Below are 70380 nucleotides of genomic sequence, written 5' to 3' on the forward strand. Positions count from 1 at the left end.
GCACTGGTAATGTTTGCTTGTAAGGGTCGCCAAAGGCGTCTGGCTCACTGGCTCAGACTTTGGTACAAACCACATAGCGATAACGCTCACGCCTGTTATCACTTTACTCGTGCCGCATCCCACAATGCGTCTGAATGGTTTTATCAAGCTAGCTGTATCATGTCGTTAAGGCTGACGCGACGTTTTTTGGTGGCGTTATGGACAAAAAATCGAACGTATCTACGTGCCTTCTGGCGTGGCACATTGTATATTCGTCAATTACTCCGGACCATTCTGCTCGTTTCGAGAATCAAATTAGCATCACAATGGTACAAAAAAGGTCAGAAATCAGGATGTTTCACGCGACTCAGTCGCAAACGATGCGTTTCTCAGGCATGTCATCTGGCATCGAAGGCCTTGTCACGCCAAACCCCGCAGCCCAAAAAACACCTCAGCTTCGTATGCCACTTTGCATGCCTTTTCACTTTCGCTTTACGAATGACAACGATCCGTATTCATTGTCTTCAAGTGAGAACGAGATTCTGTCGAGTAACGGGGTCGGAGAAAACTGGAGGATCGCCGGCACCGACAGCTCGTGGCGAGCAGTCGTGTCGCCGGAGACCGATGTCTGCTGCCAGCCCGGCGGGGACCCGCGCTCTGATCCTGGCACGAATCGGAGACGGCTGGGCCGAAGGTGCACCGTCATGGCGCCGACTGTGGTCCATGTCGGAGTCAGAGTCGGGAAGACTCGACAAGCCGACAGGGGTGTCTCGGCCCCACGCGGCCCAAACCGTTCTTGCCTCGAAACTTGCAGGGAGAAACAAGTGAGGTGCCCTGCATTGTGGTGCTACATGATTACTCATCGCTGCGAAGCCCAAGGTGGGGCCAAGCTTAGCACACCATGAAATGGGGCCGATGAGACCATGGGGAGTCCACGAACCTCCCTCGTTGGTAACATCAACATGAATATTGAGATCGCGTGTGAGGATCGTAGCGGCATTCGACGTCGTCCAGAGCCGGTGCCGGCACTGTGGAGGCCGCCGTTCCCGCTCCCCAGCCGTGCCGGCCGGCGTCCAAGCATTTCACCAAACGGACCATGAAAACTGACCTCCTTACTGAATCAAAACAGAGGCAGCTGGGCGGCGCGCCACTCCGCTCAATGACGGGCGGCACGGAACGCTGAGCGGATGGGTGCGTGATGAGGGACACCGCTCGGACGTGTGTGGGAAGGGGACACCGCTCAGACGTGTATGGGAGGGGGACACCGCTCAGACGTGTGTGGGAGGGGGACACCGCTCAGACGTGTGTGGGAGGGGGTCACCGCTCAGACGTGTATGGGAGGGGGTCACCGCTCAGACGCGCATGGGAGGGGGTCACCGCTCACACGTGTATGGGAGGGGGTCACCGCTCAGACGTGTATGAGAGGGAGTCACCGCTCAGACGTGTGTGTGGGGGGGGGTCACCGCTCAGACGTGTATGGGAGGGGTCACCGCTCAGACGTGTGTGGGAGGGGGACACCGCTCAGACGTGTATGGGAGGGAGTCACCGCTCATACGTGTGTGGGAGGGGGACACCGCTCAGACGTGTATGGGAGGGGGTCACCGCTCAGACGTGTATGGGAGGAGGTCGCCGTTCAGATTTGTATGGGAGGGGGTCACCGTTCACGTGTATGCGTGAGGTCACTGTTCACATGGGCGTGTTAAGGGGTTACGATCCAGCTGGGTGTGTGAGATGGGACACTGTTGAGACAGACTTAAAGGGAAGGATACTGCTCAAACGGACGTGCGAGAAGAGACACTTTGGACGGGAGTGTGTGGAGGAAACTGTTCCGAAGCTGCTGAGAATAAGTTCCGGGTGTGCCGTTCATTGGGTGGTCATCACATCGAAGAAATCATTTGCCAGTTGGGCGTAGATGATGATTTTAATTGTGCGTTACGAAAGGTTTGCGAAGATTGCAACCGGTTTCAAACGATGTCGCTCAGTGTTTGTGGACAGCCAATAACTTGCTAACACGCACAGATTTTTCAAGTTAACGCAAACGTTCGGAGATTCAATTTCCTAACTTCTAGCGAAAGGCATGACATTATGTTAAAACCGCCTTTCGTCCTATCAGAGCCGTCCACATCGTATGGTGTTATGCTCGCGGTTGATGGCCAGTTGTCATTCGACAGTGGTACATTGGCCCGTCCAGGCATTACACTTGTCCAAGACTTGCTCCCGTTTCTGACGGCTTACAACACGTCATGCTAGTTTTCTAGCGGACCATGTGGCGATATACTCGATCATCAAAGTGATGAATTTGCTCAATGTCGAGACGCTGCTTATGGATTCAAAGTAGAGTATCGTGAAAGACTGCACCGGAAGAAGTTCATGATATTCTGCACGTTGCATAACCCTATAGCTGCGCATTATGCTTCAGTGTTCGTTTAACCTTCGCTCTGATTCCCTTCAGCCACACACGGCATGGGCAGGCATGTTATCATTCTTTGCTCTGACTCCTGTAGGCACATACGGCATGGGCTATGTTGCTGCCATGATAGATGTGATTATGTATGCCATTGGGGTAGGATTCAAAAGCCTTCTGCCGCTATATTTCCAAAGCCCGTCCAAACGGCCGATTGAGCTGATGAAATAACTACGAAACACCAAGCACACATCTTTACAGCTCACAGTCGACTGACTTTTCACAAAGGATCATTTGGACGCGGTGCGCTAGTGTCGGTTATGCGTCATGGCCTGCAGCTCGAGTCATGACACGGAACATGAGCAATAGGGAACGCTTCTTTTCATTGCCCAACAACATTTGTGCCTGTTCCGTGTTGCATAGTAAACAGAATCGTGTGACAGCAGTTCAACGTAATTGATACACTGCTGGGATTGCAAAATATGGAGCACACGGGTGGCTTGCACTTCGTTTACATTCTGTCGTTATCCTGTTGCGTTGTGTAATTGCTATTATTTCGCTAATACCATCGCTATCATTGTCACCTTTATGATCGTCTATGGGCCATGTCATGATTGTGCTGGCCCCCTTTTATTGGCTCACATGTAAGTTGCATTTCCAACTCTGCTTTGCACTTAATTTTCATTTGGAGTGCCACGGTGGGTCTCATCCATCTTTTGCTGGAACCGAGGGATGAGTGCTTCGAGTAATGCATTCTTGCATCTCGGTTAGGTAAATCGCGCTTGGAATTCGAGTGTAAGCTTTTCAATGAGTCTGCAACGCTATTCCATGAACCCAGTCATGGTTATCATGTTTAAACAGCCATGTGGAAAACAAACTGTATGATGAGTTTTGGAGGCTAGCGACGACTTCAATTGGCAGCTCAAAACATTAAGCATTGTCAGCTCTCACAGTGTCTGGCTCGGGCACGACGTAACTCCGGGCTGCGGGCCTGGCTCGAACCCACGACCTTTCGCGTATTGCCGCGGTTTCCAGCCCACGATTTTTCGCGCACGACCGCTGGCCCGAACCCACGACCTTTCGCGCATGGCCGCGGGTTCAAACCCACAGCCCTCGCACACGGCCACGGGCCCACGACCACGACTGTTCGTGCACGGCCGCTGGCCCGAGCCTACGACCTTTCGCGCATTGCCGCGGGTTCGAGCCCACGACCTTTCGCGCATGGCCGCGGGTCCGAGCCCACAACTCCTCGCGCACGGCTATGGGCCCGAGCCCACGGCCTTTCGCGCACGGCCGCGGGCGGGCGCCCTAATAATCGAGCAAATATGTTACCGACGGATGAAAACATGTGTGCCTTCCTACCCAGCGCCAGTTTGGCTCACGTTCCATGCTGTCTTCACGATAGGAGACACATTCAAGCAGGGCTTCAGCTGTCATGCGATTATAAATTACAAAGCTAGGACAAGAGCTCTTGTGTGCATTGTATCTTGATATCAATTTTAGTGTGGTTTTTGATTTTTGTCTCCAGTGTGTGTTTCTGTTGAATGGCTGACCCCATCCCACGAGTCGTGCGTACGGTAATTATGCATGTTCATTCAAATCAGCGAGACCACACTTTCTGTGCAAACTACGCAACCTATCCATTGCGTTGGAATATCGAAATGGCCTAGAAGGTCCATATCGCCTTACTTCTATCAATTCATACGACGACGCCCATATACTCGGGCGGCTTGGTGGCCAGACATCTGACTCCCCTGATCTGTGAGCCTGGCTGCGCCTCTGGCAGTGTCTGACTCCCCTGATATGTCGGGGTGGCTGCGCCTCTGTCAGATTTTGACTCTCCTGATCTGTAGGCCTGGCTGCGTCTCTGTCAGATTCTGACTCCCCTGATCTGTGGGCCTGGCTGCGCCTCTGTCCGTCCGTGACCCGCCACTCTGTGACCGGCAGGCTCCAGCCAGAAGATCCGGCCGTCCCCGTGCCGCTCCTCCAGCACCGGCCGCCGCGGCGTCTGCATGTTCGTCTGGGAGTGCGTCAAGAAGGGCGGCGCGCCGGTCGGCATCTGCACCGATCGCTTCATGTTCGGCGGCTGCTGCGAGCTGCCAGAGGGCGAGTCGATGACGGCCGCCGCCTCCACCACGGCCGCCGCTGGCGCGACAGACGCCGGCGGCTGGACGTCGCTGCTGGAGGCAGCCGGCGCCACCCAGCCGGCGGCGCCGGCCGGCGGCGCCTGGTCCTCCGCCGGGCCGGCCTGGAGCGCGTCCACGCGGCGGCCACTCCCCTCAACGTCGCCGGTCAGGCCGTCCACATACCCCGACAGGCCTGCGTCTTTCCCGGACAGGCCCTACCAGTACCCGGATAGACCGTCTGGTTACCCGGATAGGCCATCCACGTTTCCTGATAGACCGTCAACAGCTTATGATAGGCCGTCTACATATCCAAATCGTCCGTCTACATACCCGGACAGGCCGTCCACGTATCCAGACAGGCCGTCTACATACCCGGACAATCCAGACAGGCCGTCTACATACCCGGACAGGCCGTCTGCATATCCAGACAGGCCGTCTGCATATCCGGACAGACCGTCCACATATCCAGACAGACCGTCCACATATCCGGACAGGCCATCCACATACCCGGACAGGCCGTCCACATATCCGGACAGACCATCATCATATCCAAATCGACCATCCACGTATCCCAATACGCTTTCAACATATCCTGACCGACCGTCGTCATACCCAGAGAGGCCGACTTATCCCGACCGGCCGTCCAGCTCACCGGACAGACCGTCATCGCTCGCCGACCGTCCGGCCCAGTACCCGATCAAGCCGTCCAGCTTCTACGACCGGCCGTCCACCATCGTCGACGAGTGGCCATCGCCGGGGCCGGAGGTCACGCCCGGGCCCTCCGTCGACCACGTGACGGCGCCGCTCCAGTGGGGCTCGTCGCGTCCGTCGCGGCCCGGCGCCGCCGAGCGGCCCACCGTCATCCCCGACGAGCTGTCCGAGCAGGAGAACGAGATCCCTTCGGGGCCGCTGGGCGCGCTCAAGCCCAGGCCCCCCGCCTGGTCGCGCCCGCCGCGGCCGACGCGACAGCCGCCGCCGCCGCCGCCGGCCGGCCAGCAGGCGGCCTCCTCTAGTCAGCTGGCGGCGGCCGGCGGCGCGGGCCCGCCCGCCGTGCAGTGGGTCGAGGTGCAGGCGACGCTGCCGGACGTGTCGACGCCGTGGCCCCGGCCGACGCGGCCGACGCGGCCCGGCTGGCCCGGCCCGCTGGGCACTACGCCCATGGCCACGACCACTACCACTACCACGACCACTACCACCACCACCACGAGAGCGACGACGACGACTACAACCACAACGACGACGACGACGACGACAAGGACGACGACGACGCGGCCGCCGCCGCCGAGGACGACGCGTCCCGATCTGGGAGCGACGGGAGCTAGTCGGGCAGCAGGTGAGGGGTAGGCAGAGGACATGGATCAGACCTGGCTTGGAATGACGGGAGCGACATGAGGAACGGGAGAGGCTGGGGAGGCTTTAGGGCAACTTGTTCGTAGGGTCACAGGAGGCAGATGAAGTACAACAGGGGGACCAGGAGCTAGTCAAGAGGCAGGGGAGACAAGAGATCAGTCTTTCCCCCGGATGATGTTAAGTAGGGTAGGGGATTGGAGGGGATTGAGGGATTGAGAGGTTGTGGGGGATTGAGGGATTGAGAGGGTTTATTGAGCTGAGGTGGTGGGCAAGATGAAGTAGGAGATATATCCGAGTTGGAGATGCTACGCCATCTTCACATGGCATGTGTCATGTTAACATGAACGCCAGCAGACGGTTAGGGCCAGGGCGCGTTAGGTCTGGTTAGGTCGCGTTAGGTCGTTAGGTCTGAAAAAAGTCCGTCTGACTCAGATCGCGTCACTCTTCGTGACGTCACGCTGTGCCAATACCTCTTCAGCTGTATCCTTCACCTTAACAGGTTCGTAGTCTCGTCCCTCGGTTGTGACCGTGGCACCACTGGTGCAATGCTCGTGGCGAGGAGATGCTGGGCTGCATGTAACGGATTCAGTCGCGTTCTTCGGTAACATGACACCCTCCCGTAAACACGGCCCACCCTCTCTGACCGCCTGGCCCGTCCCACAGAGTGCGGAGTCCCTCCGCTGTTCCCGCGCGCCGTCGACGTGGCCGAGACGAGGATCGTGGGCGGCAAGAACGCGCCGTTCGGTGGCTTTCCGTGGCAGGTGTCGGTGCGACGCACCTCCTTCTTCGGCCTGAGCACCACGCACCGGTGCGGCGGCGCCCTGCTCAACGAACAGTGGGTCGCCACCGCCGGACACTGCGTCGACGAGTGAGTCCGAGTAACGGGAGGGGGGGGGGGGGGTCGCTGATCGGCGCTCGCGCACTGCCTTCTTGCCGGTAGGATCAGTGATGATGGCCGGTAATCAGTGCTTGGGAAGTTTGTCTGTGTTTTTCAGCATATATTGGTGGTCGGAAATAAGCATTTCTTCCAGGACTTTCCGACCATTCCTATGTGTACTGCAGCTGCAATGCAACGATATGCAATGCACCCCAGACTGCAGTGAACCTTTGTCGAGCAGTTGGCCAGCTGGGCTAGGTCTTAGGTGGTATAGGACACTTCGGTTAAGCCCTATCTTAAGTCCTGACCATCAAAGCGCGTGTATGTGACCATCGCGTATCGCTTCGTAAGTTAAGTCCTGACGGTTAATTTGGTTTTCTCAGTCGGTGACTTGGTTTTTACAATTCCGGATCCGGCCTGACTCATCATGTTGTCTGTCGCAGTCTGCTACTGAGCCAGATCCGGGTCCGGGTCGGCGAGTACGACTTCGGATCCGTACTCGAGCCGTACCCGTACCAGGAGCGCGCGGCCGTCAACAAGATCGTGCACCCCAAGTACAACTTCTACTCGTTCGAGTACGACCTGGCACTGGTCAAGCTGGAGAAGCCGGTGGAGCTGACGCCGAACGTACACCCTATCTGCCTGCCGGGCAACGACGACCTGATGGTGGGCGAGAACGCCACCGTCACCGGCTGGGGACGACTGAGCGAAGGCGGCACGCTGCCCAGCATACTGCAGCAGGCGAGTGAGACGCTTGGCTGGGGACGACCCCGCGTCGCCCACTGCGCTGGGATGGCTGGGGACGGCCCCACGCCGCCCGCTGCGCTGGGAGGCTGGGGACGACCCCGCGTCGCCCGCTGCGCTGGGAGGACTGCGAGCGCAGAACGTGCTATTGTCCGTTACTCTAAGTATTATAATTATAGCGTGTCTCGATTCAGCACCTGAGTGCAATCGACTGAGCACATAGAGCCATCATCGAGGTAGTGAACCGAACGCGACCATTGTCACCGTTGCTGGTTATCTAATGACCGAGCGGAACCATTTCATTAGTCACTGACGTAACGATGCGTCACCTTGTGCCGCTACAAGCCCCGTCACCGCACGACAACCGCGCGCGTCCTCCGCCAAGCACCGGGAGCAGCAGCGGCTCCAGCGGCGCCGGCGCCCCTCCCCCCCCCCCCCCCCCCCCCGACCGGGGATCGCGGCGGGCGCGCTCCAGTTCCCCGCTGATCGGAGCCGGAAAATGAGGCTCGTGAGGCGGGCGAGCTGCGGGGCCGGCGGCCCGGGCCAGCCAGACGCGAGGCGTGACGGAAGTGGCGCCGCGGCGTCGGCGGCGTGCACGGCCGCGGGCCCGCCGGCAGCGGGGCTTTACGCCGCGGCACCTGTCGGGCGGCGGAGCGGACGTCCGGATCGTACGCAAAACGTCGTGTGTTGTTGGTGTAAGCGCTTATGAGTGCGGAGGTGACGCTCGGTGGTCGAGGTTACACGGGCGTATTTGTCAACTTCCCGGGTGGGGTTGACTTGTGACGAGCGTAACCTCCGTGCCTATGGGCATGCATATATTAAGTTCATCAAGTTGATGCGATGATATCATCTAGAATGCTCGCGTCGTCGTAAGACAAAGATTGTGCTGATAAACTGGTTCATCCGCAGGCCACCGTTCCCATCATGGAGAACAGCAAATGCAAACAGCTGTTCAAGAAAGCTGGGCGCAAGGAGTACATTCCAGAGATATTCCTCTGCGCCGGATACGAAAACGGAGGAACGGATTCTTGTCAGGTGGGGATTTACCAACCACGCGACGGTAATTTATACCAACGGCGCATTTTCAGGCACAGGAATCATGATACATGTTCACCGAACCGGAATAATTACGTAAGCTTTTGTTTGCATCTGATTTCATTTAGGCTGCGTTACCACATGAAAAGGATCGACGTGGAAATATATGCAAGAGCAGCTAACACATAGGCGTTAGCATCAGTGCCTTCCACTCTGCGGTGAGTACTGCCACGGAAGCGTAAAATCTGGCCGCACGACGTCACGGCTTGGAAGACACGGGCCCCTGGCGGGTAGAGCTGCGCGCTGCTGGATTACATGGAAAGTGTGACGTCGCTCGAGGAATTCCAGTGAAGTAGCACAGCGAGCCAACACCGCTGAATGTCGTCAGCGTCAAAGTAACGGATAATTGCAAGTAATGAAGCAAGCATATACAATTGCACGAGACCGTTAGTGAAAGTACGAGACTCGTTATGGCTGTGATGGTTGATATAGCAGGTTGGGCTGCACGACCAGTGTCTCATCTACTGCGCCAATCGCACGGCGCGCTCAACACGCGACGGGGACACCGTGGCAGCTGTGCCGACTGAGCGGACGCCGGGCGTTGGCAGCGCCCGGCGGCGGCGCCCCGGCCAGGGCGTACGTCCCGAAGCCCGGCCCGGCCCGGCCCGGTCCGTGCGCCACGCTCCAGGCCGGCGTCGCTTCCCACGTGTGTCTGACCGCCGTCCAGCTCGGTCCGTGCCGTGCCGGGAAAGTGTGGCAGGTCACAGACGGGCGGCACAAAAAGCGCGAGTGGCGGCCGGGCCACGCCTCGGCCGCCCGGCCGGCGGCGGCGACTTCAGAAGCCGGTTTGCAGGGCAGTGTCGCATGACAATAACAGGTGGTGGCTGTGGTCTAGTTTCTGAGGAGAAACGGCGACAAAATCGGCAACGGGTTAGAGCAACGCCGTCCACACCCTTCAGGTGCGATTTCTCTGTTTGTCAGTTGCATGTTCTTTCCGGCCCGCTTGCCCACTTAGCCTTTTCTCCCACCTCTCTCTATTGCTCTGTTCTGTCCGTCTCGGTCTCCCACCCTCTGCTTGCATTTTGGTCTCAATCATCAGCTGCTGTAATCAGCTGTGACATGAGCGAGTACTAAGAGCCTACGAATATCAGCTAAGCATATGCCAGACATCAGCTGTGTATACGTGATCAAGCACTCCTGTTATTAACTATTGCTATCCTGGCCAGTGTTTCTCACACCGTACTTCACCCAGCACCTTGTTGTCCGGGCCCTGATGTGAGGTGACGATGAAAAACAGTTGTCGTCTTCGTCGGTTGTCTGCGAACGCTTACCGCGACAAACATCAAACTCGGACAGACGTCAAGATCATCTTGGAACGAAGATTTCTCATTGGGATCACGAACGGGAGAGAAACGGTTGAGAGATCCAAGCATGACTCGATATAGAGGAAACACTCGTCAAGTCAAGGCAAGCTCTGGCGATGCCCGGCTAGCCGACCTTGTCGGATACGCGTTTCTTGGTTAACCGGGCAGAGGGGCCGGGCTGGCTTTCTTCCATCGAGTCCGTCAGGACTGCTGCCCAGCCTTCCGTGGGCTCGAAGCCACTGGCGCAGCAAATCTCCACCGGGCCGCTTTCGCACGAGCGACGTGCCTGTCAGCCCCACAGTCCATTCAGCGCCACCACCGACACCGGTTGACGTGCCGGACGGGGGTCGCACCCGCGTGCCGGCCCGGTCCGGCCCGGCCCGGTCAGACCACGTGTCACCGTTGTCCGACGTCGGCGGGCTGGCCGGCCGTCACAGGCTCCGGCACCAGCGCCCGGAGAGAGGGCGGCCGTATCACAGTCACCGCGTCTGCATGGCAGGTCAAGCGCGCTGTGCCACACCGGCGCGCCGGGCAAGAACAATGTGCGGCGCGGTGGCGCGTGCGCTCATTACAATCAGGGCGCGCGCGGCGGCACTTTCCCTTTCCTCTTGTCGCCTGTCACCCGGCGAGGACTGCTGTTTGACAGCGGTGGGTAGGGCCGTGGGACGAGCAGTCACGGCTCAGCGGACACGGCCGGCTGGAATGCTCACCCCACGACCGATCCCAACCGGCGGATCTCGGATTTTTAGAGGCGCTGCTACTGCTCCTTAAACCTGTTACATCAACAATCCCCGTGGATATTGGAGTATGGTGTACTCGGCGAAAGCGCCTGGTCACCGAATCCGAAACTGGATCTGTTAATGTAGCCGGATGTTCAGCGCCCCGAAGAAACGAAACATATAAGCTTGCATTATAGAGCAGTGCACATGCCATCATCATAGCAACCCCTGCCATCGTAGCATAGAGTTGTGTTTGCTCTCACTGCCAGAGAGCACGTAACAGCTGAGCATATAAACGATGCAATCCACTTAGCACAGCTTGAGCCGTAAGACGCCCAAAGGCTTGAAGGACTAAACTGAGAAGCTCCGGAGTACGGAAATGACCGAGGTTCTTCATGACTGACCCCGTCCCCATCTCCACAATGAGAAATACGCGCCGTCGCTCATGACCGTCATAAAAGTGTGCGTTAAAGACTGTTTTGCAAACATGTTCGGACGTTGTAAGCGACACTGCGGCCGACTTGGGAATGCGTGTCAGAGTGGCGACCTACACCGACAGGTGGCTCGCTGTATTGTCTTTCACCGCCTGCAGTCTGTTAGGACTGGTGGCTCGCTGTATTGTCTTTCACCGCCTGCAGTCTGCCAGGACTGGTGGCTCGCTGCGGTGTCTGTTTCACCGCCTGCAGTCTGTTAGGACTGGTGGCTCGCTGTATTGTCTGTTTCACCGCCTGCAGTCTGTTAGGACTGGTGGCTCGCTGCAGTGTCTGTTTCACCGCCTGCAGTCTGCCAGAACTGGTGTCTCGCTGTATTGTCTGTTTCACCGCCTGCAGTCTGCCAGGACTGGTGGCTCGCTGTGTGTCTGTTTCACCGCCTGCAGTCTGTTAGGACTGGTGGCTCGCTGTGTTGTCTGTTTCACCGCCTGCAGTCTGCCAGGACTGGTGTCTCGCTGTATTGTCTGTTTCACCGCCTGCAGTCTGCCAGAACTGGTGTCTCGCTGTATTGTCTGTTTCACCGCCTGCAGTCTGCCAGGACTGGTGGCTCGCTGTGTTGTCTGTTTCACCGCCTGCAGTCTGTTAGGACTGGTGGCTCGCTGTGTTGTCTGTCTGTTTCACCGCCTGTTGTGATCACCTGCCTGATCACCAGTGATCACCTGCCGTCTGACAGGCGATCACTGCCGGCGTGTGCAGATACGGCGTTTTCATACGAAGTGTCCGGATCACCGGGCTGTCTGTCATATCCGTGTCTTCGTGGGGCACCTGTCTCACGTGCCTTACCCCAATCGGCAGGGCGACTCTGGCGGCCCGCTGCAGGTGCGTGGCAAGGACGGTCGCTGGTTCCTGGCCGGCATTATCAGCTGGGGTATCGGCTGCGCCGAGCCCAACCTGCCCGGCGTCTGCACCCGCATCTCCAAGTTCACCGACTGGGTGCTGGGCAAGGTGGCGTCGGCGTGACCGCCTCGCGCCTCAGCCGCCTGACTCGTGACCTCAGGACCGGGTCGTGACCTCTGGACCGGCTCGTGGCCGTGGTGAACTGGCGGATGGACGCGGTGATCAAGGCCGGGCGTCAGGTCCTGAGGCTGTGTTGAGCCCCGGCAGTGAGCCGCACTGACTGGCCGTGACCGTCCAGGGGTCGCTGTGGACACACCCGCACCGGCCGGCCCTCGACACCCACTGACCTCAGGCCGTGGCCCACCGCTCGGCCCAGTGGCGCAGGCTGCGGCGCGGGCCGATCCTCGGCGGTACAGACCTCCAGTGCCAATCCAGTGTTCAGTGGACAGACGCGGCGCTCTCCACGCTCGAGATCGGAGGCCCACCGCTCGGCCCTCGTCGCGCCCTGAGGCTGCCCCAGCGGCTGACCGGCGCAACCGGCGCTTGTCCGCCCGCGCTCGTCGCGCCCGGGACGCAAGGTCGGCGCCGACGACGCCACGTCGGCGTCGACGCGCGAGCGGGGAGAGCGAGTCGACTAGCGAGTGAGATTCGTGCGGGGCGTGCGCGAGGAGGGGGTTTCGAACGCTGCACTTTCACGGGAGCATTACGACCGGGCCACGAGCGCCCGCCGTCTGTTGACTGTTGTGTTTTAGGGACGCGAGGTCCGGCATACGTTACCTGTGCACTGCTGTTATCGTCCGGCGCTGTCGTGCGGGTGGGGCGCTGGTCGTCCGCGTGCCGGCGGCCGGTTATCCGTCCAATACACTCAGCGGGATTAGCCGCTGTCTCTCTCGCCGCTGCCGGCAATCGTCGTTACTCGCTACCCCGTCTTGGAAGCCTCGCGTCTAGAGAACTCGTAGGTAGACTTGTGATAAAGCTTTCTCCATTTTTCTACTGAGCAAGCATTTGCTAACATATTTGCTCATCCATGGAAAGTACGGCTAAGTACATACAACGTTCTTTTCTGATGGAGACCTTGAGAAACAAACACCACGACGGAGGCCGGTGGGGTCTCTGCGTGTGTCTATGCTCACTAGCCGGCCGTCTCCTGTGCAGGCCCAAATAAGCTGACAGACGGTTCAACAACTTTTGCGCAGATGACAACAAAATAAATGTTTGTAAACCACGTCGCACACATTCTTATTATGAGCATATTACATCAATTTGCCTTGGAGGTGCTGCTGGCTTGATGATATGAATGTTAGCTAGCAGCGCCACAAATATCTGCGAGGTTCTCTGATGTAGATACATCACTTTTTAAAAGAATCTAGTCGCATCAACAGGTGGTCACTCGGTTGGCGCCGGAAGTCGGCGGTGCCTTTGCTTAGCATGGCTTGTGGAGTGCACAACTTATCCCGATAACTAACCTGTACGGACTATCGGCTACTTTCGCTTCATCTGTCTGCCCAACAGCACACATTGGCGTGCGACCACACAAAAGTTCGCATCACATTTCTTCGTATGTAGCGCCTCGTTCGCAACTCTCATCATGCAGCTCCTCGTACGCAAAACGTCGTGCGCAAATATTCGCATTCAAGCGTTCGTACCTGGATAGCATAGCAATCGTAGATGTACATACCCGCAAAACTACGTACTAACAGTGCCTCAGACTTGGATAAGTTTGATGCGAAAAATGCGGGCGACGAAAAAAGCAGCACAAATGACTGGATAGAGGACGACATGTGGTACCAAAAATGGTGCATGCAAAACATGCGCTGAGAACAAATACGAAACAAAATAATTCCACGCCAAGAAATGCACACGCGAAGAGATGCAACGCGAGTCGTTGCGCATGCGAGGTTTGCCAGCTACGCATGCGAAGCTTGTCAACCGTTTGCGCTGTGAAAATTGCATCCGTACAACTACAGACTTTTGAGCTCGCGAAAATTTACGCACTAATAACAGATACGCAGTGTTATACAATACGACATTCCGTTTGCAAAGACATGCGCTACGGGAAATCCAACACAAAAGTATGTTCGGAACGTTGAAGTAATCTCTGACACCTCAGGAAAATTCCCCCTTAAACTGGCTATCATACCAGCCTTTTGTGAATTATGCACCATTGTGGGATAGAACCCGTTAAGGACTGGCATAAATATTTATTTTGAAGGATGGCAAAGAACCAGCATAGAGAATGCATGCATGCAGAGAACGCATAGAATGCAGGACGAGTGCATGAAACAAATCACTGGCGTCCTTTGTTTTACTATAGTCCAGCGGACTTTTTCTAAGCCAATAGAACTCAGAAGCGTTGTCAGAATCTTATCTAGGCTGTACAAAGTTATCGAGGACCCCGCAACTGCAGATCGAAATGGGTCAACAATTTGTAGTGATTTGGCCAAGCCATGTTTGTCTGGAAATGTTCAACATTTGGTCAGAACTGATTAGTGGTATAAGTTATGTAACTTAGTTTTGAGCATGTGCGCTCGCAAATCTTAGCAAAAAAAACCTCGACGTTAGCGTTGCAGTCTTCTCAGGCTATGCAGTGGCGGTCCCGCAGCAAACATTAAGCTATGCTATTTCGCTATGCTAAGCTATTTCGTTCATCCAATGGATGGACGAAAATGATGACATATTGGACAAAAGTACCTTTGAAAGCTATAGGACAACAAACCTTACATTTAGAAGGTGGCCAAGCGTATATTTCACGTGTGCGATTTTTAAATTGATGACGAACGTATTGGCCTTTACATCACCACGAAGTGTTGCTGAAATCTGGTGGCAGAACTGGAGAGTTAGTGTAGAATCTTTATTTTTGTGTTGCTGTAGCTGTTAATCTGACCAGAGGACAACCTCAAGGTTGCAAAAAAATAGCCCAGCCCGGTATCTGAAGATACCATTTAGTGTTCTAAGACATTCCGAAATATTATTCTACGACAATCGCTCTCGCGCACACGTACTCGCCGCCTGATATTTCTTGCAGTGGCCAACGCCGTTCGGTTTTATGGAAACTGCAAACTGTCCTTGCTTCCGAGTTGCGGGCGCGCAGGCTCAAACTTTTAAATAATTTGCTTCGCCAGTAGATTCTGCAAGAAAGTAAATGTTCTCAGGCAAACAAACGTCATATAAACCTTAATTGGATGCACTCGCTCGTTCTCAATTTATTTCGATTCATTCTTTTCAACACTAATGATACCCATTGTTTCCGCCCATGAGCTCCTTGAGTAGAACACAAGGAGGCACGCTCGTGTTCCCGATCAGGGGCTGAAGGTCCATTCTGTCCCACCGCGGGGTGTCTTCCGGCCACCATTCTGGCGACACTGGACGGATTCCCTGGCCGATCCGGAGTCCCTTAGGGGCATACATCATGTCACATTGGTCCCCTCTATGACACGGGTGGCCTTTTGACCCGTGCAGACCGCAGCTGACCCCGGATCGACACAGGTGCTCTAATTGACGGAACAACATTCCTGATCGCCGCAGGTGGTCCGAAAATTGGCACATGGACCTCAGCTCGGCTTAACGGGCCCATGCTGGAGTTGGGATGGTGCTACCCGTTGGTTGGTGATACCTCATTCTGGGCCTATGGTGGGGCCCATACTCATCCTCATTCTGGGCCTAAGCGGGACCATCCTCTCCCAGGTCTTTGCAGGTGTTGGAGAGAGAACATTTTCAGGTCTGAAAGCAAAAATGACCCTTCCCGGACTTGACCTGTGCCTTCTCTGGTATGGAAAAATGGCCTTTCTCAGACCTAACATGGGCCATTTCTGACTTAAACAGACGTAGGCGCATCCCGAGCCTAAAAGATGAGAGGTGTCTTTTCGGCACACAAGATGCTCCATTGTTCTGCCTAAAATGTACGGTCTCCTGATCAATAAGGGCCATTTTGTGTCTTCTATGGCCGTTTCCAGACATGAGATGACCGTTTCTAAACTTACCATGGGCTCCTTCTTAACCGAACACGGGCCCTTTCTGAACCTACGGTGGACCTTTCCTGATTGGAGATGGGTCATTTGCAGGCCTAAACTTACATGGGCGTTTCTGATCTGAAAATGGGCTCTTCAGATCTGAGTTGGGCCAATCATAAGCTGAAGGCCTAGCACAGGGCGGGAGGAAGGGCTAGGGGGGGGGGGGGCACCGGCAGCACACATGTTTCCCCTTTAGGCCAGACGGGCCCTTAGGGTTCTTTGAGACCAAAGATCAAGGGTCTAACTGGGGGCGCTAAGAGTTGGCCAGAGACTGTATCAGGAGATCCCGGTTCGTAAATGTCCATCAGAGGGCCTCTTGAGCCCATTGAGGGCCCCTGGGGACAAGGAGCGGATCGAACGGTCTGCCCCGTGGCGGCATAGGACCCATTTCCGAAGCTGAGACCATCCCGGGGCCCACGATTGCCAGTCAGGGGACCCTTTGCCTTGGTCGGGGTCACTGAAGCAAAGAGGGACCGTTGTATTGGTCAGGAGGGCCACAGTACGCCTAACAGGGGACCATATATTGGCAATGGTCCCGAGTCGACCATGGCTCCGTTTTCTGAACAGAGACAGGAACGTGACCCCGAATGTCAGGGAGCCTCTTTGTGACCGGGCCCGCTGATAGTAAAAGGAGACGGGATAGACGACAATGCAAGGGCTCATAGTGAGGCAGTGAAAGGGCCCTGTGCCAGGCACGGTCTCAATGTTTTTGTTAACATAACTGAGTCATGCTACGTTTTGATTAAGTGTCTTTCAGATTACTTGACGTCCGTTGCATCATTACCCATGAGACCCCAGACCAAAATGCAAAATTCGAAACGTCACGGGTGGGGAAGACGTCATCGCATTACCAGTAGGTGTTCATCTTGCTGACCACTTCGCAAGTGAATCTGCGGCACACAATGCAAAAATGCGCTGTAGGTGAGAACGGAACACCAAAACTCTACGTTTTCCGCCCTACAGATATGTAATAAGCCAGAGCTCAGAGACCAGGCGGGGCAAAAAGTTGATGCTCAACCCAGATGGCCGGAATTGTATTAGGGCTTTTCCAGTGGCCCGGTATGTTGCTAAAAAGACCTTTCTGCCCTGGGGAGGAGGTAATCTGGTGAATGTGCTAATCTCTGTTCTGCACTGGCGAGAGGTAGCTCCTTGTAGCACATATCGGAGCAGTGCGGTGACTCACGCTTGTTTGTTACCTAGCAGGACTGCCGTGGGGCAAGTCTGCAGAAACGTGCTGAAAATGTCGACACCAGGAAGCAATCGATAGCGTGCCGAGGAGCAGCTCATGTGACATCTGATCCGTTCAGCCCGCGCAGCTCATTTGTCAAGCTCCTGCTCAAATGTCGTAAAACGACACGGACCACGACGCCGGGTTAACGACAGCTGCGGTGACCTCCAGACATCAGTAGTTCCACGTTCTGCCGCTGGGTGCCTCTGTATTCCTGTCTTGCAAGGACGGAGGGCGCTGTGAGTGGCCGGTGCGGCGCAGTACAAGGGGTGAAGATGGCGAGGGCGTGGGTACTAGTGGTGCTGGTCTTGGGGATTCAGAACGCCTTGGCAGGTAGGTTCAATTGCGTTTGAGCGTTTTTTGGTGGAACTTACGATGATAGATGTTCGTTTGCGGGCTTTGGTTGTTCAGTGTCTGGTGTCCGTGCAGTTTTTGTTGGGTTCAACGACTTTTAACCCATATGAATTCTGAGATATAACCCGCTAGAGGGAGTTAAGGGAACTTAATGCAAGTTTTTACATATGTCATGTAGGAAATAAGAACTGTGACTCATACGTGACCATGGAACAGTCAGGTTTCATTCGCAGATAATTTTGAAACACTTTCGTAATGACCGACCGACTTAATCGCTAGTCTGAAATGGAATGAGCTACAGGCTCACGACACGTAACATAGTAAAATATTCCATTTTGGATGGTGGACAAATCTGAATTCGCAGCTCCTTGCAGCGGCGACGCGACGCATTTTGATGAGAGGGGGCAAACTTTTTCAAACCAAGCATTTTTCAAACTAGGGCCGTCTCCTCACAAGCCGGTTTCTTGGGCTCGCGGTTTCAGGACAGAAAGAACACCGGAGACACGTGCCCTACTATGCAATTTTATTATTTGAGTCATTATTAATTTCAATTGATTCGACAATGAAGAAACACCTTTTGCGAGAGTAAATGGGTCCAAATACAGATCGCCTGAAATATTCCGGAGGGAATTTGGAAGCAGGACCCGATAAATGTTATGGAATTTCTGGTGCAGTAAAGGGTTTCTCTTTCCGAGCCAGAGCCCTGTATTTCAAGCCAGGGCCTTCTGATGCATGGGGAAGCCTCTTATTCTAAAATACTATCCTTCCAATTCACAGCAGGGTCTCCAAATCCGACAACGGGCGTCAATATCCCAAAACTGGACAGCCGATCCGGACAAAAGGCCTTCTGACGCCTCGTGGTCCAGACTATGGGTCCCCTGACGCATAGAGGGTGCCTCTTTATCCAGAACATGGGGCTCTTAGTTCATGACAGAGGCCTCCCGAGCCAGCAGAGAGGTCTCCCTAGCACAACAGAGGGTCTCCTGATTGACAACATGGGCCTATTGATGCGGTCGAGGTTTTCTGCCTGATTAGCACGCCCCGGCTCAGTTTTGTGGGCCTCCTTGATCTGATTTTGGTAAGATATACATAGTTGCAAAAGCCTGACTTTGAGAAGGAAGCCGTAATAAAATTATGAGAACGCAAAAACGTGACCTTGCATCGGGGAACGGGGCCCGCGCTGCCCCCCCCCCCCTCCCCGCTGCGCTGTCTCTGACCCTGGAAACATGCAACGTGAACAGAGGCTGTAAAGGCGCTTAGCAATACGAAGGCAGTTAATGACGTATTGCCTCACTACAGTAGCGTCTTTATGCGAGTCTGTGCATCTTGGATCAGTAAGCGCATTTCATGCCGAGTTCAGATAAAGAGAGTCAGCGCTCAGCAAGCACCTCGCTTGGTTTTTATTCCCACCCTGTTCTCGGCCGACTGTGGGAGCGAAAAACGAGCTGGCTGGCATAGAGTCTGGGTTTGAATTTATTACCGGCTGCAAAGGTACCTCAAGGCCGGACGACAACCTGTTGCGATAAGGACGGACAAACATCTGAAGGAGAAGCATTCGCAGTGGCATACACAAGGCGAGGCACCGGTGGGATATGTGCAACAACCCTTATCAAATTGGCTCGTATGTTAATATGCATGTGAATGCATGTTAACAGTTGAAGATCTAGCGGGGCACATAACTTAAGTAGATTGAAAGTTAGAACCTGTCGTTCTGTTACACGTTATGCAAGAAACGTCACACGCCTGTGGCGTGCCTAAATAGGTTTTACTAGAGCTTTTCCACCGACGCACCCTCCCCAATGTGAAATCGTTCATATGTCCGTGAGCTTAGGTCGGTATTCTGAGCTCATGATTGATATGGGAACTCACCGTCACGTTGATATTCGCCTGGGCGTGCTTTGGTCACACCGCGCAGCTTTAAATTTCGCCCCAAAGGTACCTTCTGTGTGGCGACTGTCTTAAGGTACGCCTCTCGATGCCATCACTGCGTCAGAATAACGTGCAGGGCAGCTGTGGCCGACCGATCTGACAGGGCAGTGCTGGCCACTCTAACTGAACGATCCAAACCTCCGACTGAACTGTCCGAACCTCCGGCCGAGCCGTCCGAAGCCGCGATCGAACCGCCCGTCTTCCGACTGAGCCGTATGAACCTCCGACTGAGCCACCCGAACTTCCAACTGAGCCGTCCGAACCCCGAGTGAGCCGTCCGAACCTCCGACTGAACCGTCCTAGCCTCCGACTGAATCGTCCGAACCCACGACTGAACCATCCAAACCCACGACTGAACTGCCCGAGCCTCCGACTGAACCGTCCGAAACCACGAATGAACCACTGGAGCCTCCGACTGAGCCGTCCTAACCCACGACTGAGCCGTCCGAACCTCCGACCGAGCCGTCCGAACCTCGGACTGAACCGTCCAAACCCACGACTGAACCGTCCGAACCTCCGACTGGAACCGTCCGAACCTCTTGCTGAGCCGTCCGAACCTCCTACTGAACCTTGCGCAGCGTGGGAAGACCCACCTCTGTGAGTGCACGCACAAAGGCTGTACTAGATGCGTGTCTTGGCTGACCCGCGTCTGGCCGCTTTGCGTGCGGGACTCTTGCTGACGAAGTCAGCTAGTGGCCCGTGCTAATGAACCCAGCTCATCAAAAGCTTGTAAGATCTTCTTGACCGTGCAGGAAGCCTGGGAAGCATAGGAACGTTTCACAAAGTGGGAGGGAGAGGCTCAGGGTATACTGAAGAAGGCTTTCCTGGGGACGGTCAGGCCCGCCGACCATGGGGAGACCAGAGGTGAACTTTGTTCGCTCTTAATCCTCGCCCTGGTAAGATTTTCTGAGGATACCTCTCCGGCATGTGGCACATCACGCCCAAATTTTCAGTAGCCTGTGAGACGTCCTTTACACATGTTTTGGTACCAAAGAGGTGTCTCCAGTATTGCTGGTTTCGGAGCAGGGGCGGTTTGTGAGGTTCAATGGACACTGCACTGCGCGGCGTTCCGCGGCCTGCGCGGACGCCGGGCGACGACCATCGATGGCGCGCAACGCGTGTGACGGGCCGACATTAGTACATTAATGGAGCAATGTATCGTACATGTGTGGTCAAAGCGCATAGAACTATACACCATTGTACCCAAAATTGATCAGGAAACACGGTTAGGTTTTGTGCTGCGATAATATACGATCTTGTAGACATGGGCGTCTAAAGGTAAAAAGTTGGATTTTCTGAAGAATGAAAAATTGACCTTTGACTGGCCTAATGGATTCGATTATAGACCTAGAGACATAAACCCAATCATCAATCGCGACATATCGTTGAGACCAATTCACTGATGTGTTCTGGTAAGCTTTATCTTCTTACTTTGGAAACGGCATCACCTCCACTCCCCTCGCTCTCCGTCTGTGTTATGAAAACGGTAAATCAGGGCGGGGGTCCATTCACAACGCATTTTCGAGATCAGGAAATGCCCTGGCTTCTGTGCTGGACATGCGCCTGCAGCTGCTCTCTACTGGTGTAAAGTCTTGCCTACTCGACATATATGTACCATTCAGCAATTAAGACTACCCGGCTTCCCAAATTATTCATCCGTTTCAACATGGTTTCTTCTAGGGAGGCAAAGTTCCGCAAGTGGGTAGATAATTAAGGTCATTGGGGAGGTATCTGTCTCTACAGTTCGCATGTAAAATTATGGGCTAGGCAAAGGCTGGTCAGAATTTTGAATTTGAATCCATGGTCATTGTGCACCAGAATGTCATGTGTCTGAATTATGCCGGCTGCCTTTTAAGAGACAAGTTTTGTCGCACCATGCTAGTCGGAAGAAATTTCGGAAGCTGTAAGTACTACCTGACAAAAGTGACAAAGGCCATAACACCAGGGTTTTTTCTGAGAAAGTCAGAATGAAGACCTTTCTCCCGGATAGACCTTGTCTGAACCTTGTCTGAACCCCACCCGCGCTCGACGACCTCTGTCCTGGAGCCAGTTGTCTGCCGCATGACTGAATGTGAACTGATCGTTTCACTAATTTGCCACATGTCATTGGATTATCATCATTACTTGTTGGGATGCAAAGCAGATGGGACTTCTGCTATAGCACCTATTTCAAAATTGTCTTCCCTTACACTACACCAAAGCAGAAAATCAACTTTGGAAAACTGCCTGCCTTAGACCATGAATTGGTTCTCCAGGCATCCACTTGCCCTTCCTTCAGCGCAGCCGGCTTGATCCACTGTTGTATGTAGAACGAAGGTACACATTGCACATGTTTCTGAAATAAGCTGCGTGCCTATATCTTCGTTGGGGTTTAGCGTAACCGGGTATCTTAAGAAAAAGCTGATATTTCATATATTGCCGGCTTTTATGTAACTTCTGTCAGTAATTATCATTATTGCGTTTTTATCCTGACGTGCACTAGGATACATAACTTCAGACTCCCTACTCCAGCATGTGGTGGGCACCTGGAACTGGCTTCTTGATGGCGACTGATTCTTTGACCTGGCAGACACCAGCTGGCGGGAGGCGAAGGGGTCTCCGACTTAGATAGATAGTCTCAAATACCTATACCTGCAGGCTGCTTGGAATTACTAAAAAAAGGGGGTCGATGTGTCGTCGAAATGCACCGACATGTGCCTCGAGGCTCAGCACAAGCCGCAGTTAATAACGGAAGGCTACAACCATTTTCGAAACTTTGCTAGTGTGTGACGAACACACTTCGCTGTCGACCACAGTGTACTTGTCGACGCGGCGCCGAATCCTGACATATAGACAGACGTGTTGCACATGCGGTGTGTGTGTCACTTGTGGTGTATCGTGCTGCACAGTTCTGCCTCTGCCCGACGAACACACCTGCTAAACACATATCCCTTAACTTAGAACTATTCAGAAATGCCTCCCGTAATGTTTTTTTCGTCTTATGAAAAACCTTTCAATGATCCATCGGTCAGGCAAATAAGGTAACGATGCCCCCTACAGAAAACCCTCGCGAACTGTTAACATTTCGAGTAACGCCTAAAATGTTCGACCAGATTGCGCAATAACGGTAATTTTGCGAAAGTCACAGGAAACATGGGCATGACATAAAACCCTAGTTTTTGCGTGACTTGGTGAATTACTCCAAACGCCTATGGCATATCCATCTCGGACTTCATCTCGGACTATGGTGAGGGGTCTGTAGATAGGCAGACAGAAAAACCAAGGCTTTATAAAAAGGAATGAACGAACCCATTGATACTAGAATAACCTGAAAGCTGTTCCTGAATATCTCCGTTCGTTGCGCATGATAGTATAAGATGCTGTCATTTACCACATGAAGCAGTGTTGTCCAGTGTGGTTTGAGAAGAATTGCTAGTGAACTTGGCATGCATGTTTGAAATAGCACAAAATTGGCTAACCAAACATTCAATCCGAAAGGGATTGGGGGAGGACGAATAACACTGTTTCCCCCACCTCGTAAAATGGGGCCATGTTCCGTTTAACCCACTGTTCCTACGCCCATGAGGAAGACAACACAGATGCGGGGGCGACTGGCAGTCCGGAAGCGCAATACACCAGGCTCCTTAGCACTGAGCACGAGTTTCACCCCGTCAGTGTCAGTTTCCCTCCATTAATCATATCAGCATGGCGCTGCTCGAGTCCCGCTAAACCAACGTCTACGACTTGGTCGGGTTCTCTCCAGCCGGACCCTCCGGGACCCTGTCGCGCCATACCTCAGCGCGTGATGTACTCGACCGTGCGGAGGGGACAGCTCGGGTAGTGGCCTGTGCCAGCGACGGGTCACTGAGGGCACACAGCTGACATGGTGGTGACCGCCATGGTCAGCAGCGGCCTGACCAGCAACAACGTGCCAGGCGGGAAGCTGGCGGATTGAAAAAGAGTATCCGTGAGAGGAATGATTAATCACTCCACCACACGAAAAATGCACTCGGCTACATAACAAATCTTATAAGCGCCAATTAACGAGCTGGAAGCCATATCACGTACAGCCTCCCGAACCCACGGCCTAAGATATTGGAACCGTACGTAGATAAATTTCTGATTTTTCGCAAGCCTTTGTCAGCAAGCTGTTGCCGTTAACACGCTGCGTATGGCGAAAAAAGCAGAGACCGGCATTCGCCGTTCATGCTCAAGCTCATGACAACCGCATTCTGCGCTTAGACCGTCTTTTAAAAATAGAAAAGCTTTAGGAGACAATTCAAAATGCTTCGCACAGCTGAGAGAGGTACCGATTTGTCATTTTATTTTTTTTTAGACCTTGCAACAATGTCGCAAACTACTGACCTGGCACCGCTTGCAATTGAACGGCTTAGAATGAATTAGATGCCTCGTAACTATACATATAAAGCGCATCGTCCTTATCCAGACGCTTCCTTAGCCACCCCTAAGAACCGGAGGAGGAGGTTATGGTGGCAGGGAGAGTGTCGGCACCAGACCCCGTGGACTGTTGGACCCAACCGCAGTTGGCTCGCGTCATGCACTGTTTGTGATGTACACCCTAACGCGTTCGCCCACGGTCAGCACCACAGCACGAGCCGCGTCGTCATTTGAGTATTTTACCCGCGCCATGGTCGCACACATTGGTAAAGTTGTACTTCTTTTGTTGATTGTGCGGTGCGGCTTTGCCATCTACAAAATAATTTATTAAGGATTGGGCACTCGGGCACGAATTTCTGGGATAAGCTGTCGCTTGAACGTATGAACCGCATGCGTGCTGCCGACCTAGTCAGACTCGTAGACCAGCTGTACTTTTTTGCCGTTCACACCAGAAATGTTCAGGTCTTTTCTCACTTTAGGGACCTCTGGCAAGAGACCATGTGGCTGTTTTAGTCGGCGGCTTTCCCACCCATGTGCAAAGTCGTTTAGAAAATGACTGCTCGGTACAGCGACAAAGGGGAGAAAATAAGATGAAGAATGGACTTTTGTAGTCATTGTTGTTATGGATCTCGTCTTTACGCTCCTCCGTCATCTGATCTATCTGAAAAGTAGTACATACTCCATCATTAGCCGATACCTCAACCCATACAAAATGAATATTGACTCACAGGAACTTAAGTAACAAGTTAGAAAAAGGTAATTCATGCAAGAGCTTGAAACAATATTTTCCTAAATATAAAGACAAGTGAAGGTGTGTGAGAGCTAATCAAAATGCACTGACCATTCAGGAATGGGCGGTTTAGGGCAGCATTCCCCAGGCGCGTGTTTTATCCACGAATATGAATGTACAAACAATATTGGGCTGGAATTTGCTACGCAGTACCTTTTTTCAGTACTCTCCTATGCCAGTATTGCTAATCGGTACCTTCAAAGCATTTTTTTGTGTTGATGTTCCATTGCTGGGAATGTCAGTCGTTCATTTTTTGCTATGATGTATCATTTTAAACAGGACGAATCATTGATAGCATCACATGGCACGCAAATACCACGTTTATGGTTATTCACCAAGCTCATGGGCATCAATTATTGCAAACTTTACGCACAAATTATGCCCAGCGTGCGAGAAATGTGTGATATTGTTGCAATTGCAAGCACGCTACACTGTGCTTAAAGACGATACGATGAGGGTAGGCATGACTTCATCCGCAACTCGATGATCAAGCCGAGCAATGCCACCAGGAACAGCCGTATCATGGGAGACCTGTCTTCCGTACTTTCATTTTGCTGAGCTTTACATCGGAACTCGAATGCGACTGCACATGCGGGGGAGGGGGGGGGGGTGAATCCTTATATAACGTGATCCAGCAGTTACACACTGGTTAGTACCCTAACAAAGCGGACCATCCATGTCCCTGATCAGCACATCTGAAACCGTACTTACGATCTTTCAATAAGCTGCTTGTGCTGTTGGAACGAATCGCAATCTACTAGACACGCTATTGGGTCACTCGCACCAATCCAACAGCGGCCGAACAAGGTCTGGCGGCAAGTCACAACGCCTGAAGCAGCACGGCCAGCGAGTGCGAACGCTGGGCGGCCTCAAAGCCGCGTCACTCTGCTTGTGTCCAGCCAGATAACAACCCTTTGCCTCCTCGCCTTCGCGTAGCTTTTTGTCGTCGAGATATGTAGACTGAAAAAGCTCATTGATAACCTGTTTGTGAATGGCGCACTGCCGCCAAATTTTCTCTGACCTGACCCACTTGTATCACCGAAGCTTCCTGAGAGATGGCGTGGGGTTACTGGAGGATATTCGTGAAACCGAATGTCTTGTGCTCGTGTTCTGCCCCTTTGTCGTCGTGTTCTTGCATACTTGAAACACGAAACGTGATTCATATTCGAAACTTGCACTGGACGCATCACATCGGTTGATGTTGAAGTCCGTTTGTGCCAGACATCATGCTGACGTACTCCAGACACGAATAACTCGATGATCATGTTGATATTGGCCTTGAATACCACTTAGCCAGTAAGAAAGCAGCATTCGAGTGACGTTTCAATGGTTTCGTACATGCCTGGGTGAACCTTGAAATGATGATCTGCACGAAATATTCTGCACAAGTCCGGGGGCGGTCAAAAAGTGTTTTAAACTTCTGAAAAGGGCATGGTTGTGAACCGCACTGGATGATCTTCAAAATGGCTGTCCCAGTGCAAAACCCCATGGAAATGTGGAACACTCCCAGTCATGCAGGCCAGAGCCGGCAAATACATTAATGTACACAGATTGGCAAATTGTCAGATAACATCCCGTTGCCACGCTTGTGCTGTTGCTAACGACCGCTCCAGACGGGGACGTGGGCGTGGTGGTTGGTCCTAGCCTCCGCTGCTATCTGGCCCAACCACCCATTTTGTGTGAGCGTCCTTCAGGTGGAGCTGGGCTCGGCTGGCCGGCAGAAGACCGGCTGGTTATGTAACGGCCCCGGCCACGGGGACCGGCCGCCCATCGCGCTGAGTCAGTCAGCCAGCGAGCCTGCGAGACGGCGGGTTGGGAAGTCGAGGAGTCTCAGGGCCTTTGTCGAGTCACGGTCGCTTGTCTCGGCCGTCGTCGAGTCACGGTCGCTGGCGGAGGGCGGCACCAGGATGTGCGCCAACGTGAGAGCGGATGTCGGCTGCCTCCCGGGATGCAGCAGCCAGCATGTGACCACCGTGTTCGCAGATCGGAAGAACGAGCACGTGCTGCCCCCTCCCCTCTTCCGCGAAGTTGGCCCTCGTCACTCGGTGCATGCGCATGACCGGGTGACGTAAGCCGTGGAAGGACGTGACCAGTGTTCAGCTTTGACGGCGTGGCGCAGGCCGTCAATGGGCTGACAGCAGAGCGGCTACGGCTTGGCCGGCGGACCCTCAAAGGGCGGGCTTAAAAACAGCAGGCCCTTGAGAGAGTTTTGTTTGCAAAGTTGCAGGCTTCCGCAGATTTTCAAAGCTCACTAAAAAGTGAAATTGTACACGTACTGTAATGTAGAACATTCACTTGACGTTGATATACCATTGGCATTGTGCACGTGACATGGCAGTTCAGTGTGGGCTATGCACGGAGTTTAGATATGCAGTTAAGCTAAAAAAAAAGGTGAAGTGTTTTAATGGGGTAAGGTGCCTTTGTTCGTGACATTGATAGACATGTACTCCAATGTCATATTCCGGTAGACATATTGGTAGGCTTGGATTACATTTATGGCGGTAGTTGATAGGCCCGAAAGCTTTCGCTAAAAAAAGTCCTGGCAAGTTCGCCGAGTTTTCACGGGCTGGTAGGCATGCCAGTGAAGACCAGGAATCAGTTCTTAAAATAATGGCTTCGAAGTTAATTGCAGTGGACATGTTCTGAGACCACTGACTCCTGCATGATGCTTTCAATGGTCTTAGCTTGACACTTAATGACTAATGGCTCCCGAATAGACATGCATACGAAACAAACGTAATAGGAATGCTGTCATGCCTACCCTAGATGTGATTTAATGTACACATTAAATGTACACAAATATGCGGCTGCAACAGGTATATTTGATCAACACACCGGGGGAGCAACCGGTCTAATCGACGCATTCGGTTGGATTGGTTGGTTGGTTGGATATATCCGAAGAGCAAGAGAGCTAGAGACACCATTTGCAGCTTATAGGGTAGATGCGATTATATATCTAGGCCATGTCCTTGAAGTTAATCAAGTCGAACAAGGTCACATTCGAGATATGTGAGCTGAGTGTCTCCGCCCTACACACGCAACCAGCTTGAACATATATTTTAAAGAAGTGGTCACAGGGACTATACTAGCCCAGAAGCATTACCTGACATATAAACTTCCAAATGGAAATTGCCCTTGACATCAGCGTGGTGTTTGGATTTAAAGTTAGCTTCATGAACTGGTTGTTCGTGGCAGGAGGCTGAACGAGACCGTTTTTGGTCCAGACTTAACAATCACGGAGCTTTGTTGGGAATTTTCCAGTTTGATATGGAACCAGCGGCGTGGCATCGGCCACTGTCCTACCCTACTGAACTGACGTGGCTCTTCCAAGACTAAAACAAATCGTAGTGCGTTAAACGATTTTAAATCATTTTCGGGTGACGCGCGAAGGGATGGAGAAAGTGGCTCGAAAGGTGCCATTCAGGCGTGGTGAGCCTACCTAAACAATATTTCACACCAACATGGGATCAAACGCTCGTCAGGGTTATTACACAATGCACACAGGCCAATTACCAGTAATGGTAGATGCAGGTGTGTATTTTAGCATATATCGTGGTAAATTTTGATATTAGCGCCAAGGTGCGGCAATATACATAACCGAATGATGGGATATCCCCCTTCACATAAGCTCGTGCGTGTGATATAAAACCTTGCCTCAGTGCGTTATCTGGGAAAACATTTTTTAGCTGTTTCACAACGTTCAAACATTGACCTTCGGTCTCGGGCAGAAATTTTAGTGACCAAGGTTCCCGAAAATTATTTCAGCCCAAGTTGATATGCTTTTCACTAAATCCGTATTGTAATGGAACATGGGGCGAAATGTTCAGCCATTCTTCCCGCCATACTTGGGCTATGACATCAAAGGAAAAGACAGTGAGGAGAAAATTAAAAAGTTTAGTCAGTCTGACCGTAGTAAAGAACCACCGTCTATCGCAATCTTCGTTATCAACATATGCACTTTTTGAAATGCGACATTCTACCACAAATGCCATTTACTACAAAATGTTACTCTCAGGGGCTGGAAAGCTTGCAGGGCAATAACTCAAATCCCACAACAGATTTTTAACAACAAAGTCCAAGGGTGTTTTTGACCGAGTAACTGTACGTGCAAAGGCGGAATGCCATGCCACACTCACGAGCACGAAAAAGGAATGTATCCCAGGATTTGGTGAACAGTTGTGTCTGGCTCGCTGAGATCCAGTGTTAAGAGAACTGGTGAGGACTTTCGGCTCAGTGTTCATCTACATTTTACGGGCCCATTTTTCCACACATCGTCCAGAATTTAAGCTCCCCCGAGACCTCGGAAGTGTTCAGTTCACTTGCTTCAACGATCTCGCTAACAAACGGCGAAGTGTTTTACTGTTGGTAAAATCACTTTTGCCAGCATATATGACTTTTTTTATTTCGTCATCATCCTGGTCACTGACTTCATAGCCCAGATCATCGGGTAGCATGACTTTTGCTGCTTCCTGAGGCCGATTGACATCCGGTAAAAATCCTAACCCGCTTGACCAGAGGAGCTCGATACTTAGGTCGGAACCTATATAAACCGTAGAAAGAACAATTTTTCAGACCTCGATTGTTGCTGAATGTACTGCTCTCGATCTAACCTACAATCCCGGCCCGAAAATTCACGGATAACCTTCACCAAGAACAATTATTTTACCGGCTCTGTGCAGTGTCATATAGTCAAGGGGATATATTTGACGTCTGGGTGAGACTCATCGTCTGCATAGTTGAAACCGGTATTGGCAGGCTTAAGTTTGTTTGCAGCATACCTGAGGCCAGAACAATTTTTGCGGGACTTCGGTCGGGTTGAAGACATTGCGATATCTTACGCATAAGTTCCCACCGCAGGCTCCTCGGGCGAGGTACCTCCCACCTCGGCTGACGGAGAGGGCTGCAGTGGCAGAGCATGCCCGGTCGGCGCCGCTCCCGTGCCGTTCCGCAGTGCCGGCGGGTCCGCCGCCGCCGGTGCCGGCCGTCCCCCCCGACAGGCTGGGCGCCGCACGGCGTGCCATGGCATGGGCCAGGCGGCTGAACGGTCATGCACTCTTATGTAACTGTTGTAAAACGAACGGCCGGCTCGTTGCAAACACGGACCATCCCGCAACAGTGGGGTGTGGGTTGCATACCTAATTCAGAAGCCGCGAACATGTCGAGGTCAATGATTGATCAAGACGTTACTAAAGCGCATTAAGTTTGCTGCTTGCATATATATATATATATATATATATATATATATATATATATATATATATATATAGTATATTCATACATGCATATCAGTGGAAGCAGGCAGCAAATTATCCTCTATATAAGTGTTGTTGAGGACCTTCGCGCAGGCACATTTCTTGAGCTAACTGAGGATAAGATTGGCACCTATTCGTTTGTCTGACGCTTCGGAATCGTCACATATTCCATTTTAAAGATGCTCACGCAGTCTACAAACGGCTAAGATATTTGCACAGAAAAATATTTAGGTATGACCAAGTTAAGCTCCATCGTCAAGTTGTATAGAGTCTAAGTGGGGTAGCTGCCACATTTGGACGCTGAATTATTCAAACGGCAAAACACCTGCTGAAAATAAGGGCTTGCCTCGATGACGACAGTATCACAGTTTAAACCGATGTAAGCGGGGATGCGGAATGACGTCCCATTGTCGTTGTGAGAAATACATGAAAGAAAGATGGAGATGAGTTGATATGTCGGATACGGGTCATGCAAGGCTGTTATGAGGGGGGGGGACAGGGACCCCACCTAGCCAGCATGTTAGCGCGGCCGCTTCCTGGGATACCACCGGGTCCGGAGTCCACAGGATACCGCGGGGTCCAGGAGTCCACAGGATACCACGGGGTCCAGGAGTCCACAGGATACCGCGGGTCCAGTAGTACACAGGAGAATGGCCGTTGGAAGCAGAGGGAGGGTAGAGGAAGTTTGCCGAATTTCGCAATAACTGGAATGGAAAAATGGTGTGTAACTGTGAGAATTGGCGACGAAGGCAAGGAAGAGCGAAGGGTCGCTAGTCGACACCGCTAATTCCGTACATGATGTCGGGCGATGTCGATATCTGTCCGCTACCCAGTGATGTCACAGTTCCCACTTAGCCAAGAGACCACCTATGGTAGAATGTATCCAACCACGCTGTATAGTTTTGGTTTGGTTGACAAGTGAAATCAGAGCCTTACTGGCCGTTCTGCTGAGCGGCACTATCATCTGGAGGTGTCGTGACCCGCGACCAGTGGCCGGTGCCCAGTGACCGTGTTATCGTGTTACACGGTGAGGACCGCTGGTCCGACTTGACCTAACCTGAGATGACCACCGCCGGCAGCCGACGATGGCGAACAAGACGTGCCGTACCTGGAGGGCATCCAGCTGATTAAAATCCACATGCCGCTGTCTCGCCGCAACAGCGGCGGCAGGCCCTGCCCAAGGCCGTGCGCCGGCGGCGGGCGCGGGTGCTCTGGCTCCAACGCCACCACCACCACCTCGACAACCACCACCACCACCACCACCATGGCGACCGCCACGTCCACCTCGACCAGCACCGACGCTCATCGTCGGACGACCACGACGAAATACCCGACGAACGAGATCGTCGTCCCGGACGCAGCCACCGTCGACGTCATCTTCGCCAACATGAGCAGGCTCAACGACAGCGTGACGTCGTTCGGCTTCGGCGGCACGTTCGAGGTGCGCGTGAACCGCAGCCGGCGGGCGGTGGACGTGACCTTGGCGCGGGTGGCCGACGAGGGGCCTGGAGGCGCTCGACGACGCCGAGCCGGCCGGCCCCGTCGACCTGGTCGTGCGCGGGCCCAGCGTGACGGGCATCGACGAGGACGCTGACAACGCGATCGACGTCGAGTACGGGGACGACGACGAGGACTACGTCGAGGACGACGCTGGGGACGGGAACGCGGACGACGACTGGAGGATGGATGCCGATGCCGCCGGCCTCGAAGGCCGCTCGCGCTGGAGAAGCTGGGGCCGGGGTCGCCACGGTGGGCGCGGCGGCGGCTCGGGGAGGCGGCGCCGCGGCCACCCCATCTACATCAACGGCACCGCGCTCAGCGGCGACGCTCTCTGCAACATCGACTTCAACACGTCCGGCGTGTTCCAGCTGAACAAGACCATGACGGATCGCACCATGACGGTGATCATCACTCAGCTGATCGCCACGGGAGGACAGCTGGGCGCGGCTCGCCACGGGCTCCTGTTTGGCGCGACAGGTGAGCGAGAGCTTGGTTACAATTGGAGCGCGGCGCACGTCTTCACGTCTCTTTTTTGGAGCGACCGCATCGGCCGTGTTAGCGCTCAAGGGCCACGATGCATCCGGGATTCGAACCCGGGTCCCACGTAGAAGTCCGTCGCGCTAACAACAAGGTTGTTAATGACCCCCGCCCTCCCCCCCCCCCCCGCATTCCCTTCCCCGTAAGCGAGAGCCCGCCTTCGCGGCGTCAGGTACGACCGTTTTGCATCAGGCAGCGGGGTTTGAAGCAATTTCTACGTTTCTTTAAAGCTTTCTTTATCGGGTAGGGAATTTTTGTGTTGGCAAAACATTAGCCTGCTTTTCAGCTGTGTGATGTTGATATTTTCAGGTTGATATTTCAGGTGAATAATTTTTGTTTTACAAGAAAGTAGCCCATTTTTCATTTCTGCAGTGTGCTTGGTACGGTTAATCCGATTGCGGGATATATATCATCAACATCATTTTTCGTTTGATCTGTAACTAAATACAGACTGATAATAATCGAGCAACTCATGTTATGCATTTGAGGCTCAACATTTTTGTATGCGGGCATTTGTGTCCCATTCTTCCTTTTGAATGAGTCTTTCCGGAGCCATGTCAATATGGAGTCATTACCAAGCTGAATTTATTACGATATGCATTCAAATGGATTGGAGTTCATCGTGTTCCCCGGAATGTGCAGAGCAATTTTCGCAAGATAGCCGTTTTTCTCTGATCGTGACGTTGTATGACACTGAAGACATTTTAGCGCTACTCGGCTTGCAAGCTGGAAAGAAACTAGTGAAATTTAGGACACTTGGGTGGAGGATGGATGGCGAGGAATTAAATCCAAGAGTCACGGGAGCAAAGGGCTTTTAGAAAGTGGCACCTTACATTAGTATGCTTCGACTGTTATGTAAGGGGTGTCGAGCAATGTCGCCGCGCATTCCGCCCCCACGCTTGGTTCCGAATATCTGCGATTGTACCCCGTAGTTCAAGCGCACTCATGCTAGAAACAATGATTGGTTTCGTGTTCACCTCACATCCTTGCAAAGACAAGGTAAAAAGGTTACTCACGGCGAACGCTAAGTTTACGCGGATTTAGAGGAGGTCGCATTCCGTCTTTAAAAAATACTCCCGCTATGAAGATCAGTGTGTGAGCTGGTATCCAGACAGATGCAAGTAGCAAATGTATTTTGTTATACTTGTTCAGCTGGCATCCCACCTCTTTCTCACAAACCGCAGCGAAGAGCTGCACGGACTATTACTTCAGCAGATGTTCTTGTTTCTTGGCACCCGGTTTCTCCGAACGCAACATGCATTATCTAGTCTCGTTTTGCCGCTCATAGCGCCACCTATACCGTTTCAGATGACACGGTAGCGAACTCTGGCGGCGTCCCGATGACAGCCGTGATGATCGTCGCTGGTGTCACCGCGCTGGTCGTCCTGATCGCGGCCATCGTGGTGACGCGCATGCGCAGTCGCGCCCACCGCTCGTCGTTCGTGCGCGTTGGCCACGGATACGGAACGATCGAAAGGCCGTCCGACGCCAGCAACTACTACGGCATCCATACCGCTACACCGTAGCGACCGGCCCGTCGGTGGCGCCAGCGACGCTCGCCGACGCCCGCCTGAAGTTCAGGGCATGTATCTGACGCCGTAGAAGGCAAACGTGCCAACGGGTGGTGGTGGTGGAAGGACTAATGCTTGCTTGGAGCGTAGGGAAGACGCGCGCCATCCCAGACAACGAATGCCGCTGGTGCAACCCTTTCTTTTCGCATAGGACTCTCCCGCTGGAACGTGAAGACGAGTGCCATTCCCGATTCTAGCCGTCCGTGCCAGCCACCAGCGGACCGCCAGTGATGCGACTCATACTATCTTATCGCTGCTTTGCTACCCGTACAACTGGATGTTTCTGCAATGGGTGCAAAGTCTAGTGTTTACTTGTGTGTGTGTGTGAGGGCCACAGGGGCGGAGTCTGACGGTCGGGCTGATTACCACGTCATGAGTTACGCTCAGTGCGTGCCGAAGACGCTGCGCCTGCAGTGGACGAGTTTATGCTGTGGTTCTCTGATGGATGATCTGACTTCATAGTGTTTACCGATTTGTCGGGCCAGCGTGCCTCGCTGCCTTTCTCGTGCCTCTGTACTCATGACACGACGCCAATACACGAGCAGGCCTTGGCATTGCGTTCCGACAGTGTGACGAGACGCCGCGCCGCGGTTCTGCGACCGCAGACCTTTTTACAGGACCGCGCGCCGTCCAGTTCGGACTTCGACGCACATCGCTGGTGGCTTCGCCGCGCACGCATGGCTTCAGCCGGCCAGCATAGTCACGGTTTCAGGGTGTCGTAAAGACCCTGAACACCGCGGACCGCAAGGAGCCGGCATCGCCATCGTCGTACACGCGGCACACCAAATCCAGGCAACGGACAGGCTTTATCTTTATTGGTGCTACAACACTGTAACCGATATCCTGCGCCGTATTGTACATGATTGCTTCATACAGACACAACACATATGCACAAAATATTAACAAAATAGACTCTGACCTAGCGACCGGGGCAACGAAGAGACACGTCTAGACGGGCAGCGAAGGGAAATCCAATTTTCATAAAACGACCGCGGTCGCCGACCGCAGCCAGAACACAACCGCGCAAGAACAACCATCAAAACGACGAGGTTCTTGTCGGTGAGCCGGGGTCAGGTATCACATACAGATGTTCATAAACGGTCGCCGGTGAGCGCGCCGGCCAGACTGAGGCCCCACCAGCGTCAGCCGGTTGGGGAGGGGGGGGGGGGGAGGCTCGCCGGCCGGGCCGGGCCCCCCGCATAGCTGCCAGCGGCCGGCGTGCGGTGCTACATCTAGAGCGACGCCCAGCCCGCGCGCCCGGTCCGCAGGCGGCCGAATGAGATCTGAGTGAAGACACGCCCAGGTGCTCCGAGCAACACGCGCGCCCACACAAGCCGAGAAGCGACAGTGAGGTAGTGAGCGGCAGAAATGGCGCGGCGGCCGGTGCGCCGGGGCCAGCCGCCCGGCGGCCGGTGGCCGCGCGGGGCCGGCGTCGCTCGTCGCCAGTCTGTGAAAGACCGCGAGCGGCCGAGCCGCCCGTCCGCCCGCTCGCGGCAGCCAGCAGCGCCTACGCAGTAGGCGGCCGCGCCGCAGTCCGCGCCTTGCGCACGCGCGCTGCGAGTCGCGCGCCCTCTACAGCTACGTAACCACGAGAGTTGCAAGTCCAACAAGAAAGGAGACCATATGCTCTGACTGAGGGCGGCGGCGACGGCGGCGCGCCGCGCGTCAACAATTATCACTATGGCAACACAAACGTCGTCCGGCAAACGGCAGTTTGAACACTATGATTGGTGGGATGAGGCGGGGGCCCCGGCGCAATCGGGCGCCACCCGGGCCGGCCATCATTGGCTCGTCTTGATCCGCTTGCGGGTGGTGTTGATGGGTGGCACCTGCTGCGTTGCCAGCGCGCGGAACGCCTCGGCGATCAGGTGCGGGTGCGAGGTGATCATCGACTTCCAGGCCGGCGTCTCCATGATGTCCGTGGCGTGGCTGCGGGGGCGGAGGCGCCGTCAGAAGGGCAGCGGGCGGGGCGGGAGCACCGTCAGAAGAGCAGCGGGCGGGGCGGGAGCGCCGTCAGAAATACAGCAGGCGGAGCGGGACGCCGTCAGAAGAGCAGCGGGCCGGGCGGGAGCGCCGTCAAAAATACAGCGGGCAGAGCGGGGGCGTCGTCCGATGGGCAGCAGGTGGGGCGGAGGCGCCGTCAGAAGGGCAGCGGACGGAGCACGGACGGGTGACAAGTGAAGAGACCGACACACGGTGGTTCAACAATAAATCACAGTATAAAAAACAAGACCACACATGAAAGACAGCATGCGACACACACAATCAGGCCGATTGTGTTGTTCCTGGGGGTAATCCATTCCGACCGGAGAACCCCAGCGCTGGCGGCTGGTGACGAGCTGACTCACATGTTGATGAAATCGACGGCCTGCGCCTTCAGCTGCTCGGCTGAGTGCAGGTCGGCCAGGATCAGCACGTCGGCGGCGTTCTCGATGCTGAGGTTGGCGCACAGCGCCTCCTCGCACATCACCTTCAGTCGCTCCATGGCGTACTGCGGGCGACAGCGGTCCAGGGTCAGCCAACTGGCGCGCTGCACACTCCGCGCTTGGCGAAACGGAGCGGGTTGCATACAGAACCCGGGGAACACCGGCACGAGAACACCGCAGACGCTCGGCGTCGGCAGCGTACGTCATCTACAAATACGCTATAGATACAGCTGCACAGCGCGCGTCATTCTCAGCTTGAAAGCTGTCTGCTGACACCCCTTAGCGGTTGCCATGGTCCCCAAACCCGGCTGCCGATCCGTGGTCCTCAAATTCGGTTGTGGGCGCGCACCTTGTCTGCGGCCGCCAACAGATCATCGGCCATCTTCTCCAGGTTGTTCGTCTTGCCGGTGTAGATGAAGCGCAGCATCTCGCGCAGCACCTCGTGGTCCACGTCGGTGATGTCGACCCGGTTGTGTTTGCGCTCTTCCATCTCGTGCTCGAACATGGCGGCGAACACTGGCGAGCGGGCGGCCAGCAGCGCCTTGTGCGCCTGGAACTCGCGGCCGCCCACCGACAGTGTGACGTCGCTGAAGCGCTGGCTCTCGAACAGCTGGCCCATGTCGTCCGAGAGTCGGCAGTCAGGCACCTTGAACTGCACCTGGTTCGACTGGCCGTAGATGTTGACGCTGTCGGCCACCACGCTCACCTGCAGACGGAGCGCCAAGCTGTGGTTAGCTACTACGCCCACAGATGGCGACTGCAGCGCCCGGACGCGGCCGAATTCAAGGTCGCGCCGCAATTAGCCATTCATGAGGCCGTCGTCACGCGATAGCCGAGCGCATCGGCGACCTGCAGCCGGCTCTTTAAAGCTGGTCAGTAAATCACCGGCGAGAAGCCCCGGTGCCCGCGGCGCCCACTGACCTCGCAGAAGAGCGTGAGCTTGTCGTCCGGCAGCAGGCCGTTGGCTTCGTCGAGCAGGAAGTCGCGGCGGATGAACTTCTTGAAGCCCCAGTCCTTGCCCTGCACGAACCGATAGGCCCGCTGGCTCTCTGTAACGGCCGACCGACTGGCGTGAGGCCGGGGCGGGCCATCATGCCCATATCGGCGCACGAGGCCCGTGGTTAGCCGCGGAGCAGCCGGATCAGCGGCCGTCGGCTCGCCGCCTTTTAAAAGGCGCATATTGTTTTAACCTCAAAACGGGATCGAGGGCGTCTGTACTTGTAAACGTGGACGGCGAGAGCAAAGAAGCAGCCATCCCACCCTCAGACGCATTGAACAATGACCCGGGTACGTTGCATGGAAGGACAAAGGTAATAACATCGTCCCCTGTCGCCACCTCCTCGCAGGATCCGCCTTGGAACTCACCCATTGCCTTTGTTTCCTCCCGCTTGGCATTGAGTATGGAGAATTTGAACTTTGCCCTAACTTCTTGCTTGTTGCATGCTACTAGTAGAAGATATAGCGACAGGTAGTCTTTACTTTCTTCGTCTAGTCCCTTAGGGTTGACTCTCAAACACCTGCAACAAAGAAAACACGCGTCAGCGATGCAGCGACGTCCGTCTGATGACAGATAACCGCGGCCGGGCGTACCAGGAAGGCTTGTGGCCTATCGCGGGAACGAGCAGACACGTGACCAGCCCTGGATCCGTCCCTACATGACGGCCCGCTGCATTCCTCACAGCCTACCGTGCAGCCGGGCCCGGCGCCTGGCGCCTGCAGTCACGTCACGCTGTCGGGTCAAATCCTCCGGCGGCCGGCGCTCGGGGTACCACCGCCAGGTGCTACATATCCCACAACCACAGCCGGGAGCCAGTCAGCGATGCGGGTGACATGACCGCCGGAGCGAGCGGTCACTATTGCGGCGACAAGTCTGGCTCGTGTACTGTTGTACACGCGTCGGTGCGCCTGTCCGCCACGACCACCCCTGGCCACCATTACCAGCGGCGGCAGCGGCGGCGGCGGCGGCGGAGGGCCGCGAACAAAGGCTGCGCGGCCAGTGGCATTGGACGGCGGACGGCCCGCCGACCGGCGCAAGGCTCAGTTTCGGTCGGCCGGCCGGCGCCGAATCACCTCTACGGTTGCGTGTGTCCTCAGCCGCCGGGATGGCGTATCCTTGGGTGCTTCCTAACCGGCGGCGACGGCGGCAGCGGAGGGAACAGGTCCGCCGGCGCACGTCCAATGACGCCCGGGCCTCGGCGCCCCGGTGCCGGCGAAGGTCCGCCCGTCTGCCGCGTCCGCGCCGCGCAAGGTCGCCAGCAACAGGATGCTGCCATGGGCACGCCACGGGCTGGTCCGGCCGCTCAGGGCGCCGCCGCGTCGGGGTGGTCGGCCGCTACAGTCTGCTGCCGGTCGCGCCGTCAGACAACCGCAGTACCACCCCTTTCCCTCGGAATATCCGGGCCAGCGCGGCTGCCACGGCGAGGGCGCGTCTCCGTCGCCGCCCGCGCCGTCAAATCAGCGCCGAGACGGCCGGCGCCGCGCCGCGCCGCTGCCGTCCCAGAGCGCCTCCTCTTCCGCCGCATCCAAACAAATAAATCGCGTCTAACGGCCGGCGCGTCGGCACGGTGTAAATCTCCGGAGTCGGGGCGCGGCACGGCGCCGCGCGGGCCCGGGGCCGGACGGCGGGTCATCGGCCGGCCGCGCTGCGGGTCAGGGGTCACCGGGGGGAGGGGGAGGGGGCGGGGGCGGAGGACGCGGCGAGGTCAGCGGCGCGCCGGCCGCCGCGCCGGCCGCCGCTGACCGCCCGCTGACCTCTGCACGGCCGGGCATTGATCAGGCGGCGGCCGGGCGGCGCCGACCTGCGCCCACGCCCGCCTCACCGGCCGGCAACAGCGCTTCGATCGGCCGCAGCGGCCGGAGCCCTCCCCGGGGACGGCCTCCGGCTGCCGAGTGGGCTCCGCCGCCGCCCGAGCCGCGCCGAGCCGCCGCAACAACCGTCAGCTGGTCGATGACAGGCCGTCTCGGCGCGGCTCGCTCTCCGTCGGCCGGGCGCTTGGACGCCGCGCGTCCGCCCGGATGACAGCCCGGGGCGTGCCGGCGGCGGCCGGCGAGCGTGCCGGCGGCGCGAGGGGTGCGCCCGCCGTCGGCAGTCGGTGGTCCCAGCGCTGCGGGCGGCCCTCAGGCGCCCCGTTTCCCAACGCCGCCGGAGGGGACACGATCGCGGAGCTCCCGCAGCCCGTGGTGTCACTCGAGCACGGCGCGCGGTGGCGCCGCAGCGGTTGCACAAGACCAACAGGCCGTGCACCACGCAGGCGACGTCTGATCGTGTCCACCGGCCTGGTCCGAACTGCTGCTACTGCCACGGACACCGGTCGTTATTGCGTGGCCCGAGCATGCTCGAGGCGCTGACCCTCGTAAACGACAGACAGGTAACTGCGGAGGTATCAGCAACTATCCATGACAAGCGAAGGGGAAAGTTGCACCTGCCAGAAACCCTATGAGAGCCGTCAGTCAACCCGTCCGCCGCGGGCTCGTAGCGCTGCCTGCTGACCCGCCCCATGGCGTCATTACTCACCACTTGAGCTTATCGTTGGCACCGGCTGAGAAGGTGGATGACTTGAGAACCTCGCCCATCTCTTCGCGGCAGAAGCTGAAGTTGTTGATCGTCCACATGTAGCTGAACTTGACCACTTTCACCTGCGGACAGAGTGGCGAATGTGAGCCCGGGGCTCGACCCGCGCGCGATCCCACGGCGCGTGAGGCAACGCGCCCGCACATTTGGGTCGGTAAAAGTGACGCACCGAGACGGAGGCGCCGGGCCCGCCCGACCGGCGCGTGACCATCGCGCCGACCCGGTCCATGCATGGCAATCATCGCCCACCCTCCCACAGCCACACGCACTGCAGCCGCGCGGCAAAAACCGGCGGCCGGCGCACAGGCCGGCCGCCGGCAGCACGGTCCGATTTCGTCAGCAGCTGGGAAAGGTGCCACTCTCCGGGCGGCGACACCGTTTGCCCAACCGGGCCGGCGCCGGCGCCGGTCGGCCGCTGCAGCCCGGTCTCCAGCCGGACAGCTGTGCAGCCCCGCCCCGCCCCGGTGCCTGCGCACCGCACTAAAAATACGCCCGCCGCGGGGTGAATGACCGACGCTGTGCGGGTCGAGCGCGGCGGGCGGGCGGGCGGGCGGGCGGCGGCGGGGGCGGGGCCGCGCGGCCGCGCTGGGTCAGCCAGATAACTGTCACCGGCCCGCGCCGCGAAATGGGGCAGAACGGTACACGGCCAGCGCCGGCGCTGACCGGGTCAACACGGCCGGCCGGCTCGCACTGCCGTTACCCTGGCAACGGCCCCGCGCGTCAGGGCGGCACCCTCCCGCCGAAACACCCCGGTGACTGCGGTCCGCTTTGTCTGCGGCGCTTCTGTCTGGGAGGGCCGGGCGCGGCACGGCCCGGGCGCCCCTCACCCTCGCCCCGCTCCGGTCCCCTCAGTCATTTTTACCGGCCCCACTCGGCCGGCCCACCCCTGCAGGCAGCGATTATCAGCCCTCGGCGCAATTATGCAACCCTTGCTGCGTCTTTGTCGTCTGCGCCGTCGGAGCCTCCGCCGTGTGGGGAGCCGACGACAGACGTCTGCCCAGCCACCGAGACAACCGGCCGCCCTCTACGACCGCGGCGCCCACCTGGCTGCGCCGGCCCGGGCCGCTGTCTGGCGCTGCGCGGGGCCGGGGGAGCGCAGCGCGGCCCGTATGGCGGCCGGCGCGACACCCGAGAAAGCGGCTCGTTTCTCTGCGCGGCGCGTGTCGCCGGCCGCTGGAGAAACTCGTTCATCGGCGACGTGGTGGCGGCCCGCGCGCGCGGTCCGTGAAAGCGCCGCTGACCGGGTCGAGACCCCGGCCGGCCGGCCGCACGCACGCCGCTGCACCAGTTCAGTTTGCCGGGGCAGCCGGTGTGCACAGCGACCGGGACGGCCAGGGCGGTGGCGGCCAGCGCGCTCAAAGGCGCCGGCCGGAAGTGACGCGCGCGGCCGGGCGGCACCTGCGCGCGCGCGGCGGCAGCGGCGGCGGCGGCGGCGGCGGCGCACGCGTGCCCGGCCGGGCCCCGCTCGCCGGCGCCGACCGTGACCCGGCCCCCAGCGCCGCTCGCTCGGATTGAAAGGGCCGCTAACGGGCACAAGGGCGCCCCCACGCGGACAGCCGCGACGCGCGCGCGCGCCGCCCTTCCCACGCGCCGGCTCCGGCGACGCCGCGGAAGCCTGCAGCAGCCGCCCGCCAGACATGGTGTCATCAGATCTGATGCGCCCATGCAAGCGGCTTATCTGATTAGTCGCACATATGATCAGGCACCGCGCTCCCACTTCCCTCCGCCGATGACTAGCAATTATTGCAATCAGGCATTAGCATCGGAACAAAGGGATGATGCTGGCAGTTGCCGAGTTTGACTTACAACGGCGCGCATCACTTACTCCGCGGCCCGTGCGGCCCGCGGTCTGTTGTCTGTTGCGCATCACTGTCATCGCGGAGAACCGGCCGCCAGCGCGACACGTATGCGTAATACAGCCCTCTCTCCTTCACTTTCTATATGCAACAGTGTTTTTCACTGCGTGAAAGTCCCCTCTCTGCGGCAGTAAAGTGGCACGCCGCAGATGCGTTTCTCTCTTTCTCTTCGCCCGCACCCAGGCCTGCTCCGTTTCACTGGACGTTTTACGGGCAGGCGCTGTGCCCGGGTGACGCCGATGCCACGGGTCGGGGGGGGGGGGGGGGGCGCAACCGGACGTGCGGCCAGTTAGCATTGACCCGCAGCCAATAACTGGGCGGCATCGGCCGACGCCGGGCCGGCCAGATTAACCCAGTTGAGCGGGCCGACCGTGCTGGCCGACCACGGAGGCTGCCGCCGGGCCGCCACATGGACGGCCCGGCCCGACTGCAGCGCCAGGCCGCCGACGCCGCCACGCAGCGCGCCCACTTGGCAGCCGGCGGCAGCCCCAGAATACCGCGGGCGCAGCCGACGCCCATGCCAGTGCCTGCTGGGCCGAGGACACGGCCGCTGCCGCCGCGCCGTCGGCGAGCGGACCCTCTCCCGCGGCAGCTCGGGTAGGGGAGGCGCGCGCGACCCCTCCCCTGCCGCCGCTCCCCTCAGCGCGTGCGTCCCCTCTTCGGCGCCTGCTACTTTCTCTGCGCCGCCCTTGTTCCCAATACGGCATGGAGGCCGCACGTCGGCCGGCCCCGAAGTCCAAAGTCCCCAATACGGGCCGGCGTATGTCACGGGCCGTACGCACACCGCCGGCGGCGAGGTTACGCCCCCACCGTCGGCCCACGCATACGCACGGGCCGGCCACCGCCGCCGCACCGGGTCAGGGCGAGGCCGAGCGAGGGCTCGACGTCAGCGCACCGGTGAGCGTCGGCAATCACCTCACGGCGACGGCAGCGCGCCCTGCAGAGCGGCTCCCCTCGGAGAACGGTCGGCGCTGCGCCGGCGGCCCATCTCTGTCGCCCGTTGCGTCACCGGTTGCCAAATGAGGTCGTGGCTGCTCGCGAGTGCATGAGCCAGGCGCCGCGGCCCGTCCAGCACCGCGGCCCGGTGACCCGGGCGTGCGTGCGCCCGCCCATCCTCCCAGGTCATCCGTCACTCAGGCAGGCACTGTCCCGGCGCCAGGAGCCGCCACCGAGGCCGACGCTCCGCACACTATCGCCTCCACCCGGCAGCGGCCGCCGTCACCCGGCCTGGCCCGGCCTGGCCTGACGGCGGCCCTTCGCCGCGGCGCCCTTCCAGAGCGAGCGGCGGCCTCGCCGGCCGGCCGCCACAATGAGGGCAGCGCGCGCCGCCGGTGTGCCACTGGCCACCTTCGGCCGGCGGCGGAGTGTCAGCGGAGTCATAGGCCGCCCGGCTTCGCCTGAAGTGGAACAGGCCGGAGCCCAGCGGCCCGCCGCAGATGGGTTAGCGCGCGCGGCGGCCGGCAAAACCTGCGGCGACGCCCCGGCGCTGCGCGGCCCTTCTCGCCGCATCCTGCAGACGGGACGGAGCGGGGGGGGGGGGGGGGGGGCGCCTAACGCCCGGCAGGGCAGGCCGCGAGCCCAGACAAACAGGACGACCGCAGCGCGGCCGGCACGGCGAGCGCTGGCCGTCATCCGGGGCGGCGGCTGGGTCGCCCGGGACACGAGGTCGGCGCGCCGGCCCGTGTATTTACCTGACCGGGTCAGCGCGCGGCGCTAACTGGGCCGATGGGAGTCGGAAGTCGCGCGCCGCCGCCGGGCACGGCCGGCCCGCCCGCGCGCACGCAGCATGGGCCGGCGGCCGACCGCTCGCCTTGATCCACTTCGTTGGCGGCGGCGGCGGCCGGGCGCGTCTCCGGCGGCCGCCGCCGCCGCCCGTCCGAGTGACAGCCAGGAAAAGCCATCGACACGTCGCGCGCCGGCGACCTCCGGGACCGGCGGCTGCTGCCCGGACGACGCCGCTCACCGGCCGCTCGTGCGGAACACGCGCACGCCGCCGAGCCTGCCGGCCCACCTGGCAACACGAGACACCGGGCCCAGCCGGCGCGTCCCTCCCCGGCGCGGCTCGGCCTCGTCCGCCCGAACAAAGGGGCGACGCGGGGTCGTCGGGCGCGAGCCCGCCCGGCCAGCCGGCCCCACACAAAGTCCGTCGCGTCCCGGGGCCGACGTCGGCCGGCGGCGGCGGCGGCGGCGGCGGCGGCGTCAGCGGCGGCTGCAGCGGCCGCCACGCGAAGGTCACGCCGCCGGCTCGGCGGCATCCGGCCAGCCCCGAGCGGCGGCTCATCCCCGCCGGCGGCTGCGGGGGCGGCGCGGTCGCGTGCGGCCCGCCGCAAGCCAACCGCCGTCCGCGCCGCCGCCGCCGCTCCGGCTCCGGTGATAGCGCTCTCTGAACATGACACAATCTGGTGGGGCTGAACGTTGATGCAGCGGCCGTCAGCTGCAGCCACCCGCCCGATAGCTGCCACCGACGCGGGCCGCCCAAGCCCGGCACGGTCGGTACGGCGCGCGATACATCGCTGAGTATGGTCTTCCGAGCGCGAGCCGACAACAAACCCCGACCTGTGCCCAATTGGACGCCCCGCCGTCGGTCCGCCGCGCCGTCGTCTTGCCGCGAGCGGCGCAGCGCCCTCGGTCGGCCGGTCATCGACGCAGTCGCCGGCCGGCGCAGTGACCGCGTCCGCGCTGTGAACGACCCCGCGCGCCGCGCCGGCCGAGCGCGGCCGCGCCCGCCAGCGCGCTGCTGCGTGCGCCGGCCGGCTAACCGCTGGTTCAACGCACCCGCAGCCGGCGGCGCGCGGTGGTCGACCCGCGTGGTCTGTGACACGACGCCCGTATTGATCGCTGGGGATGCGTACCTGGCGGGCGGCGGGCGGCGGGCCGCAGGTCCCGGCCCGGTCCCACCGGAGTGGACGGGTCACCTCCGCCCGAGACCCGAGCGGCGGCGGCGGCGGCGGCGGCGGCGGCGGCAGGGCTCGGCTCAGCGTGGCCACCGCAGCGGTCCCGGGGACAGAGTGGGCCGCCCGCCGGCCAGGTCACCTCGGAGCGCCCCGCCACTCAGCGGGACGGTGTGGGCACGTTAACCTCTGGCCGGCCGGTCGGCCAGTCGGCCCACCAGCTGACCGGGCCTTGTTAGCGGTATTACACCGTTGCGGCGGGCGGTCGGCGCGCGCGCGCCGCGGTGCGTTGACCGGCCGGCCGGCACAAGGTCGGCGGCGGCGACGGGCGGGCGGCGCTCGTGTGCTCCGGTCACGCGACGGCGCCGGGCCGGGCCGACCCACCGTTACCGGCGCACGGCCGAGCGGCCGCCGCCAGACCAGCCAACGGGACCCGGCGCTGACACGCGGCCCGGCGCCGACAGCCGCGCCGACGCCGGGTCAACGGAACCCGCCGCCGACGACGACCGAGAAACACACCGCGCCGCAAGGAATGTCACCGGTCAGTCGCCGACGCCGCAACAGGACAAAGCCGGCCTGCAAACACCACCCAGACGACCAAATCCACCGCATGTGCGCCACGCGCGCGACCCCACCGCGCGGCTCAGGTGCCAGTCAGCCCATTGTCGGCGGTCGACCGCGTGCATCCCGTCGCGCGGGGCACGCACCTGACACACATTCTGTAGCGTCGGGCTTTTGTTTGGGCGCGTCGCCGGCCGTGTAACGTGACGCCACCGGCACCCGTCCGGCGGCCGGTGCCGCGCATCAGATGGCGCGCCGGTGCAGCGCCGCCCCCCCGCGCGCCTGTTTGCACCCGCCCGCGCCGGCAACACGCGGCACAGCCGCCGGCGCGCATGTTTGCGCCGCCGTCGTCCGGCGACAAACAGCGTGAGTGCGCGCGTTTGGCATCCGGCGACCTCGGAGCGCGATGAGCCGCGGACGGCGCCGGGGCCGCGCCGCTGTCCGCGCGCCCCTTTCACCGGCGTTCGTGTGCAATGCTGGCCTCGTTTCGCCGGCGGGTTGGGTCGGACGGCCGGCGGCCGTGCGTGCCGTGGCCGCCCGCGGCACGGCCGGCCGGCCACGGCGCGCCCCATCCCCGGGTCGGTCGCACTTTCCACTGGCGGCGCGGCGTCCGCGTTCACACAATGGCCTGCCGCCCGCCCGGCGCTGCATCACATTCACAAACGCCGCCGCGCGGCGCCGCGCACTCTCCTGCCCACTTTTACTTTGCGTAATACTACGGCGCGCACGCGGCGACGGCGGTGGTCCTGGTGAGAGGCGACCGGCGAGGGCGCTGTGACGCGCGGGCGAGCGACGACCGTCACCAGGAGGCGGCGGCCCGGCCCGGCCAGGCCAGGGTCACCAGCCGCCGGGCAGGCCACCGTCCCGGCCGTAACCCACGCCGCTGCGCCACCCAGATGACCCGTAAACATAGATTTCTACTCTGGATTTCTCCCCGCACTGCTGCTCTGGACGGGTACGCGGGAAAATTGAAGGTTTCACCACGTTCCGATTCTGATTTTTAAATTTCGAACACAATAACGCCGCCCGAAGACAGACGGGAAAAGCTGCGGTCTTTCCGTGGGACAATGCAAACGGTCCGGCGCGCTGGGCACGAAGAGCGGCTGTCGTTCTGTTTCTTAGGTTTTGACACGTCCGTTTGACATTTCACATTTCTATGTTCGCTCGCGACCAAGCCGATGGCAGAGCTGGCCGGCGGGAATAAACAATAGCAGACGGCGAGGAGGTGCCACAAAGTGGGGTTCCGGGGAAGGGGGAGGGAGAGAGAGCGGACGGGGGCGCTCACACCTGCCCCCTAAGCTCCGTGTCCTTGGGGCACCATGCCAGACGACACTGAAAGGATCCGTGTCGCTGGGAAACCATTATGAGCGGCCTACAACGCTCCCAGGCAGCAAAGGCGTCCGAACGCGCTGCCAGTCCAATCGCATTAAGGTGCCCCAAAGGTGCGCGCGCGCGCGCCGCTCAAAGATCGGACGCCTAAGACTGTATCACGACCGGTTCGACGCCGGCCACGCAATCCAACAGGTCTATAAATACGAACAAAGTGTCGATGAACGCCCGCAAACCTCAGTCCTTTAAGCCTGTGCCATAAATCTGTTCAGCTCCGGCGTTCACGGTCGTTTGTGCCGGAGAATCACTTAGCGGCGCGTAGCACCCGGCAACAGCACACGCGCACGTAACAGGCGCTCACGCACAGCTGGCCAGAATGCGCAGACCCGGTCGCCGTCCGCCCCCTTCCGACTGCGGGCCCCGGCGTGGCGAACACAGCAGCCGTCGCCGGGCCGCCTCCCCCGCCCGGCGAGGGGGCGGCACTCCGGCTCGGCCGGCGTGCAGCTTCGGCGGCCCCGTCCGGCACCGCACCGGGCCGACTCGGCTCGTGCGCAGACGAAAAACGTCGCCGCCCGTAATCCGGGCCATGTGGGCTGGCGGCGCCGACCGACCAGCAGTGCGTGGTGGCCCGCTCACCGGTGGGCGGGCGGGCGGCGCATCCAAACCGCGGCTGCATGGTTAACTGCCGCTGGTCGGCGTCGTCCTCCGCAGAGCGGCGGGGGGATGACGGCGGGGCCTTGACGGCCGGCTCGTCCCCCGCGCGCCAGCAAGGACGGCAAGGCCAGGAGAGTGCAAGTCCTTGTCCCGGTTGGGAGCAGGCGCCGAACTAATCTCGCGCCCGCCGCGGCCGGTGGGCGTCGCGCCGTGTCGAGTGTCGCGGAAAGTGCGGCCGAGCCGCACCGGCCTGACGGCGGCCGGGCGGCGCCTCGGCCCCAGCGCCCGACGCTCGCCCTTCGCCCGTCACCGGCGGTGGCACCCGATGCCGCAACTCGCTCGCCGCCGCGGAGAAAGTAGCGGCCGGCGCGCGCGCGCCGCGCGCACCTTTCTCCGGCCGAAAGCTCGCCGCCGGGGCCCGGCTCTCCGTGTGACGTCGGCCGACGCTCGCCGACGCTCGCCGGCGGCCCGGGCCGGCCGGGGTCGGGTCAGCCGCCGCGCCACACCCGCGATGCGCAGGAAGTGGCGGCGGCGGCGCGCTCGCGCAGTCACCCCGCTCCGGCGCTTGAACCCGGGCCGAAAAACGCCGGCGCGACTTTTTGTCACGGCTGGGTAAACGACCGGGCGGCCGGCCGACGGGCGGCGGTCTTTTTGTGGCGGGCTGGCGGCGCGCGGCAGGCCGCACCCGTTACCGTGTCGGCAGCCGTGTCCGCTGCGCCGCCGGGTCGCGCCGCTCGGCCGGTGACCCGACGGAGCGGGCCGGCCCCGGAGCCTCGCCCCGCCTGGCCAGCCGCGCCGATAGCGACGGACAGCCGCTGGACACTGATGAACGAGCACGCCATCACACCGCCGTACAATACAGCCCGCCGGCAAAACACGGCCGCAGACCTGTCCAAGCCGACCGACCGACCCGATTAATCCCCTCCGAGCATCGACACAGAAGCAGGTACAAAACAGCGGGCACCTCTGACCGGCACGGCGCGCCCTGTCGCCGTCCGGCGCAAAAACCAAACACTCTGACTCACCGACGCGGCTTGGACGAGCGCGCGCGCACCCGGCACGAATCCGGGTCACATGGAGCTTTTTTTACCCGGCTATCTGTGCACTTTTCTCGCTTGTGTGTTTATCTGAGCGCCAAATACACGCCGTCGATGGTTCGTACCCACGCAAATTGCGTGGCGACCCAATTGGCCTCGCCAGACGTGCGACCCCGATAACGCACCTTGTCGGGACGGGCGGGGCGAGGGGACGGGGGGGGGGGACGTCTCGAGGGCGTCTGAGCCGAGCCGAAACGGGAGCAGCCGACGCCAAGAAAATCTGGGCTGCGGCCTCTGCGCGCGGTCCGCCTTTCACGTGCGCACGAGGTCATGACCTGAAGAGGCCGGGCCCAGCAGCCGGGCGGTTCCGCGTGCGCCTGAGGTCGCTATCGGCCACGAGTGGGACACGTCCGGGCGGCCCGGCCAGCACCTCCCTGTACGTGCATTCGCTCCGGCAGTGTGGACGGCCGGTGGCGGATCTACTCTGCGCGGTGCCGACGGCGGCGTGGCAGACGCCGCCGCCCTCGTCGGCTGGCGCCCGGGGGCTCAGCGCCGGCACGCGCGTGGGTGCAGTCCGGGGGCCGGCCGGGCGCCATCCGGGGGTCGGCCGGGCGCCGCTCGGGCGCCGGTTCCGGGCGCGCGCCGCGCCGCGCCCGGCCGAAGGCCACCCGTCAAGGATCGGCGGCTGGAGGACGGCACGGCAGCCGTGCAGCAGCGGCGGCGCCGCCGGGGCCGGCCCTGAGCGGCGCCGTCGCTGCACGGCCGCCGGCTGCTGCCAGGCCGCCAGCGCGCCCCGGCCCTGCCCGGCGCCCGTGTCGGCCCACCCGGCGACCTCGCGCGCCGCTTTTCGCAGCAAACGGGTCCTTATCCGGCCCGATATCGCGACCGAGTGTCCTTTGTCAAACCGCCGCGCTGTGCGAGTCCTTCAAACCGGGACACACAAATATGGCCTGCCTGCCGGTCGGGTGCGGAAATCCGGCGGCGCGACGGCGCCGTCGCTGCCGGCTCCGGCGCTCGGCGGTGCCACCGGCCGGGGAGCGGTGCGCCGACCGCAGACCGCTGCCGCTCGAGAGCGGTCCCGTCGGGGCGGACCGGACCCCGCGCCGCCGCCGAGGAAGTGTGTCACACACCCCGTCAACGGGCCTTATCGGGGGGAAACTCGGCACAGAGCGCTTTCTCGCTCTGCAGGCGCGGCGCCCCCGCGCCGCCGCGTGGGCGGAAAACGGCCGTGCCGTCGCCGCCCCGGCTCGACCCGAACCGACCTCTGCCGAGGCCTTCAGGCCGGCCGGCGCGGCGCCGCTCGCTTTTTGTGCCGTGCAGCGGCGGCGCCGCCGGTGGCAGGACACGGGCGACGCGCGGACAACAATCGCCATTGAGGGGCGCCGGCGGCTGGCCCCGTTTCGTGCCGGCCCGCTCTCACAATAGTGGCTGACTGACGTCTGCGCTGGGGCGCTCGCGCCCCGGCACATTGCACGGCAGTCGGTGTAGCGGCCGGGCGGAAACACGCGGCGGCGGCGGCGGCAGCGGCCTCCGCGCGCCGCGCCGATCCGCCCCGGGTATCGCCAATGCCATCGACGTCAAACAAGCCTTGGAGCCGTGCGGCCATTGGACGCGGCCGCCGGTCCCGCCGCCGAAGGTTAGCCGTGCACGGCTGTCCTGGCCGCGCCGGCCGGTAACCGGGCCGGGAGCCGTGGCGCGACGGCAGGGCGCGCACCACCCCGCCGCCCGCCCCCCAGCCGTCCACGGGCCGCGCGGCCAGACGCACACACGTGCGTCGGCGGATGCGCCATCTACGGCTCTCCGCGACGCGATGGCCGGATACCGCCGTCTGGCGCGTCCGCGGCGCGCAGGCCGCACACGGCCGCGGGCGGCACGGGCGGGTCAGTCAGTGACGCGGAGAAACACCGCGTCCTAATGCAATGCTTACACTCACGCAGAGCAACTACGCCCAGCTGCCGCGGCCTCCGGGCTGATGGGTGGCGCCGAGGAGTGCTTTGTGACTCACGCTCTGTAGCAACGCCCCAGCGATGGCCAAATATTGACACGGGTGCCGCATGCCTAAGGCGCTCACCGTGCAGCCGTCGGCTACTGCCTGCAGTTGCACTAAGTCCAACTGCCTACCCCTCCCTTCAACTGCCTCCCCTCTCACTGACTGCCGCCCCCTCCCTCCAATAGAGCATCTGACGCTCGGCTGAGTCTATCAGTCTGAGTCCAAGTCGTCTGGGTCACAGTCGTCACGTCAGAGTGACGCATCAGCGTCAGCCGGGCCGTTGGCAGCCTCCTTCCGGCCCGGGTCACAGGGCGGCGGCGCGCGCCGCTGCCGCCGCCCGCTCTCTGGCGCGCGGCCGCCTTTCGAAAGGTAGAAGTGTTGCGCGGTCCGTCCGAAAGCTCTGACACCGTGCGGGCCGCGTGAACGGCGCGAGGGCACGCCGTCGCCGCCGAAGAGAGTGGCGGTGTTGCGCGACTGCTCCGGTCCGGCGGCGGCGGCGGCGGCGGCGGCGGCGGCGGCGGTCGGGGCTCGCGCTGGCCACTCACCCCGGCCGAGCGGGACGCCGCAGCTGCGCCGGACCCTGCCGCCGGGCCGGGTTGGTGACCGCAGCCCCACGCAGCCGGACGCGCCGCGTCAACAGGGTCGGCCCGCGCGCCACGCGCCGCCGGCCGGCCACAGACCGCACACGCGGAGAGCAGGGGCTGTGGCGATGGGCGGCACCGGTCCGGCCACCGCCCTGGGACTGCCTGGGGGACCCAGCACACCCATCGGACCCAACGGACGTGTCTCAGCGGCCTGGTGGGTCTGGGGCGACCCAAACCGAATGCAGTGATTTCGAACGGTAACCGGCATCAATCTGCTCTCCACCTGTGCATGTATATATACATATATATATATATATATATATATATATATATATATATAATATTGAAGCAATATCGCTCAGACAATTACGCTAAGCGTTTGCATTAGTCCAGAAAAAATAAATAATAGAGCACATGGCCACCAAACAGGTTCAAATACGGGTCAACAGAGCAGTCGAGTAAGCCTTCGCAAAAAAGCTCCACATATGTTCACGTGTGACAAATTCGGCTCGATAAGTGTCTTAATTCCAGCCTTGACACACAGAAAATGTGGTAAGCCTTGCCAACAAGAAGATTCCATCTTGCACGTCACACACGCCGCAAAGAAGTAGAGCACCGGTGTCGGACCTGGCGGGTTCTTTGTCCGATCCATCAGCACGCCGTCCGTCCTGGCGCGGCGGCGATCAGCTGATGAACTCAGCTGGCGTCGGCGGCCGCCGCGGCGCCATCAGCTGCCGTCCCGGCCGGTAGGTGCATTGTCCGAGGAGCGGCGTCCGCGCCAGCCGGCCGGCACGCTCTGACGCGGCGCCCCACCGGACGGGGCGGGGGTCAGCGGTCCCGCGCAGCCTTGGAGGCCGGCCCGGGCGTCGCTGTTCGCCCCGCGGAGCGCGCGGTTCCCGCGGCCACGGCACGGGCGGTGACTCGAGGGCCGGCGCCGGGCCGACTGAAGAGCCGCCCATCCGACCTCCAGCCGGGTCATCACCTCAGCTCGCACAGCCGACAGCGGCCGACCAAGGTCATCGCACCGCAGCGTTCTCGAGAACAGCAAGACGCCGATGGTGCGTGATTAATTGAATTGGCGCCAAGCCGTTACGACGGCTATTTATTACTACCGGTATTTGCATGTGCATCGTTAGGAAGGGGACTCACAAAAACAGTTCACCATTGAAACAGCTGTCCTTACTCTCGACGATAATGATCAAGCCGACGCAAACTAACCGAACAGGAAACACTTAATTAGTCGCGTATATCTAAGCGCTGTTGCCCACGGTTCAACCGTGCCCGAAGCTGACACCCCATTGCCCGTCCCACACTGCTTTCTCCATTGCACCGCGTCAGGTACCCCCTTTGTCTCTCCCAGTGTCAGTGCCGGTGTCCGTCCCAGCGCCAGTCCCGGCACGGATCGGCCCGGCCCAGCCACGTCCGTCACCAGGCTACGCCCGGCCGTTCCTGACGCGCCCGGTCTGTCGGGCCCGGCCAGCACCGGTCCGCACACGTCCTGGCCGCCTCCGCACGTGCCGTGCCGTGCCGTGCCTTGTCGGTCGGCACAGGCGAAGAGAGACAAAGGATGGTGAAACCATCCAGCGGGCCCTACTTTTCCCTCCAGTTTCACCCGGGTAAGAGCGGCGCGGGGCGCGGGCGCGCTCTCTCCCTCTCCCCGGGAAGAGCGGTCGGGCGCGTCCCGCCGTGCCGCGGCCGGCCCGGGTCGCGTCTCGCCGTGCTGCGGCCGGTCCGGGCTGCGTCCCGCGCCGGCCGCCGACGCCACGCTCGCGGTGCCCTGCGTCCGGCCGGCGCCGCAGGGCACAGCTCGACCAATGCGTCACAGCGCGCCGACGACGGACCTCGTCCGGCATTGGGGGGGGGGGGGGGGGGGGGCGGGGGATATTGACCGGATTTTTCCCACGCACTGTCGAAGGCTTCACGTGAGGTTTCCCCCGCGTCTGGTTCGGACCGCTCCAATCCCCCTGGCCACGCCACCCCGCGGACCAGTTGTCCTCCCGGGGAACGCTCGGCGCCGCAGAGCTGCGCCGGCCGCGCGGCCGGCTCGGAGCACCGCATTGTCCGGGACGACACCAGGCCGTGTCAAGCCGTCGCGCCGCGTCGCCGCTCCGTATCGAGCGAGCAGGCAACGGCGAGGTGCGCGCGGCGCAAAACAACACCTCAAGGCCCCGGCAGCTGTCGCGGCGCGGCCGACGGCACAGCTGCGACCGCCGCCGCCGCCGCCGGCGCACAATAGGTCGCCGGCGCGCTCGGCGACGGCCAAATAGGTCGCGCGCTGGTGGGGCGGCCCGGCGGCGCGTGCGTTCGGCAACGCTGCCGCACGTCGACGGCTGACCTATTTCCGTTTGGACCGGGCGCACTGGAGGGGCCCCACGCACAGTCCCAGCTGGGACGATCAATGCCGGCCGGGACGGACGGTGGGTGGGGGAGCGGCGGCGCCGGCCCCGCCCTCTCGCCGCCGGCAGCGGCCGTATCGACGAGGCTGGCCGGGAGGAGCGCACCGCCCGCACGCGTGTAATCAATAGAGCCGGAGCCGGAGCGACCAGCTCGACGGCCGCTGGGAGCGGCGCCGCCGGAGCTGGGCCGAGCACGCGGCGGCAACAGGAGGCGGCCGCGGCTGGTGCCGCTCCCGCTCCCTCCCCGCACGCACGCGGGGCCCGGCAGCCACGCTCAGACACGCCAGCTGTGCAGACCGGGCGCCGAACGGCGGCGACTCAACTCACCTGCGTGAAGCACCAGTTCTCGGCGGTCGGCTGAGAGTTCTCGTTGGACGTGGGCGGCGGGCTGGAGACGCGCGAGACGGCCATGGCCGACGAGCCGCGAGGCTGGGCGCACGCCTCGCTCACCATCGCTCGCCTGCGGACAGGGGCGGTGTCAGTGGGAGCCGGCCGTGTCTCTTGACTCTCCGGGCCCGGTCGCGCCGACCAGTGAAGCGGCACGGTCGCCGCACCCCGCCTGGGAACGGTTGGCGGCACTGAAGCAGGGCGGAGTACTGCAGGCTCCGATCGATTTAAAGACAGCGTGTGGCAGCGCCACACGCAGCCAAATAATGCAATGCAACTCCTCTTCGAGCCACCTGCACAGCCAGCGGCGTTCTGTCGTCCCTCGTGTGCGATCGCTGGGCGCGCGTTAGATTGCTATGCAGATACCCGATGATCGCTGTACATGTGTTCACGAGAGAGCGCATCAAACTTCACGCTGCGTACCCCAATGTCGTAATCAAATGCTTGGGAGGTGAGTCAAGCAACACTCGGCCGCTTTGCCAGAAACATGGGATGTCGAGGAATTACGTCAGCATCACAGCGCCGTCGGGCTAATCACAAAAATCCACAGCCGCCTTAGTGGTTACACATCTAAATAATCCGGCTACAAATACACGTCATCTACACCCTTTAAAGCACACCAGCCATCAGGTCCGAGCACAAATCCGCCTAAAAGGCATCGAGCATCAAAACCGCTGCCCAGCTGCCATGCTCCGCACAATACAAGTCTGAGCTCCGACACTCTGTCGGAACAGCGACTCTCGCTGTTCCAGCCGGTCTGCGATAAAGCGGGCGCAATATCACCCACATTTTCTGAGCGATACCCGCAGATTTCAAGTCGCCCTCCGGTCCAGGCTACACAGCTAGGTAAAACGCGGTTTTCCCAAATTTCATTAGACTGTTTTTCACCAGTGCTAGGTCTCGGCACAACGTCGGGACGCTGTCTGCTATGACGACAACTTCGCTGGCATCCTACGTCAGTCGGCCGTGAAAACAGACCCCATCCATCTCTCCCATGATGACATTCTCGCAATCGTTCTCCATATATTCCAACACAAGCTGAGCTGTGTCCCATGGCGTTCTTTGGAAACTACTTAAAGTTCTGATGACGTCCGCTGGCTGGCGCGCCATACCCGACGCCTTCGGTTCTGCTCTCCGTTCGCGTCTGGATACAGCCGGCACTTCCCAGCTCCCTGACGTCAGCAAACCATTACTTAGTCAATCTGGTAGGTCAGACAGTCTGGCAAGCAGACTCGCCTGGCCTTCCCACCTGCTCCCAATAACATTAAGCCGACTTCTTTCGTTGTCCTGATTGAAGCCTTTCAGTGACATTTGGCTTTTGCGTAATTTCGGGCTTCCGTCTGAACCGACACCTTCCTTCGCAGAATAGGGGTACACAATGGCGGCCAAAGGCAACTACAATCCTGTAGCAATTTTTGGAAAAGCTGCTTGCCAACATGCTAGTTTGGATCTCCTTTTTTCCTGGTCATCACAGCATGCCTCTATGGATGGCTGGATGGACTGTGATTTGTATCAGTCAAAACCCTCTGAGCTCTATATAAAATCGCTACAGCTCTATCACAAAAATACAGACTGTCTTTCACCCATTAGTATCAGTATTTCCCCACAGTCACAGATGAATGCTAACAGCCAGAGTAAAGATGTTCCCATAACTGAATTATACCTCACACATACCTACTATTTCTTAATTTGACATGTGAGACACTTTTTATGGCCCCCATCAAACTTCACATTTCAGCTGATTTAGCATTTACTGAAAAAACTTGATTGCTATCCTGTTTCAATGTGCCTAAGTAGAGCAAACAATGATCAGATGTGACATTATCAGCACCAATGATGGCCCCACCATACATCACCAAAAACGGAGTGCAGACAAGCAACTGTCCTAACATGCTGGCCATGTGTGTGACCAGGAAAATCCCAGAGTCCCTGGCAGCATGCCATTCAATGCACAGAGCAGACAACATGCCAGGAAACTGAGTTGGAGCATACCATGGTCATTGTCAATTTTCTTTCCATGTACGCATTCAGTGAGTGCAGGTCCAGCTGCTGAGCAAGTGCTACTATTTAATAAGTCTTGCTGCTTCCATGAAGAGAAGCATTAATTATTTCACACAGATCAGCACATATTGGCCATACAGTTGTGCATTGCAGCTTGCAAGGCACAATAACTTGCTGTTTGGATAGCATCAAATGGTAAATGCTATTCTCAAAACTTAAAAAGCCTTACATAAGGTCTACTCAAGCAGTTTTCTATTAATTATCCAAAAAGCAATCAATTCACGTTTTAAAAAGCACCTTTGGTACAAAACACATCATGAACTAAAATATTAACAGCTTAACACCATAATAGCTCAGTGTACTTCATCAGCAAATATAACTTCCCAACACGCCAGGCCATACAGTACTTATTGAATGAGGCCAGCACACAACAACTCAACATAGCCAACTTGACAATGATGTTGTTCATGCATTAATGTCTTCGTAAACCACACTTATTAACTGGAATAGGCAATGCACAAATCCAGGTGTGCACATATGCTGTGCAGCATTTCCACCAGTGTTGCAGGCTATTTCCAGTAAGCATGGATGTGTGAAACTTTTGTAATGCTGCATGATACCTGCCTCTAGGATTGCTACAGCACAAAGATAAAATAGTAACTATCATTTTGGATGAAAACATATTTGTCTGCAATAGAGGTCAAAACAAAAGATCAGCAAATTGCAACATCATCCACAGGCCAGCTTTTACAGACCAAAATTAAATGAATTGTAAGAATAAAAATGTAAGCATTCAAAACCTTCATGATATATGAAAGCATAGCATTCAACATTTGCACTATGGTGAAAACCTCACACATTGTTGGACACAGCCCAGTCTGCACACAGTTTGAGAGAACATGCAGAGTCACATGCTTTCAAAGGCATTGATACCAGGAGTGTCCTGTGATCTACTTTTGGAGGCATGGGTGTACACAATGCACAGTGGATGAATTAACCAAATGTTATGATTTGAACAGTTGCGACACACCAGACACCACCCATCAAAGTTTAAGTGTGCTAGAGCATTGAAAACTTTCATATATATCACGAGAATTGACTTGACCATTGCTATGCACCTTATCAATACCTGTCTAATACGAGTTCATTCCAAAACAAACATGGCACACGTTCCCAACGCATTAGTGGCAATTGCCGCGCTGCGAATCTGAAGATATTTATAGTTGCTCTGCAGCTAGAGTCCGAGAATTGCGATAAGCCTAGAGTGGCTGGTAGCATGACAGAATGCGACCATATTGACGACAGCACTTCACTCACCCAGAAAAGAAACTGGTAGGAATGGAATCCAGCGTTCCAGTTTCACGGCACACAGCACAAAATATCTACCAAGACTGCCGTCCGCCGCCCACTGGGATCCCGAATTGCAATGCACTGCAGTCGGGCGGAGTGCTGGGTGGGCGTAACTCAGAAACGTCCTAAATCGCAGCGCGAGTGCAGCGAACGAGGACGGCCGTAGCGCACGCGCCGTGTGCCACGAGAACTGAGCCACCCCAGCTCTCCTGCAGCGGTCCACTCCCGACGGCGTCCAGCGGATCTCTGGCATAGCGCAGATATTTTGAGCGTGGAGGTCACAGATCTGGTTATTCACTGGCGCCGCGGAGGAAAGTTGCTCAGCGGACGGCGCGGCTCGGGGGAGGTGAATGGCGAGAAACGAGGAAGTGTTTTGTTGAAAGTAGTGGACGACTGTGGACGGAGGATGAGGCTGTAGAGTGTAAATACTACTTTCAACCCGCCAGGACGCATGTGGAACAATCGGAAGGCAGACGGGCCAGCCGTTTCAGGTATACCCGCGACCTCACGGAACAAAGTCGTAAAATGCGTAAACCGCTAACCACGAACGGGCGCTCACCATGGTAAACGAGTGTCAGTTTTACGACAATTAAGGAGCGTCCGTCAATGAATGAAGACTGAGTAGGCAGTGACTTTGTGCAACTTTTGCTACCAATGATTTGGTATAAAATTGTGTGACGTGTTCACTTCCGGGTAATAATCGTTTATCGTCACATTTAGGGGAACGCTCGACATTTGATGATATTGGGGCAAACATCAGATGTGGTAAATGAGCGCACTTTTAGGAATTGGTATGCTTTTAAATGCAAAAACTGCTCTAGAAAACCTAATATTTGTATTTCGTAACTACCCTCCTCAGCATGTCATGATTTGATACGTCAGTGGGCCTTGCAAAAAATGAATGAGAGCCAGCTGACGGCCGGTATGTTTGGAAATCATGCTCACAAATTCCACATAGGCTGCACGATTAAATCTGCAATTCTTCGCGAGCGTGTAGCTCACAAACTAGAGGTGTACATGTCTTAAGAAGCGCGGGGCTGCATACTGCACCGAATGATCTTCAAGATGGCTATTTCATTTCAAAACCCCGTCCAAATGTGGAGCACTCCCTTTAAAAGGAGTGCTTCACATTTGTTCAGAGCACAAGGACTTGCCACACTCAGATATTTTGAGTGCATGCGCAGGCGCCCGGGCAGGGCAGTAACCGGTTGGTTAATTTATAATAAATGGGATGAATGTGTCATTCCATGAACTGGAGGAGCACTTCAGTTAATGTGTTTAATGAGTGCTTCACCAAGGTGAAGCGCTCAAGACTAGCTTTTTACTTACGCCACAATAATTATCACGGCAATAACAGGAATAGTGCATGCGACAACTAAATTGACATGTCAACTACACGACAAGGTAGTCATGATACCTAGTAGTCTAACGCACATGTCAGTCACCTGACAATGCCATGAGATCCCTGTTTTTTTGTATTATTTCATAATGCCGCAACACTCCTTGCTTCAAAATATTCATCAACCGCCCGGTAATGTAGCTGCAGTGGATCTATCGTCCTTCAGCAGGTAATCTTCACAAGCCTTTCATGACGTCTGACTAGCTGTGTCCTCTGGACAGCACCACTTCGGATTTTTTTCCGTGTCCTATTCCTCTGCAGGCGTGCGTTGTGCAGCTTCGCCTAGTGATGAAGATGCCACCTGTCGGCAGGTGAACACCAGTATCCTGATGAGCTCGGTGCGGTGGTTTTTCAAACGGTTCTAAATTTCATGGGGTTGTCCGCCGGCATGTGACACGCCATCGATACCGATACAGTACACCGCCCCACTCCAGCATTCGTCTGGGCGCTGCATTTTAAGCCGCGTCCAGCTGCACAATGTAGCGGCGGAGCTCCTACTACACACTCTTGAATGTTCCTGCAGAGAGATTCATCAGCCCTCCGCGGTTTTCCAGCCACGGACGGTGGCTTAAGGATGTGGGGTCGTTGGACTCCTGACGGCTCGCTAGTGTTTCTTGGCAGGTGACGCAGCCTACTCTGTGCCCCTCCGAGTGCCCTTAGGGCGACGAACACGGCGATAAAGCAAGCGGTATCAGTGACCATGAAGGCCAGACTTGGTGGTGGTCATGATCGTCCAGTCTATGGAGCACCTCGGTGCTGTCGGTGTCGCGCGTGCCATCGGCGCCCCGCTGGCTGAATGTGGCACGCAGCCAGGATGGATGGGGGGTGCAGTCCCGTGATGCTCCTGCTGCGTCCCTTGCAAGCGCCGGAATGTAGCGACGAACTCGCTTACGTTCGGATTGTTTTCCGCCCACCTGAGAAATCATGAATAGATGGTAACGAGTGCAGAAGAACTGTAGAAGTCGAGGCCAGAGTTTGGAGTCATGTGCACTTGTCCTCAAACGGTCGGAGTAGTTGGTACGGATGTCCTGTCCAGGACACAGGTGAAGCAGGTGAAAACAGCTTGATGTCCAGCAGGTGAAAACGGCTTACAAAACAAGGAGCACAGCATTACTTTAACCCAGTTCATGGCCTTTTAGTGGGTAACTTATCAATGTCACTGCTGACAGTAAACAGTGGAACAATAGAACCCATTACTACATACGTGCAAAGAGCGGCCATGGATCACCATCTTAAGTGATTATGCACCAGCAAGTCAAAGCGGTGTTTGTGACTCATTTTGACACTGTTTTGCCAATGTATGTTCTTGATATTTATGGTTGTGGCTGAAATCAGGTTAAAATATTACATGGAACATCAAAACGATGGTTTCACTGGCTGTTACTTGAAGGGAATGTTCAACATTTGAAGGTACTGAAGCAGACATCATATATATGATGCAATGAGCTCGCTTATAAGTATTTGAACACTTGGAATGCAAAAATAGAGGTCGATAAACTTGCTTATTTGGTAACACCAGTTGAGGTCATTCTGGGACGCTACAAAAAGTTCAGCGAGGCACAGGAGCGTGTTGAAAAAAAGCTCTTTCTCTTCCCCGCGTCCATGGTCAAGCCCTCAACCCGCTGGCTAACGTGGTGACAGAACGCGCTCCGTCGGCCCGATCGCCCAGCGCGTTCCCATGCCCGTGCCTGTGCCTTTCCCGCATGCCTTCCCCTCTTCCCTGCGGAAGCAGCCGAACGGTCCGGTCCCCGCGCACATTCCACCGTCCCTGCCTCGCTCCCACTTCTTTCCCCCTTCCGTCGGTAAGGTGAAGGTTGAATAGGGGACCAGGCCGGAGACGCTCGGACGGAGCAGTAGCAGGGGTTGCGACGGGCTTAAATGCGGAATGCTCGAATTTCAATAGTGTTTGAACGGATTTCCACCCACGTGAATTCTGCGCCCGGTTTCACCTTTTCGGAGACAGTAATGTCACGTTATCAAGTCCCATGATGCCAGTTTAAAGCAAATGACCCTTTAAAAAAGAAAGGTCTATCAAAGCTTAAAACAAGATGTCATTGTATGTAAAGACAAAAACAGATCTGTTGTTGTCACGATGCTGCACGAGCCTAAATGAAAAGCCTAAAATATGGCAATTGAAGTCATCATGGCGCCTCCTGCGACCCTTAGCTCTAGTTCATAGTGTGCTCATCCTTAAACCACGTGTGCGTGCGCACGTGGAGTGTGCGGGCCATTGCGTGGCGGGCTTTGCCGGGAAGTCTGGGGTTTGGAGCTATTCCATTTCTTTTCTCATTTTATGAGTTATCATCCCCAATCATGAGAGCGAATGCAAATGCGTCAAGTGTTTGAGTGTGATAGGTTTGCCTTAAAAAACCTGACATCATATTTCAGTACGATGAACTATCAGTCGTTCATATATATTTCTTCCGAGCATGGAAAATTTTATTTCCGAAACGTCAAGATAGAATATATGGCGACCAATCTTTTGGTGTCTTAATCTTTTACGTGTCGAACGAAGTTAAGCAAAACTTAAGGTCGATCGAGCATAGCCAGAAAAGCACAATTCAGCTGAATTTACCCTGTTCTTTAACAATATACACGGGCGATCCATGATTTTCCGAAAGATGGGGCAATCATCTATGAAAGAAGCACCTGGTTGGTCCAGGAGCACTAAAGTCAGAAAGATGCAATTGATTGGCACTGAATAAACCACCCATACATGCACGAATATCCACAACCCCACGTTCCCGTCTCCATGCTTATCCCATCACTATTTCATTTCAGCCTGCCTGCCATTGTTTCCGGCGTAATTGTGCTCTGTGCATTACGAGGAATGCGAGATAAGCCACCAGCAGTTTCATTATATGAGCCATACACTATGCAAGTTACACTGGTGGAGGATCACCAGCGTGGCGTTCCGCGACACTCTAAAATCATAGACGCGGAACGAAAATAGCTTTATAGTGTTGAACTTAACTTTCGAAATCGCGTTTCTGTTTGTGCTGCTTTGGTCTAGAATTGCCTTCCCTTTTCAGGATCACTTCAATTCTTAAAGGCATTTTACACCTTCTGGCACTGAAACAGCTGTCGTCGTTTATGCGACCCAATTTTGTTTAGATTCGTATTTATTCCTGCACATGAGTTGAAATGCATACTTCTAGCAACTGCAGTGATATATATATATATATATATATATATATATATATATATATAACTAAAAACCATAGACTGAGCTGTGTTAACTAAAGGCAACACCAATCTTCCATACAGCCTTCACTTCAAATCCTGGACCACGTAAATTCCAGAATGGGTTGTTATTTCAGGGTATGCAAAATGGCAAAAAAATAATGAAGATATCTTTTGCAACGAAAAGATGGTATGTCGCGCGCGCACACACACACAGGCACACACACGCGCGCGCGCGCGCATGCCAGCGCGCACGCCAGCGCGCCCTAGTCACGCAGTGGCTACGCTAGACGAGAACACTGGAACTTTGGTCAAACCTTTGAAATATGCTCTAAATGATTTCAATGCGGCTTTCAGCCACGCCTGAGGGCAGCTTTGGGCTGTGTGGACTCCGCTTGCTAGGCTTCGGTTACACTCCATCCCCTCTCCATACGCAACGTAATTCGTGGAAGGCCCACTTGAAAAATGAAGCAAGTGCTGGAAAGGATCATTCTACTGCTTTGATGGTCAAAGCTCTTGGAGACGGTGGGTGGAGGCTTCGAGAAAGTCGAGGGACGCTTCGGTTCACGAGGTTCTCTATGCGGTAAAACTTTTCCGTGGTCACGATATCAAAACCGGGAACAGACCCCAAAACATAAATTTTATAAGGTACTTCCAGAACGTAAGGATGCACATAGAACCAAAATGGGTACTAAGGCAATCGAGGGATCTCATTACGAACTTATGCCTCGGAATGACCAATGGGCCCTCAAATGAACAGACGCCTCCAAGCGGTCACGGGCCCCAGGCGGCAAAGAGCCCAAAGACGGGTGTCACGTAACAACCTGAACGCACGCCTGGCCCTTAAGCGACCCTGCAAGCAGAGGGCCCCAAAGCATTCACGAAACACATGAAACATTAGAATAGACCAATTCAGTCAAAAACCACGGGCTGGCCGAGAGCGTCTACAAAAATAAAGACCCCTGGACTGACTAGGATACCGAGACAATCAAAGCTTCCGACCTGTGGTCACCAGGGCAAGTCATGGCTGTTCCCATGCAAGGATCGGGTGGTGTACTCTTTGCCCGCTGCGCAGGACGATAGCGGCCGGCGAAATACCCCTATCGGTGCAAGATTAACGAACCGTTTCACTTTGCAACAATTGTTTGCAGTTCCGATAGTAGTAGTTGGGTGCATCCTTTCGATGCACCACCAAAGGCAACGTTAAAACTGACGTTTCTAAGTGTTCTGTGATGGGCCGTCAGAAAGTATACGGAGTACCATCCCTATTTCACATCATGCATTAATCATATTAAGTTGCAAGCTATGGTCTTAGTTGATATATAATGTTTCTAGATCTGCATTTGAACGATTGTGTCAGTAGGCATTCGAACAGTTTTCATAAGTACAATGCAATTTCGGCATTCGAAAACTCGCCTAGTCTTGAGCCTCGTTCGCATATTCGAATATTTCGAATTCAAATGTGTAGGTTTAGCTGGTATGCTCTTTCGAGTTTCCACTTCGAATAATTTCCAACATTGCAATGCATTCATAGAAAACATCGGTATTGCGAAATTCATTTTTATTTGAACCCAATTCTTCAGCGGAATGGCTTTTGTGGTCGGATACAGAAAACATTCAAGATAATCGCTTGCTTTTCACGTCTCACCTTGTTTTGTGCATATCCTGACTATGCCATATATCAGGAGTCTTCAAACTTTTAAACTTAAGTCATCGACATCTAATAATGATACCCTAGCAAATATGTGTTTGTAGCCTGTATGGTTTTAACAGACCTCCATTCGTCGAACTGAAACACCCCCGCGTTGTGAAACAGATGGCGGGTGCAGTTCAAACGAAAAATTACGAAATTAGGCAGGACGATTTGTATTTGGCGAATACGAGTGCGTAGTGACAGTCCAGCTCCAGATCCCACAGTTTGAAATGAAAAAAAGTTGTAGACAGCTGCAGTTCTTAGGCTTTTCTGCATCCGTTCCGATGCACGCCTGTCATGCTAATGTATACGAACAAATAAATAGACATCAGAGACATGCTGACAGCTCACGGGTGGGTATAGGCGCATCAGCAGTTTGCTGCCATGACAATCATGAACACCCAAGTGGGCGCTATCTTAGGTTCTTTAACATTGGTCACTATTGCCGACCTAATTTATATACATTTGACTGCCAATGATTTTCCACAACATTTTCACAAAGTAGGTGCTCATTGTACGCGGTCCTAACTTGGTAAATGGTTGGAATTCGTGCGAAAGTAGTCAAGGGTTCACCGATGAGTAAAGGCAACAATAACAATAATACAGACGCAGGAGAGCGCGTTGAACTTCAAAGTCAAGAAGACGTGAGCTGTATCACTACGCCAAGATAGCCAAAGCAATCTGCCCCGATGACGACAAAGCCAAAATGCGCCGAGGTCCTCCACCTGTTTTTCCGGTCGCTATGGCAACCCGCAACATGGAGTGCACATCGCGCCGCCCGTTTACGTTTTGCATGTCTTCAGACATTCATCCTCGGACATGAAGTTGTTGGCATTACCCTCGCAGCCGCCGTAGTTGAAGGTCAGGCACTGACCGCCGCTGTAGTAGTAGCGCGTCTCGATGCTGCGACAGGGGCCCTCGTCCATCGGCAGCGTGCACGGGTCCTGCGGCACCGGCGTCGGCTTAGGCGGCTCTGTAGGGTCAATGATGGGCTGTGAGTCGCCTTTGGCCCACAACCGGCCCTTGCCCGCAGCGCAGGGCGACAGCAGGCCCAGCAGCAGCAGCACAGCCAGCGAAGTCTTCAACTCGGGCAGCGCCATGGCGAGCGGATGACAAGCGTCGGCGGAACCTTGCATTTATACTCACCGTCGGCAAGAGCGGGCGTGTTTGGACAGCTTCGGTGTTTCGGAACAAACCACCTGAAGAGCCAGCCGCGCTGCCACAATTGAGCAACAAATGGCAAGGGCTCGCCAGGGCTTCCACATGCGTGCCAGATAAAACAAGGTTGATTTGGACATGAAAGCTGCGTATATCTACAGACAGTGAAAAGATTCTGTCACCAGTAATTGTTGTTATTCTTACTATTTCCACGTCTAAAATCCAACGCGTCATTACAGACTTCTAACAAGCCCATCGCCGTGGTTTTTCGGCAAGCAATCGATGTCGATCCACCAGGGCATATAACAGTGGTTACTTTCCGCCACAGTTACCTTTTAAAGAGCACCACTGATTCTTACTGGCCCGTCCGCCAGGAGAAAACAGTCTCGCAAACGGGTGTACATATTTACTTGCAGCACATAGCCCCAAGAGCATTTATAACAACGTAGTCATAAAGTGTCTTGAGCATGATTACACCACGGTGTTACGAAGCGCACGCACTTCAGTACATCTGCAGACGCCGGATTTCTCTTGACTCCCCCATTTCTTTTGATCACTCCCTATTCCTTGCTAGTCTTACACGCGCTTGGTCAATCAGCTGAGCTACCGACCGATTGACCTATCGGTTTCCAAAGGTGTTAGTCGGGTCAAACCTTGAAACCGTCGCACATGAAGACATTAAATGGCTTGGTTGGTCATGTGACGAAGCCCCAAGTTCAGGTTTGTGGTAGGTCACGTCATGAATTCAGTTGACCTCTTGGGAGAAAACGGTGTGATGTTTTGACTGCAGCCACGTTTATCACGAGGACGTTTGAAAAGCTCCCAGGAAGTGGAGAACCGTGGTTTGCTTTCCTAACTTGCTTGACCCTACTTTATCATTCGACCGTCAGAGATCCACTAGCCAGCTGAACAGCGCAGTTTGGGCCGTGATGTTAACCGTCGCGAGAGCTAACTGCATCAGCCAGCCCTCCTCGCCGCATTCTAGCAGCGCCTGCCGCCACGCAGACGGCTGGCAGAGGTACGGGGTTCGACTCCCCGTGGCGCCTGCCCTTCCCGTCACAGTGAGAGGCAGACGACGCAGTAAAGCCTCAGCAGCTGAGTGCGCCGCAAATCTCCAGTGACGACTATGGGATGGGCTAATCGACTGCGGACACCAGATAATCAGATGTGTACCACTGACGTTTATTTGCGTCCCCGAAGCCGAGACATTCTTTGAACATTCTGTGTTGCGCAGCTTCGTTGAGGACAATTTGCTGCTCTTTTGATATCCTCACACATCGTATGCAAACCGCATACGTCTATAACTGACTCAGCGTTTACGATAAGATTCAGCAGAGATTTGAGGTTTACCTATGTGCGACGTAGGTCAGCATATAAATCTCTGCGTTTAAAAAGTTATGCCAGTATAAAAATATCGGCTATGCTAATGGGTGATGGATGGTGCGCCGGCTGCAAACTTCATCCTGTGCTATAATGTAGTTATCTTTGGGATTTTTTTTTTCAAAGTTCCTATATAGGCGACAAGCTTCGTTGCAGTGGTCATACGTTTTGAGTGCACGAAGTGTGGTAAGTGATATAGCGTGCGAAGTATGTTAACGACATAGTGTGCTGAGTGTATAAGTGACGCAGTGCGCGAAGTGTGTAAGTGACAAGTGTGCGAAGTGTGCTATGCCCTTTGGACCCTTGTAGAACTTTTAAGGCATGCATCCTCGGCCCTCGGCTTTCGATAGCGACAACCTGTCATCTCCTGGTCTTTTAAGACATGCGTCCTCGACGCTCGGCTTTCGATAGCGACAACCTGTCATCTCCTGGTCTTTTAAGACATGCGTCCTCGACGCTCGGCTTTCGATTCGTTTTTTTTTCAACAAGGACGCAGGAACGGCGAAGGGGAGTGCCAGTGGGGGCAGCTCGCTCCCTCCCCCAACTTCAAAGCTCGGGGGGTTGACGCCCCCGCCCCCCCCCCTCCCCCCAGCTGGGAGGACATTTAGAATGCCCAATTTGGCATGTTAGGTTCCTGTTCTGAACTGCAAAATGATTGTGTAAGAGTGTAAAAGTTTATTCTGACTTGTCGAGGGCTCATTCTGACCTATTTTGGATCCATTCTGACAAAAAGAGGGCACTTCTGAGCCCATTCTGACCTAAGATAGAATAATATTTTACTGTGGAGCGCCCATTCCGGCCAGCAAAGGCCCCATCTCATTTGTAGTCAGCTCTTTACTAAGTGAAGGGTCCATATGATTCACTCTGGCCTCTAGAGGATCCACGCTTGGCTTTAGAGGACCAATTATGGTCTGTAGAGGCCCCGTTATGAGCTGTAGAGGGTCCATTTTTGATAACCGTTGGCCTATTCTAGTCTGTGCATGGTTCATTCTGACCCGTAGACGGACCATTCAGGCTCACAGAGGCCCATCATTGATTGTCGTTCCCATCATTCTGGCATAAAGAGGACCCATTCTGGTCTGCAGAGGGCCATGGTTGACTGCAGGGTGCCCAATCTGGCCTGGGGAGGACCTATTATTGGCTGTGGAGGGTCCATTCTGTCACTGTGGAAGGCCACCTTTAACTAGTAGAGGACCCATTGTTGACTGAGGAGAGCTCGTTATGACACCGCAGAAGGCCATTCTGGCCTTCAGGGGGCCCATTCTGGCCCGTAGAAGGACTCATTCATGTCTGTAGTTGGCCAGTTTTGACACATAAACGGCATATTATCGACTATGGAGGACTGTAGAGAGGCTCATTCAGGCCTGTAGAAGGCCTAATCTGGCCTACGAAGAGTATATTCTAGCGAGGGTCCATTAAACCTGTCATGGGCCCATTCTGACCTGTAGGGGGCCCATTGTTTACAGCGGAGGGCTTATTTTGTCCTGCAGGGGGTCCATTCTGACCCTACGAGACCTATCTTGACCTGCTGAGAACTTATTTCTGACTGTAAAGCGCCCATTCTGGCCTAAGGAGAACCACTTTCTAATCTAAGAGGCCCATTTTGGCATTTTGGAGTTTGCCCCGCTCCTAACCTGTACATAGTTCCTGTGCGCCTGTCTTTCACCGTCGTGAAATGGTTCCCAAACGTGACATTGCTTATGGTGTTGCCATGACTGAAGCGATGACAAATATTTCGTCACTTCTTCAAGCTGGTTGCGTCTAATCTCAGTTACCTCTGTTGCAAGTTTTCGTGCTCCAAGGCCTGTATTAGAACAAAAATGACTGCTTATGTAATTTTCAACTCCCTTGGGGCAAATTATGGTCATTTTTTATTTTTCAGCCATATCTTGCTAGAGCACCCGAAAAATAAGTGATGATGATGCCCACTTTAAATTTGGGAGTGTCTACATCGTTAGTTATCAACTAGGAATTCAATTTGAGACTGCGACACACCTGCAAAATATTTTGAACCCAAAATAGTTGGTTTTCGTTTAAGGAGGGATGATCTGTCGTCCCTTACGTTGAGCACTGGTCGATCTTGGAATCTCCCTTTTTGGCATCCGAATCTGCCGATGCCGAAAAACGTCTGCGTCACAAATGTCATCAGCTGTTGTGATTGGTCATGAAGGTAGCTGCGGAGGGGAATGAAAGTTCATGCTTGTTTTTGTATTTCAACTCTATTCACCTGGATCCATTGCTTGATGCACCTGTGGCAGCACGTGGAAGTGACTCCCAGACAGATGTTCAATGGGCGATTGCGTTTCTGTTTCTCGTCGCAAACGACATCTCGGTGGGTGCAAAATTGAGAGCCTGTGGTCAAAGCCGGAAAGGTTTGTAATGTCACAACCCGGTCCTGCCGTTTGTGTATGTTGATTACAAACTAAAGATGACCTTTCAGTAGATGTTAGATTACCATTGTAACGATGGGTAATGTTTTTTATATCGTTTCGTGTGGTCTTAGACATGGGTGTAACCACGTCCCAAAGATGGGCAGGTCAATCAGGAATATAGATAATGTATTACGTTATATATATATATATATATATATATATATGTTAGATTTATTGTTTTTTGTGACTATTTGTGCAAATTTTTGGTATATTTTTCTGTCATCCGGAATCTAACAAAAAAGTAATTTTAGCCGGAAAACTGTATTAAAATACATGCATTCCCTAGACAAACAAAATCCCATTCGTTAAATTGGGGAACATATGTGATGGTGCTATATATGCTTATGTATATAGGTATATATACACATTATATATGCATGTACACATATTATATATATATATATATATATATATATATATATATGCATGGGTATGTATGTATGCACACACATACCTACATACATATATTGGTGATGTTACATTTACTACAATGAGGCTTGGATCATTCTAAAACAGTTTGTTAAACATAAAGCCTCAGAAAAGAAGGGAAAGAGTGGCTTGGCAATTCTGCTATCACAATCAGCGAATTGATCGCTGGGTTTGCATGCACATTTTAAATTGCGGTTGGTATTATGTGATGTGTTTTAAGTGACATGGGTGCATTCAATTATAAGAAGGTACGCAAACATAAATTGTGCCCGCCCCATATTTTCTTCCATTGCCCCATGTAGGGCAAGTAAAGATGCATCTGGATAGACGCACCCAGGACCATGAGTGTAAGCAGTCACACCCGCGTTCACCACGCAGCTTTCAGCGCACGGCCGTCCAAAGGATTCACATCTATACTTGTTGGGAGCAATCAGCTATCGCTTAGCGTTTTTAGTAAACTTTCAATAACTGAATACACCAAACCTCATTCTAATAAATGGCCTGTGCCCCCCCCCCAAAGTTTCTTGGAGGTACCTCTCCGGTATGCTACACAATCGCGCCGAAACTTTCAATGTCTCTGGGGCATCTATTGCATGTGTCTTGACACCAAAACTTACCCCTAGCAATTCTAGTTCCTTAGAAACGACGGTTTTTAGGAACACTGCACAATGATCCACTGGCGGGGCGGGCGGGGGCCGGCAACAAATTATTCCGCGGTCTGGCGCGGCGGGCAGACACTGGCACATCGACGGGGTCCTACGCCACACATGTATGTACAAACGTACAAAATTGTTTGTCATCGTACTAAGAATTAAATAATGAATACGCCTGTAGGAGTTACGTATCGCCACAAAATATGGTCCCGTACATACGAGGATGCAAATCTCAAAACGTTCTACCTTCGAGGAGATTTTTACTTTGACCTGGCCTGATGAGGCCAAATTTTAAACCGACGACACACAACGTGCCTGCCTGCCGAATTGTGGTACATCCGTCGTGGAAGTACTTTGGCAAAGATAATGCGCAAAGTGTCATAAATATACAATTTGTTGGCGATAAGCGTCCTCTGGATGCGTTTCGCTCCTTCTACGCATCTTGGGTAAGAAATCTTTTTGGCAGGCTCGGCTGCCTTGACTTCCGTACCACGCTGTGAAAAATCGACGTCTTCAACGTCTGCTGAGTTGAAATCGTGGTGATATGCTTTCGTCGGTGTGTGGTGCAATCAATACAGCTTGGCTGAGAGAAGCTGATATAGGTTAGTTGGCACCTGAGATGGGTTTTCTACCAATGCAAATGAAGCAAACGTTGCTAACGATCAGGAGTAACTTTCACACTGTGAATGTATGATCTACAGTGGACAGTGGAATTAGGGGGTCTGGAGAGAAAAAAATGCTTGTTTTTTGGGCAGTTTACTGGAGCAGCTGGGCGGTACCTGCGGTCTGAAAAAGAGTAAAGAATTTAAGACAATTATTAGGAAGTCAAATGTAGCATGCTACAACTGACTTCTTTCGGCATGAAACATATCGGCAATGGCATGAACTTTCTACCTCTTTCTTAATAGTGACATCACCCATCCACCCACATGAAGAGCGATTTCGCCACACTGATGCAACAGCCCAAGTGGGGTTCCTTCTCTTCGACGCTGAATTGTTTCTGAGTGCGTTAGGCAAGCAACCAGCACACTTGAGGTTCAGCAACCGAAATACAAGGTTGTTTTGTCAAGTGTTCTTTAATGGCCGCACTCTGCAACGAAAAGGCCACGAGCATTTGTGCAACTGAGTAAATTTTCGTTTGCTTCTCGGCATGTGCAGATGACTTTGCACCACCAGCTGACAAACGCTTTTCCCAAAACACGTGAGACTAGCAAGCCAGGTGTCGCAACACAGTCATTTGATGCCTGTCTTCAGCTTGACGCCGGCGATCCGCGGGCGAACGTGCTCCAACTAGACTCCAGGGCTTCCAGACCCTCTGATGACGAATATCCACAATTCGACCAGCAAAGTCACGGTTGTCGCGTGCAGCATCTTTGACCATCACCCGATCACTGCGCGTGTTGACTGAGCTGGCGTGCGAAGACGACCCAATGATATATCTGGGCACGTATTTACACGCAGTGTGTTTGCAAAGGAGACGCTCGGACAAAATCCACACACCATGCACTTTGTGAACAAACGAGGAGTACTCGTAACGAGACGCCAC

At 56.4% G+C, this 70380-nt stretch overlaps 3 protein-coding genes across 4 annotated transcripts; 2 read left to right on the forward strand and 1 right to left on the reverse strand.

The window, feature by feature from the left end:
- Positions 1-5585: 5585 nt before the first annotated feature.
- Positions 5586-13155, forward strand: LOC119112909 (serine proteinase stubble). Its single transcript, XM_037237215.1, has 5 exons — positions 5586-5842; positions 6523-6727; positions 7180-7477; positions 8390-8515; positions 11885-13155. The coding sequence occupies exons 1-5, from the start codon at positions 5668-5670 to the stop codon at positions 12047-12049; spliced, it is 969 nt and encodes a 322-aa protein (XP_037093110.1). The 5' UTR covers positions 5586-5667; the 3' UTR covers positions 12050-13155.
- Positions 13156-17410: 4255 nt separating this feature from the next.
- On the forward strand, positions 17411-34026 carry LOC119112730 (uncharacterized). 2 transcript variants are annotated; one of them, XM_037237003.1, is made up of 3 exons: positions 17411-17497; positions 30946-31843; positions 33212-34026. In XM_037237003.1, the coding sequence occupies exons 2-3, from the start codon at positions 31549-31551 to the stop codon at positions 33427-33429; spliced, it is 513 nt and encodes a 170-aa protein (XP_037092898.1). In that variant the 5' UTR covers positions 17411-17497; positions 30946-31548; the 3' UTR covers positions 33430-34026. The 2 variants fall into 2 exon arrangements, 1 of the variants encoding a protein (XP_037092898.1); XR_005095770.1 differs by having other exon boundaries at positions 17417-17497.
- A 932-nt stretch (positions 34027-34958) lies between these two features.
- On the reverse strand, positions 34959-56724 carry LOC119112669 (speckle-type POZ protein B). The gene is made up of 8 exons (XM_037236910.1): positions 56475-56724; positions 53097-53229; positions 39415-39536; positions 37266-37417; positions 36822-36949; positions 36250-36606; positions 35823-35965; positions 34959-35403 (listed from the first exon to the last, which is right to left on the reverse strand). The coding sequence occupies exons 2-8, from the start codon at positions 53220-53222 to the stop codon at positions 35256-35258; spliced, it is 1176 nt and encodes a 391-aa protein (XP_037092805.1). The 5' UTR covers positions 53223-53229; positions 56475-56724; the 3' UTR covers positions 34959-35255.
- Positions 56725-70380: the final 13656 nt, after the last annotated feature.

Source organism: Pollicipes pollicipes, unplaced genomic scaffold, assembly GCF_011947565.3.
Source record: "Pollicipes pollicipes isolate AB1234 unplaced genomic scaffold, Ppol_2.1 Scaffold_7261;HRSCAF=8764_pilon_pilon_pilon, whole genome shotgun sequence".
Lineage (NCBI taxonomy): Eukaryota > Metazoa > Arthropoda > Thecostraca > Pollicipedomorpha > Pollicipedidae > Pollicipes > Pollicipes pollicipes.

Bases quoted from the DNA above. Each gene is read 5' to 3' on its own strand.
- LOC119112909 (XM_037237215.1), top strand. From the start codon at position 5,668: ATGGCCACGACCACTACCACTACCACGACCACTACCACCACCACCACG. The intron at 5,843-6,522 runs GTGAGGGGTAGG...CCCGTCCCACAG, and splicing joins GGGAGCTAGTCGGGCAGCAG to AGTGCGGAGTCCCTCCGCTG. The intron at 8,516-11,884 runs GTGGGGATTTAC...CCCAATCGGCAG, and splicing joins GAGGAACGGATTCTTGTCAG to GGCGACTCTGGCGGCCCGCT.
- LOC119112730 (XM_037237003.1), top strand. From the start codon at position 31,549: ATGGATGCCGATGCCGCCGGCCTCGAAGGCCGCTCGCGCTGGAGAAGC. The intron at 31,844-33,211 runs GTGAGCGAGAGC...ATACCGTTTCAG, and splicing joins GCTCCTGTTTGGCGCGACAG to ATGACACGGTAGCGAACTCT.
- LOC119112669 (XM_037236910.1), bottom strand. From the start codon at position 53,222: ATGGTGAGCGAGGCGTGCGCCCAGCCTCGCGGCTCGTCGGCCATGGCC. The intron at 39,537-53,096 runs GTGAGTTGAGTC...CTCTGTCCGCAG, and splicing joins AGAACTGGTGCTTCACGCAG to GTGAAAGTGGTCAAGTTCAG. The intron at 36,950-37,265 runs GTGAGTTCCAAG...CGGCCGTTACAG, and splicing joins GGAGGAAACAAAGGCAATGG to AGAGCCAGCGGGCCTATCGG.